General features: G+C 33.0%; 4 protein-coding genes across 4 annotated transcripts in view; all 4 read left to right on the forward strand.

Annotated features, from left to right (window-relative positions):
• Positions 1 to 1,433, forward strand: part of LOC115956525 (F-box/FBD/LRR-repeat protein At5g56420-like) — a 3,134-nt gene extending 1,701 nt beyond the window's left edge. The window contains exons 2-4 of the mRNA XM_031074895.1: positions 1 to 539; positions 656 to 817; positions 932 to 1,433. The exon at positions 1 to 539 is cut by the window's left edge and continues 607 nt beyond it. Coding sequence (XP_030930755.1) covers positions 1 to 539; positions 656 to 817; positions 932 to 1,261 — 1,031 coding nt within the window. The 3' untranslated portion in view covers positions 1,262 to 1,433. The remainder of the gene's footprint in view (positions 540 to 655; positions 818 to 931) is intronic.
• A 23,043-nt stretch (positions 1,434 to 24,476) lies between these two features.
• Positions 24,477 to 27,888, forward strand: LOC115954116 (F-box/LRR-repeat protein At4g14103-like). The gene is made up of 4 exons (XM_031071999.1): positions 24,477 to 25,301; positions 26,416 to 26,571; positions 26,676 to 26,897; positions 27,793 to 27,888. Exons 1-4 carry the CDS (start codon positions 24,477 to 24,479, stop codon positions 27,886 to 27,888), a joined length of 1,299 nt encoding a protein of 432 aa, XP_030927859.1.
• A 3,034-nt stretch (positions 27,889 to 30,922) lies between these two features.
• Positions 30,923 to 33,200, forward strand: LOC115954117 (F-box/FBD/LRR-repeat protein At5g56420-like). The gene is made up of 4 exons (XM_031072015.1): positions 30,923 to 31,516; positions 32,318 to 32,473; positions 32,578 to 32,799; positions 33,066 to 33,200. Exons 1-4 carry the CDS (start codon positions 30,923 to 30,925, stop codon positions 33,198 to 33,200), a joined length of 1,107 nt encoding a protein of 368 aa, XP_030927875.1.
• A 2,688-nt stretch (positions 33,201 to 35,888) lies between these two features.
• LOC115956613 (F-box/LRR-repeat protein At4g14103-like) lies at positions 35,889 to 39,641 on the forward strand. The gene is made up of 4 exons (XM_031074956.1): positions 35,889 to 35,972; positions 36,963 to 37,929; positions 38,824 to 38,979; positions 39,093 to 39,641. Exons 2-4 carry the CDS (start codon positions 36,985 to 36,987, stop codon positions 39,357 to 39,359), a joined length of 1,368 nt encoding a protein of 455 aa, XP_030930816.1. The 5' UTR covers positions 35,889 to 35,972; positions 36,963 to 36,984; the 3' UTR covers positions 39,360 to 39,641.
• The last annotated feature ends 32,448 nt before the right edge of the window (positions 39,642 to 72,089 follow it).

Here is a 72,089-nt window from a genome sequence, read left to right on the forward strand (position 1 = left end):
ATCATTCAGCACAAAAGCTCTTTAAAGTTTGCTCCATCTTGGAGGAGTTGTACTTAATTTTTTGTAGTTGGGAGAATGTCAAGGCTGTTTGTATTTCCAGTCCCAAGATTCAGAAATTGTACATACAAGAAAAAGATCCTTCATATTGTACTGATACGGAAGACGAGGATGGTGAGAATAATTCAGTTGACCAGAATAATGATTCAGATAATGAGAGTGATAACATAGATCATCAGAATAGTCCGGTTTACCTAAATGATGACATAGATGACGTATATAGTTCAGATGAACAAAGTGATGATGCAGATGATCAATGTGATTCAGATGGTTGTCAGTTTGCGGTTTTTGGGACTAGTCTGAAGTATTTTTCTTACATGGGTGATTTTGTTCATGGTTGTCACATTCAAGACTCATCCTCAATCGTTGAAGCACATCTTCAGGCATATAATGGAGACAGAAAAATTGGTTATCGTACATTGAAGCTCCTTTGGGGACTCTCTAATGCCAAGAGCCTAGAACTAGATGACAATGCAGTTGAGGTATGTTTATTTCCTGAATCGGATGAAATATTTTTCCTTTGATTTTGTTCATTTTATCCAATTATTTTCCTAAGAGGTTCATCTGAATTTCTTTTGAATTATGATATTTGTGTTAGTCTCTTGCTGATGCAGACGAATTATTAGACCATCTGCCTATGTTTTATAGTTTGACTCATATACATATTGATTGGGTGGTCTTGATCTACAAAGAACAACGTGAAGCACTACTGACCATACTCCGGAAGTCACCTTGTCTTTCTTCCCTTAAGTTTGAAGGGGTAACACTGCTAGAACTTAATCTCTCTTTTATCTTTTTCTTTTTGTGTGTGTTTCTGACTAGCATAAACAATTGCTATTACAACTGAAATTTGTATTCTTTGTTATCCATGTAGTTGTCATGCATGCTCTGCTATTCTGGAACATATGATTGGACTTTGGATCCTGTGCCTGGATGTTTCTTGACACACCTCAAGACCATTGAAATCTCTATGTTTAATGGATCAGAAATTGAGCTACTTGCAGTTAAGATTTTGCTTAAAAGTGCAACAATCTTAGAGAAGATGGTTATTTCCTTTAATCCCTGGGAATTTGAAGACGCAGATGGCTTAAAGAAGCAACAGGAGGTTCAGGAACAAATACTATCTTTTCCTAGAGGGTCCTCAAGTTGTCTTATAGCTATATCTTGTCCACCGAAGAAGAAGAAAATCATTGAGTTCTGTTAACCCTTCTGATGGTTCCAACTCTTCAAATAAGAACATGGCTGGCTATTTCATGGTATAACAAAATTGAATGACATGTTAGGCATCTACGTTTTCACATGCTAGGTCTGTAAATTACTGTTATGGAATTCTCTTCTTTGCTGGATTGAAAATTAATTTTAAGATCCTCCAACCATTGGTGCATGTCTGCTTGATGTTATGTTTTTGGTATGGTTGTCATCTGTCTGGCTTTTTTGGAAGTCCATGTCATTTCTAAAATACAAAACAAAATCAGCCTATGAAATTCATGTTAACTTTTTTAATTGAATATCTGTTTAAAAAATTTCATTCAGCCTTTTCTTCTGGCTGGTGAAGCCACTGGAGATCAAATCGCTGTCATGGAGCCATCACAAAGGTGGTGCATGCAGCTTAACTTGTGTTATAAAGAGAAACGACTTGGTTATGATAGTTTTGTTGGTGCTGTGTTTTGGTCTAGGGGATATCTTTGGTGGATGCATAGTAGTCTACTTAGGGTCTGTTTGGATAGAACTTATTTTGTTGAACTGAAAACTGAAAACTGAAAACTGAAAACATTGTAGCAAAATAATTTTTAAATGTGTAAATAGTATCGTGGGATCCATTTTTAATGAAAAAGTTGTTGAAAAGTGAAGTTTGTGGGTCTGTGAACAGTAAATGAGACCCACTGGTGTGCATTTCACCGCTTATTTTGTTAGGCAGAGTTTGGATTCAACTTATTCTGTGTTTGCGTTTTTGTGTCTCTTTTTTTTTTTTTTTTTTTTTTTGCCTGCTGTTGTTTTTGACTTTTCAACCTGTTCACTGTACACTTTTCACCAAATCATGTACTGTTCACAACAAAATAAGCGGTGAAATGCACACCAGTGGGTCCCATTTACTGTTCACAGACCCATAAACTTCACTTTTCAGCAACTTTTTCATTAAAAATAGGTCTCACGATACTATTCACACATTTAAAAATTATTTTGCTACAGTGTTTTCAGTTTTCAGTTTTCAGTTTCAGCAAAATAAGTTCTATTCAAACAGACCCTAACACTAGAATGTGGGTTGAAGTTAAGAAAAGCAAAAATTGAAATAGAGTCAGATTCAAAAAGAGTACTCCTCTTTTCTTTTTCTTTTTTATTTATTTATTTTTATGTTACCTGCAATTCCCTGCTACCCCCACCTCCTCCATTCCTTTATGTTGCCAATACCACAGTTCATCATTATTGTCACCATTGTCGACAGTATCGCATTCGTTTCTCTACGACCATCATCACCACGTTATCTCCAATGTTGTGACCACCATTATCACTCGCTCACTCCAATATTTCCACTGCCACCATCACCACTCTTTGTCCAACACTGCTTTCATTACCACCACACTATTGTTGTCCCTCTCATATCTGCCACACCACCTTTTCCATTTCAATTGCTACCATCACTTCTGTCATGTTGATGATTTTCTTGCGTTTCATAAGATCATTTTTTGAGTCAATCTAACACAACAATAAATATAATACTAGCCTTTGAGCACATGCTCAGAGGTTCTTCTATTTTTTGGATAAAAGTGCTCAGAGGTTCTTCTATTTTTTGAGTAAAGGTTAATAATTTGAATCTATTATAATTTGAGATTACTACATTCTCTAATCCTAAAATACCTAGGAGTGTGATGATAAAAATATTTCATTTATAAATGCATAACACTCATCACACTTCTAGGTATTTTATGATTATAAAATGTAGTAATCCCAAATTATAATGGATTCAAATTATTAACTTTTACCCAAAAGATAAAAAAGTCTCTAAGTGCTTATAATGGATTCAAATTATTAACCTTTACCCAAAAAATAAAAGAGCTTCTAAGCAAGTGTGTGAGCGCATGTTCAGAGGCTAGTTGAGGAATACTGGATTATGATTTGAGATATTTTCTAATAATAGTAATAATGATCCCTTAAATTAAAATTTGATAGGTTTTTTAAAAGAAAAATTAGAAAGGGATAATGATAAGTTAATGAATAATAATCATAACCTAAAAAATAAAACTAGGCAAAAAAATTAATGAATTTTGTAGGGAAAAAGTAATGAATAATTTCATTCCAAATTATATAGATTTGATAAATTTCAAATTAAAATGTTACCAAAAATGATAACCTTGGGAGATTTAAAAAATATAGTGGTTGAGAATTTGAAAAATATAGTTGCTAGAAATGAATAAATGAAAAAAATTTACAAAAAAAAAAAAAAAAAAAAATTTACCCAGTACTTGATTTCTTGAAAGTAATGTACCATACAAAAAGAAAAAGAAATATAAAGATAAATCACTCTACAATCCACACTTTAAATATTAATTACTATCTTAAATATTTATAATCCACTTAATAATATAAAATTTACCAAAGAAAAAAAAAGTGAAAAAAAATAAATCACCCAATACTTGATTTCTTGAAAGTAAAGCACCATACAAAAAGAAAAAAGAAAAAGATAAAAATAAATCATTCCACAATTCACAATCTAAATACTAATTACTATCTTAAATATTTATAATCCACTTAATAATATAAAATTTATAAAAGAAAAAAAAAAGTGAAAAAAAAAAAATTTACCCAGTACTTAATTTCTTGAAAGTAAAGTACCATACAAAAACCAAATAGTTTAGAATTAATGAAAATAAATTTTTTTTTTTTAAATATGGACAATTTATATTTTCTACCTAATAATATTCTTACAAATCTTTTTAAAGATTTAAAAAATATATAAGCATGACTATCAATAATATTTAACTAGTTATCTACTCAAATCAATGGACTAGAATAGGCTGCACTTCTTAATTAGTTAATGGGCTTGCAATATCAATTAATTTGTCACTTGATTTAGTCATGTGACAAGTTAGACAAACAGAGTACTGCTTAAATCCCAAAATCTTCGAGTATGGCTATTACACTTTTCAAGTTCTCTTTGTACACAACAGATGGGGGAATATGTCATCACCACATGCCATTGAAGACGTGTTTGGGCACACATTTTATTAGATGTTAACTGTCCATTGTATTTAGTGAAAGTAGTCTAAAGCAATTAAGTGTACAATGTGATTTTGCTTTGAATATTTTATATTACCCAATTTATATTAATTGATCAATAATAAAATAAACTGGTATAAATTCACTTCAACTTAATTGTATTTTGCTTCTTTTTACCTAGGTTCTAACAATACTGGCAATGAAAGGGCTGGCTTTTCCTTCATTAGATTGCAAGAGTTTAATGGTGCTAACAGTAATGATTGTAGAGGACCTACCTGGCATTGAAAGGCTGCTTCAACATTCACTAAATGTTCAGGAATTGGTTATCCACTTCGTACCGCCCTCCCACACATTTTCATATGTATGTTTTTCGTAAATGCATGTTTCTTAGTTCAATGTGTATGGCCATATGTATGTTTTTCTGTAAATGCACGTTTATTAGTTCAATGTGTATGGTCATATGTATGTTTTTCGTAAATGCATGTTTACCGATTCCTCATGCCATCGTCTCGTGATTGGATCAAACAGGGAGTCTATTGTGTGGTTTTCGATGCTCTCCATGGGGTAGATTGGTTGCTGTGGTGGATGCTTCTTTGGCAGCCAAATATTAATATTTTCTCCACTTCCTATCCTCCATATTGCACCCCCCCCCCCCTTTTTTGAATGATATCTCTCCCTTTAAGAATACTCTTCCAAGCATAAGATCTCCCTTTAAGAATACTCTTCCAAGCATAAGATCTCATCCTTGTATCGGCAGCCTCCATGATTGTTGTGTTTGGGAAAAAAATGTGCTTTGAACACCTTATAGAAGAATGATGTTTTATTGTGCAAAAATCGCTCGGCTTGCTTTGCTAAAAGTGAGTCTTTGAACATGGTAAGATCTCTAAAACCAATACCTCTAATTGTTTTTGATTTTGTCATCTCCTCCCATTTAACCCAATGAATTTTTTTGCGGTCTCCTCTTTGTCCCCACCAAAATTTCTTGATTAGAGCTTCAATTTCATTACACAAACCCAGTGGTAATTTGAAACATCCCATTGTGTATGTCATCCTTGAAGTTTTTGCCACACCCTCTACCTTATGTAGTTGAAGCTTTCTTTTTTCCCTTTGCCAACGAAAGAAGGAAGCCCAAGATATCTTTCATATTACATAATTTTTGGAACTCCTAAAGCCAACTTAATTCCATGCTTCACTTCGGCGGGAATAGATTTGCCAAAGAATAAAGATGTTTTGCTCCTGTTTACCTTTTGTCCCGAAGCCTCCTCATACATATTTAGAACTTCCAGCACCTTTTCACATTCTTCCATGGTTGCCCTGCAAAAGGCAAGACTATCATCTGCAAAAGGCAAATGTGTTAGTTTTAGACCTCTCCTACAAAGGGAGAAACTATGAATATCTCCTTGTAATTCTGCATTCTTGATCAATCCATTCAATCTTTCAGTACAAAGTAGGAAAAGGAATGGGGGAAAGTGGGTTTCCCTGTCTAATCCCCCTGATAGGATAAATCATACCACATGGCTCTCCATTTACTAAAACGGAATAAGAAACTGTTTTCACACACCCCATTACAAGATTTATCCACCTTTCATTAAAACTCATTTTCCTCATAAGCTCTTCTAAAAAATACCACTCAACCCAGTCATATGCCTTACTCATATATAATTTTAGTGTCATATATCATGAGTGCCCGATTTATAATTTTGTATGCTATATAGGGTTTCAAAAGCCACCAAAATGTTGTCTGAGATTAATCTACCCTTGGTAAAGGTTGATTGATGTTCTGTGATAATGGATAGGAGTAATTTTTCCAACAGATTGGCAAGGACTTTAGAATATATTTTGTAAAGCACATTACAAAGACTGATGGGTCGAAATTGGTGTGCATATAAATGAGAATTTGTTTTCAGAATAAGTGTGATGAATGTATGGTTCAAGGTTGTAGGAATGGTACCTGAGTTTAACCATGACAATATGGCTGTTGTGCCATCATGATTTACTGTGCTCTAACAATGTTGATAAAAGAGCGGAGGCATAACATCTGAGCTTGGAGCTTTGAGAGGTGCCATTTGTTGTAGAGCTGTAACCATTTCACTTGCATCAAACTCACGGCAAAGGCTTTCATTCATCTCCTCACTAATAACTGTGGGCACACAAGCTAGCATACTTGGAGGGACAATTTTCTCAGTAAAGGAAAAGAATGTCTTGTAGTAGTTCACCATAACGACGGCTATCTCCTCTTGTTTAGCTCTCCATATGCCACTCTCATCTCTGATTCCCTCCATTAAATTTATTCTAAATCTCTTTGTGGCACAACAATGGAAATATTTGGTATTTCTATCTCCCTGCTTTGCCCAGAGTATCCTCGACCGTTGAGCCCACATTGTTGATTCTCTGTCTTGCAAGACCTCGATATCCTTCTTTACCTGTTTAACCCGAAAATTATTCCCACTAAGCATGGCTGCCCTTTCTTCTTTAGCTAGTAATTTCTTCAAATGAATTAATTCCATTCATACGTTGCCAAAGACATTTTTATCCCACCAGCCCAAATCTTTCCCCCACTTATCAACCTTAGCCAATATTTCTCCATCAACCCTGACTCCATCTATACTATTCTAGGCCGAATGGACCACTTCCTCATAACCAGAATTTGAAAGCCACATTTGTTCGAAACAAAAACCTTTTTCTGAATAGGTGGATCCAAACCCAAGAGTGAAATGTACATAGGAACATGGTCAGATGAATTGCATGTCAAATGATGCACTCGAGATCTCGAAAATTTAATGAACCAGCTGTTTGTAACCAAGCACCTATCAAGTCTCTCCCATATTGAATTGCCATTTCAAAGTGCCTACTCCAAGTATATTTTGAGCCCTCGTACCCTAAATCCATGAAACCACGCTCATCAATCACCTCCCTGAATTGCTGAATTTGGTTGTAAGGTCGCCTTACTCCCTTGACTTTCTCATTCGTCTGATAATTTCATTAAAATCACCGTAACACATCCACGACCTTTCAAGTCGTGAGTTTAGAGCACTTAACTTATCCCAAGCTTCGTGTCTTCTTGTAGTATTAGGTTCACTATAAAAACCAGTTAATCTCCACTCGTTTTTCGTATTCTTATCAATCACAGCATCAATATAATGTCTGTCTGAACCTTCCACTGTTAAATTTATCAATGCTCTCCAATAGAGAACTAATATAATCCCCACCCTTGGCACGACCCATCTGTGATCAAAATCAATACTTTTTTGAATAAACTCTAGTTTTGCATTGTCTGTAAGTGTCTCGACTAAACACCATAGAAGGATCTTTTGCCCGTACAATTTCAACGAGCTTTCTTCCTATACGTAGGTTCACAAGCCCATGACAATTCCATGCTAAACAACTCATTGCTGTTGGCGGGGCTGACTGTCAGCCTCCACCAATATAAAAGATGTTTTCCCTTCACTATGAGAAGCTTGAAAACGTTTGGCTAGCAACTCTATGTGAACGTCATCTCTAACTGCTAATCTTTTCTTCCCTGGAGTTTGTAAAGTCTCTGTTGTATTGTCACTAGTCTGTGTTCTGTTTCTTCGTGTCTAGGTTGGGAGAACACATTTGTTTTCTTTTGGATCATAAACCCTAGCCGTTTGAGGTGCACGTGACATATTAAGTTGTCAAGTGCATCAGGGTTCTTGAAAGACTTCTTGGCCGAACCAAACTCCTCAGCCAAGCCTATCTCTTCATTAATATCCTTCAATGCTGTTTCAAACTCATTGGGAGATTTTAACTCCTCAATTATCACCGTATCTGTTTGATTTTGGATTACCGTTTCAGCCCAATTTACTCCACCAAAAGCGTTACGCATTGATGGAGAGTTATTCTCGGCTTCACTGCTAGCCATTTCTTTTTGTGGTTGCTCCAGCACGTTTTCTCTCCCTGAGCCTAAGTGCTGGCTTCAATTCCGGTCTACTATATTTTCAGCATTCATCTTCTTCTTTGCTGCATAGCAACCAGGGACTGTGATCACATTCTTCCTTGAAGCAACGAATGGAGGTGCTCGCAAGTTAGGTGCAGTCTCATGTTGTTCAGGTGTAAGTGTTCCTTCACTTTCAATCCAAAGCTCGCAGTCTCTGTCATCGTGTGTAAGTTGACCACACCAATAACAAATATCGGGCAACTGCTCGTACTTGAAAGAAACCCACACTTGTTTCCCATCACCTAGAGAGATTAATCTACCATGGCATAGGTCAAGGACAGATCAATGGATACCTCAACACATATAAAGTGACCACCATCAAAGAGTTTTGGATCAGCTGGCGTGAAAACCTCTCCCATGACACTACAAATTTTCTTTGCCGCTTCAATAGTCATGTATTTGATTGGGATTCCATGCATTTGTACCCAGAGAATGGTTCTGTCAAATTTGATATCTTGTAGTGGAGACTCGTTTTCTAGCGATGCATGACCACTAGGTGTTTGTCAAAACTCCATGGCTCACCTTCCAAAATCCTATCAACATCCTCCCTATTATTAAAAGTGAACAAAATTTTATGGTCACCAAAATTTTGAATCTTAAAACCATTCCTAGCACTCCATAACAAGTTAAAAGTTCTGGCTATGACATCAATATTGATAGCTCGCTTAGTTAAAAACTTCGCAGCAATGGAGAAATCTCTATCATCATTAAGCAGACAACAACCCGGTCCTTCTCTGTCAAAGAGTGTAAGCCGGTTCCATGATTGAACCAAATCATCCATACTCTCACTCCCTCAAACTATTCCCAAATCCCCTAAAAGGAAAACCCAACAAGCCTAGGAATAACAGTGTTACTCCAAGGATACTAAAGCAACTTCGTAGAAAGGACAACCAATTCCATTGTGCAAGAGAAATTAGAGAGAGAATATATAGCAAGTTTGAATGCTAATATAGACTAATTGTAATGTAAATAAGTTAATATATGCTTTCTCCACAAAAAAAAAAGAAAAGAAGTTAACATATGAAATGTTCAACATTAACAATATTTTAGAAAAAAAGGGGGAAAATTATACCTAATGTGACAACATTGTAGTTTTTGTTATTAAGTGGTGTAATTCTCCTCAACTCATAAATTTTATATAAAAATTTAGATAAATTTAAGTTTGCCTGACTTTTATGTGAACAAAATTAATTAAACTTTTACATGTAACACTAAACTATAAAATTATATTATTAAAAAACTATAAATATATCAACTTGTAATTAATTATATACAAATTTTTATTGAATTTGTAGAAGACATGTCATTTCAAGTAAAGAGTATCTAGAGTCATAGTCCTTATATTGTAACTTGTAAGGGAAGATTCTTAAATAAGTGTACCTTTATAGCAACTTACCCTTAGCATATATTTTCTTAAACCTAAACCTAAACATATTGTTAAACATAAACTTTATTATGAATATAATTTTTTACATTCATTCAAAGTAAAAGTTCTTAGAAAAGAAAAAACAAAATAGAAGAGGATAAGAGGATACATATTTTTTATGATTCCAACATTTAAGTAAAACCAAATAAAAAAATCAAAGCAACATTATTATGTTGATAGTGTTTCAAAATTCATATTTTATTTGCTTAAGTACCAATTGGTTTATGTGCAATTAACTGTTATGTTTTTTTTTTAATATAAATATTCATATTTTTTGGGTTTAAGTGGAATAATTACCATGTGTATTACAAATTTACAACTCATATCATAGGCATCATTTGCCGCATGAACTTCTTGTATGATCTTTTTGACAACTTTCTTTGAAGCATGTTATCATCCAAATAAAACATAATATGAATGACAGAATGAATAAAATAAAATAAAAAATAGTATTAAAACATTTTTTTCCAAGGCAGTTTGACTCGTAATTCAATTGTTGGTTAATAAAAATAGTTTCATTATGTAATATCTTTTATTTATAAATGTATCCTTTACACTATAGAGGTCAACTATTGCTGATCTTCGTGTTAACATTTTAAGATATACTAGCTTGTAACCTACCAATACCTAGGACACTTGCACCATAAGTGCAACCCAAACTTTGTCAAAGGTAAATTTCCCACCGTTTATTTTAGGAAGACCTACCTAATTAAACATTAAAAATAAAATCAAATTAGAATTTCAATTGAATTCCAATTGGAGATCCTATTTAAATTTTTTTGCTAGGTGAATTATGAATTTAAGTTAATGTCAAATTTTATGCCACGTGTTCACTTTTTTTTTTTTTTTGTGACAAGTGAATTAATAAGTGCAAAAACTAAAGATCCTAAGTCCAATTAAATTCTAAATCATATATATAAACCATGACATATTTATAAAATGTTTGGTTTAAAAAGGTATAAACTAATATTTTGTATAATTTTCAACATTTTCTAAAAAAATGTATAATTTGAATCATATAATTATGATTTTTCTTTTTTATAGGAACATGGGGTAGTTTTGGTTGTGTAAATGGGGTAGTGGGAAATTTTATAGAACGTGGAGTAGTTTTATAGAACATGGGTAGGTTTTTTAATTTATTTATCAATTTATGATTTTAACCTCATTTTTATGTTTTAGGAATAAAGATAAGTTAATTAAATTAGGGATATTTTTTAAATTAAAAAAATAACTAACTTTAAACTTTTTTTTTTAATCAATTTATGATTTTAACCTCATTTTTATGTTTTAAGAATAAGGATAAGTTAATTAAATTAGGGGTATTTTTGAAATAAAAATAATAATAACTAATTTTCTAAATCCTCTTAATATATAGAGATTATATTGTTAAATTACAAATTTACAACTCATATCTTAGGCATCATCTGCCACATGAACTTCTTGTAGGATCTTTTTTGATGACTTTCTTTGAAGCATGTTATCACCCAAATAAAAACATAATATGAATGACAAAATGAATAAAATAAAATAAAAAACAGTATTAAAACATTTTTTTTTCCTAGGCAATTTGATTCATAATTCAATTGTGGGTTGATAAAAATAGTTTCATTAAGTAATATCTTTTATTCATAAATGTATCCTTTACACTATAGAGGCCAACTATTGCTGAACTTCGTGTTAACATTTTAAGATATATTATATTGTTGAATAAATGCAATTACAATGTATAAGTGAAAGCAATTGGCAACGAAGCTATAGAAAAAAAAAAAAAAAAAAAGAGAGAGAGAGAGAGAGAGAGAGAGAGAGAGAGAGAGAGAGAGAGAGAGAGAGAGAGAATGGTGGAATGCATAAGATAGTGCGGGTATTCAATTTGAAAATGATCATGCATAAGCTAACATGACAATGTTCTATTCAAAGGTGCAAATAGAAGTTTTTATCAAATTTACTCTCATGAAAATGATCATTTGGATAATTTAGGTTTTTTGAATTTTTGTGAACAAAATTAACACGAAACTATAAAATTAGATTATTAAAGAAATATAAAAATATTAATTTACAATGATTTATTTGCAAAACTTTAATTAATTTGTGCAAGGCATGTATTTTCAAGGGAGAGTCTTAACTGAGTGTACCTTTAGAGCGACTTATTCTCTTTATACATTTTTCTATACTTAAACATAAACATATTGTTAAACATAACTTTATGTAATAAATTAAATAATTTTCGCCAGTCATTCCATGTATGCATATTTTTTTTATAAAAAAATATATAGAGACTTTTATAGCCATAACCAAAAATTGAGCAACGAAATATTTTTTGAAATCTAGTATGTAATAAAAAAACTACTAAAAGACCAAAAACCAAAATAAAATGGAATAAGAGTGTACATATTTTTTTAGATTCCAACGTGAAAGTGAAATAAATTAAAAAAAAATTAAAGAGGCATGATTATGATGTTAAAGTTTCAAAATCTATAATTTATTTATGCCAATGAAATAAAAATTGGTGCTTGTGAAATTAAGTGTCGTGATTTTTTCGTTGAATACTTAATGTGTTTTTCATTATATTATACCGAGCACCTTATTGGGATATTGGCTGCGCCCGAGGATGGGAGAACGCTCGAGGATAGTTAATTGATCCATACAGACTCAGGATAATGGGCCGAGGAAAAAGGAAGGAGTCAAGGTAACTGAAGATAAACCTTAAATATTCCTTTTTTTACCTTTACACACACACATGCACACACACATATATATAATGTGAATCTTTACACATACCTTTAAGAAAACTCTATATATTCCTTTTTTTGGATGTATAAAATTATAGACGACTACTCCATAATGTTAGTGGCTAATTAATTTTATATATATATATTTTTTAGTGATCTCATTTGCAATGCTTCTTACCATTACTAACTGATGATTTGCATAACAAAGACATTAAATGAGAGGTAGCATTGTTCTTAAGATTTTCAAAAGTAATAGTGTATGAAAATTTTATATATATAAATATATATATATATATATATATATATTATAAATAAGGTTAAATGAAAGGTCAAAAAAGAAATTTTAAAATTTTCTAACTTTATTTCTTATGTAATTTCTACTACTACCAAAAAAACATCTTCTTTTCTTTTTTTTCTTTTTTTTTTCTTTTCTTTTTGTTATGATTAATATGGTTTCCATAGTTAGAGTTTGATTAGTTTTAAATTTAAATTTAGTACTATGATTGTATTTAATTATTGATTTAATTTTTAAATGAATTAACGGTTTATTTTACCACACTGTAAAGTTTTTAATGTTCTCCACACAATAATCCCTATTTTATTTTCTTACTTATCCTTACAACCTCTTTGTTTTCCAATCAGTGGTTACTAATTGACGCTTGCTTTTTTTCTTTATCTACTCTTTATTACTTTGTATTTTTTTTTTCTTTACCATCCCTCTCTCTCTCTCTCTCTCTCTCTCTCTCTCTCTCTCTCCATTAGCAACCGTTACCAAAATTTGATGATGATTCTATGACATTAAATATGCATTATTAGTTTATTTTTTATTTTATTTAGTGTTTCTAACTTGATTTGTTTTGTATTTCATTTTTCCTTTGATGCATTGGGTACGAGAATGAATGTTTCCCTAGCATTACTTCACTTAATATGGACAATTTTATTTATTTAATTTAGGAAAAATATTATATTTTAAATTTTTTTAAATTAAAAAGGAGAGGAAATATAAATAATTTAATGATATATATGAGGGGTGTGGCTGAATTTAAATGTTGAATAAAATTATATGAGAAAAAAAGTAAAAATAAAATATATAACAGTAAACACTAACTTATCCAAATCATTCAATGTAATATAATAATAGTATATTCTTATATACTATCTTTAATTCTTTATAATGCAATATGATAACATTTAACAATCAAAGTGATAAAAGAAATAAAAATAAAAAACTAAAAACACAAAACTAAATTTCATCAACCAAAATAGAATCCTAAAGAATACAACACTTTATCAAGCTAAAACAGAGATGCAAGAAAAATAAAAATAAAATGCACCAAAAAATTGAGGGAGAAAGAGTGGGAAATAACCCATTTTTTGTGAGAGAAAATTATGTAAAAAATAGAAGAGTGAATGACAAATTTATACTAAGAGAATGATAATAAAAAGAAATAAAATAAAGAAAGATAAAAGGAAAGAGGAAGAGTGATATCAAGGTAGAATGTTTAAGGAGATCAAAAGGTAAAGGGAATGAGAAAGGTTGGAGAAAGTGTAAATGTTAAAAAAATGATTACAATTTGATGAGCACAATTTTCTTTTATTTGAATTTAAGTAAAATATTACTTTTTTTAAATAAAAGAAAGAGAGAAAATATCAATAATTTAATGATAAGGAGGATGTGGTTGAATTTGAATATTGAATAAAATAAGATGAGAAGAAAAAAAATAAGAAAAATTAAAAGATATAACAATAAACACTAAATTATCTAAATTATGCTATGTAATGGAATACTATTATATTTTTATCTACTATCTTTAATTTTTTATAATGTAATTGGATAAAATTTAACAATCAAAGAGAAAAAATAATAATAATAACTTAAAACACAAAACTAAATCATATCAACCTAAATTAGAGTTCTAAAAAACAAAAAGTTTTATCAACCTAAAGCGGAAATGCAATAAAAATAAAAATCCACCAAAACATTGAGAGAGAGAGAGAGAGAGATAACCTCTTTTTTTGAGAGATAACTATGCAAAGAACGGAAGAGAAAATGACTTAAGAGGGAGTGAATAAGAAGAGACAAATAAAGGAAGATGAAGGTAAAGATGAATAGTGATATTAAAGTAGAGGGTAGTGGGAAGATAAAAAGGTAATGGAAGAAGAAAGATTGAAGAAAGTGTAAATATTTTTTTTTTAAAGTGAATGTCAAAAAAAATTATAGGAAAATTGGAAATAAAAAGGAAATATAATATATATATATATATATAGATGTTAAAACCGACAAAGATGAATTGACAAACCTCATATTCTGCTTCAAATGTAACACTTTGACATCTTTCCATAATGGGGACTTGACTATGCATGCAACAATCATTTCTACCTTTGTATCCTTTGGAACAACCGGAAGTACTTAACGAAAATCTCCCCCCAAAATTAGTACCTTCCCACCAAAAGGTAAATTTACTTCCATAATATCTTTCAACGTTCTATCTAAAGATTCAAGTGCACGTTGATTTAACATTGGGGCTTTATCCCCAAAAATTGTGGTGGCACGTCTAATAAGTTCAGCTAAATCTAATTGTTTACTTATTAAGTAGATGAAGCATCGAGAGTTAAAGGAATCTTAAACCTAGAATGTGTTGTTCTTTCACCAGGGAGTAATGTTGCTGCTATGCCAGATGTAACTGTGGCAATTGCAATGTGACCGATTTTTCTCAAGATTGCCAATATAGTGTGATACAAAAATGTTTTCCCAGTTCCCCCTAGCCCATTAACAAAGAATATCATGCTTTCCTTACGATCAATAACTGTCATGATTGTCTCATATGCAACTCTATAGTTATTATTCAACATCTCAATTAAAGTGAGTTCTTCATTTACATTAGGAATGGTTAGCTCATCATGTATGAGTCTTGGTATAGCTGAATCATTGTCACATTCTCCAATTGAAATCGGCAAATCATACTTTGTGATGTGCTTTCCATGTTGCAAGACTAACACTTCTAAATCATTGAGAAGTTTATTTGTATGACGTGTCTCTGTTGTAACAGATGTTGATGGGTAATCTTCTACCATATATGGGTAGAACTCGTTCCACAATTCTCTTACTCCAATTGGTAGACAAAATACCAATATTGTTGCAAATAATCTTCTTAAAGTTGACGGCATTCGAATGTCTCTTGCCTTAAGTAAACAATGTCGTATGCTGTTATCATTCTCTAGTAAGCCCTTTTGTTTAGCTGCTTGCTTAAAAGTTAGATAGGTTATCCCATTGACAGTCAATAAATCGTCAAATCCTATTGGCCCCTTGACATGATTAAGAAGAACACGCAGATTGAACTTCTCTCCATTAAATGGTGAAATAGTGTATATCCTGCCCACTACTTTTTAATGAGATCTTCTTCGTGTCCTTGTTTTGTTTTTATAATCCCAACAATAATGCTCAGGAAACTCTCTATATAGATAATTTCATACATCATGATCAATCATATTCATATAAAAAAATTAAGTGAGCATTGTCTTTTTACTTTGCTCCAAAACATTGGCAATAAGTTCATGTGGTCTAAAGCGTACTTGTTGTCTATCTGGAAGATGAATTTGCAAATGAAAAACAGCAGGGTACATTCAATACATAGGAAAAGAAAATATCTTCCAACATGACTCTGGGGCACATACCCATCTTGTATCAATGTACTGTTGGACCTCATCATAATTTGGGCCTGGTCTAATTTCCATAGAGACACGATCTGGGCCTTTATACACATTTATATAAGTACTTTACACTCTTGATACTGCAACATATTTCAACATTAATATGACAATTATATTTCAACAGTAACCAAGTATTATATGGAATAACCTAAGTGTTATCTACCATAATCAAGCAATGATAATTTAATGGCACGAGATTATTAGTATCATATTGTTTGTAAATAGGATATGAGTCATTGCCTTGGTAGGTTTCTGGCAAGAAAGACTTTGGGTACCATTTTTTACATCGCCCATTTTTCATGCATGGTGATCTTGGAATTGTACTCCGCAAGGACCATGTATCATATGCGTCAATACAGCTTTATGTAATTAAGGTTGTTCCTCCTTACACGATATTTCTGCTTTAACAACCCGATCGTAATCCTCTAGATTATGCAATTTATCATTTTCAATTATAAGTATGTGTGCACGTGGTAAACCCCCTTTTTGGAACTCAAAGACCTGCACATATACAATAACTCTTCCGAGAACCCCCTTGACAATGATATCATCTTTTAATTCTTCAAATTTTGATTTGAAAACTCTTACAGGCAAGTCTGGATGATCTTGTGCAGTTTGTGCGGGTAAAAGCTATTTTTGGATTTCTTCCCATCCTGGATTGCACGTCACTGTGATGAATAAATCTGGCTTCCAAAAATTTTGAACCAATGACATTGCATCTTGAAATCATTAGATTATTCGCGCAAGCTTCCCATAAATGATGATGGTAGAATGGTTCTATGTTCAACATTTTCTAAATATAAGATGAAAAAGTTGGGTCATTAACAAATATTGATACTAATTCTCCATTAATAAAGTAATGTAAATTTCAAGTATAAAGTTTACATTACCAGTATCACTCTCTCTTTCATGGAAAGCATCTTCTAGGCCTTGGTACAGATCTGCCCTAATAGAATCTTGATTGTGCTTAAATCACCTAAGCTTGTGTGTTTCAATTTTTACATAATTATTAACAACATACTGTTGTGAAATGCGTCCTCCATACCAGATCATTGTGGCGAATCTTCAATAGTAGTAAAAATAGATTTAGATTCAATTATTTCATAATGTAAGCGGCATTTTGAAGTAGTAGATGGAAAATAATAACACTGTGGAAAAAGTATTAGGTACTGCAATGAATCATAAAATCCTGCTGTATCTTGAACATTGATCAAATTACCACCAAACGTTTGAACCAAAATTTCTTTGCCACTTAAACCTCCAGCTTCTTACCTCCTACAATAATAGCTGCCACTTGGGAAGCACTGGGAAGGCAATATTGAGGTTGGTTTAGAGGTTGTTCTTTAATGAGGAGTTTGCATTGATGTAAATATAATTGTAGGGACACGATTTTTAACGATCCAAGAATGATGTTGGGTTCGTATGAAATGGGCCCGAACAATATGATTTGTATAGAGTGGGTTTGAAAGGCTTGCCCTTGGTCGCTTGGGCAACGGTCTGGTCCTGATTTAATGGGAGTTCATACAAAGGTGGGTTTGGCCCGAATTGCTAAGCCTTACATCGATGTGGCTTGATGGGTTGACTCCTCGGGCTTAGTCCGAGGAGCATCACATTCTCGCCATTCTTCCTTTTTTGTAGGATCTTTCCATCCTCCTCTTTTCTCCCAGCTCTCTTTCCCTTTTATACTAGTATTTGCTTCTCGTTCTTCATCTACGTGTCAGTTTTTCCTTTTTCGGGGTAGTTACTCGTCCTATCAATCCATGCGTCAGAGTGGTTGGGGAAAGTTGAATAACATGGTCTGGAGTATGGGCTTGTCAGGTGCTGGGCTCCACATTATGGTGTTGGCAGCTTTCTCCCCTGTATTGTTCTTGTACTGAGTTTGTCCTTTACTTCAGGCATTTTGTGAGGTATTGAGCGTGAGATCGTCCTCGACCACATCCTTGGGCCTTTAAAGGACCTTCATCATACGTCCTTGGTAGTAGGGCTCCTTGGCCTGGGCTTTGGGCCCTTAATACAAGGTGGGCTGGGACCGCAGACTTTTGGGCCCCACAATAGCCCCTCAAAATCCTACTGCCCAGCCTTGTTGTTGGGGAGGAGAGTTTTGATGATGTAGGGCTCACATCATAGCTCACTCAAATTCTGCACTTCTACTAATATTCGTGTTTTCCCACTTACATGTGAGACGTGCCAAATTAAGAGGCATTCCTTTATTCACTCACGCAGAGTCCTTTGATGCTCCAGTATTCGAGGCGCGCCTTCACGAGGATCTTCAGATCCTACGGCTACGGATGAGGTTGGAAATTGAGCCAACTCTGCCTTGTCCGTAGCATTCCTTGGAAACTTGCATGGATTAAATGTCACCGGTTTGCTCTCTGTATAAATAGGATAGGGGGTCACTCCCTTTGCATATAAACCTTTCTGCTTCCTTCAGAATCATAACCCTTCCGCCATACCCACGATCTCCATTTCCAGTGCCATTATGCCTCAGAGCAATATGTTTGAGGCATGGGAGGGGATGAAGGGTCTTCACTTGCTTCAGAGGCACCGAATCCTTCCGATACTCAAGGTGATGTGGTCCGGACAAGGGAGGCATAGATTCAAAACAATTCTCCGCTTTGACAAGGGGGAAATGGTATTCCTCCCTCTTTCAGTCAAAATCCAAAGCAGGTACTGGTCGCACCAGATTCTTGGTGCGTCAGAAGCAAGGTTTTCCGCCATCAGCGTCGTCTGCTTTATCGCAGGCATGATTACGTGGAGGCTCATCAGCTTCTGGCTCCCGGCACCTTTTCTTCAACGATGCTGGCCACAAGTTGGGTTCCCTGCACCTTTTCTTCAGCTGCGCTAGCCCGGAGTCGGGCTCTCTGTACCTTTTCTTCAACGGTGCAAGCCCCAAGTTGGGCTCCTTTGCTGCCTGAGTTAGAGGCATGTAAAAGTATTGAGGAATGGCTTCCTTAGACAAAATTTTGAAGCGGCAGCACGTCTCTTCTCTGCATCTCTTCTTCGGCTTTTCCTTCATTCCCTTGTATCTTTTCTTTTTGCTTGGGTAGTTAGTTTCAGTATGAGCTTATTTAAGCTCCTTCATTGTACACTGTACTGTTCCTCTGTCTTAATAAGAAATGGATTTGCTTACTTTCAAATACTTTTCTTTTCTGCAACAACTACTTTATGCATGAATATTAAATGTGCATTTTCCTTTAATGATGCTTAGAGCAGGAAAAAACCTTGAAACAAATTCCTACTAGTTTGAACTTACTGACATTATCAAGTATAATAATGGTAATTCCCAGTAGATTAAACTCCTAAAACTAACCGAGATAACGGCTGGGCGCTTCGTAATGCATGCAAGGCGACCGTCCGAGAACGATAAACTCTAAATAATTCATCCGAGAGGGTAGCTGAGCAGTGAAGGACTTTGACTGTGTTTTTGACAACATATTGCCCTATATTGCATCAATCCCCTTGGTATTGAGGACCCGAGGGTAGACTGGGGGAATCCATGCAGTTTAGGGATTAGCCCAACTATCAATAGGGAACTCTTCCTTGAGGTAGATTCTAAGGGCCATATAATGTCCAAGCTGTGTCTAAACCCCATGTTGTCTCTTCTAGGTAGTTGGTTTCCCCATAGGCTTGAGTCCGAGGACCATGCAAGGCCTAGGTTCTGTCCAAAACTTGCATTTTTGCCTTTAAGTAGTTAGTTTCCCCATAGGCTTGAGTCCGAGGACCATGCAAGGCCTTGGTTCTGTCCAAAACTTGCATTTTTGCCTTTAAGTAGTTGGTTTCCCCATAGGCTTGAGTCTGAGAACCATGCAAGGCCTTGGTTCTGTCCAAAACTTGCATTTTTGCCTTTAAGTAGTTGGTTTCCCCATAGGCTTGAGTCCGAGGACCATGCAAGGCCTTGGTTCTGTCCAAAACTTGCAGTTTTGCTTTTAAGTAGTTGGTTTCCCCATAGCCTTGAGTCCGAGGACCATGCAAAGCCTTGGTTCTGTCCAAAACTTGCAGTTTTGCTTTTAAGTAGTTGGTTTCCCCATAGCCTTGAGTCCGAGGACCATGCAAGGCCTTGGTTCTGTGCAAAACTTGCAGTTTTGCTTTTAAGTAGTTGGTTTCCCTATAGGCTTGAGTCTGAGGACCATGCAAGGACTTGGTTCTGTCCAAAACTTGCAGTTTTGCTTTTAAGTAGTTGGTTTCCCTATAGGCTTGAGTCTGAGGACCATGCAAGGACTTGGTTCTGTCCAAAACTTGCAGTTTTGCTTTTAAGTAGTTGGTTTCCCCATAGGCTTGAGTCCGAGGACCATGCAAGGCCTTGGTTCTGTCCAAAACTTGCAGTTTTGCTTTTAAGTAGTTAGTTTCCCCATAGGCTTGAGTCCGAGGACCATGCAAGGCCTTGGTTCTGTCCAAAACTTGCAGTTTTACTTTTAAGTAGTTGGTTTCCCCATAGGCTTGAGTCCGAGGACCATGCAAGGCCTTGGTTCTGTTCAAAACTTGTAATTTTGCTTTTAAGTAGTTGGTTTCCCCATAGGTGTTCTGTCCAAAACTTGCAGTTTTGCCTTTAAGTAGTTGGTTTCCCCATAGGCTTGAGTCCGAGGACCATGTAAGGCCTTGGTTCTGTCCAAAACTTGTACTTTTTTCGAAGGTTAGCCCCTCGACCAAGGTGGGGAGAGTTAGCTTGAGGTTGGAAGCCCCTAGAGTTGTCCGTGCCATTGGCACTGTGAGATGTAGCCCCTAGCGGGAGTTTATGTCGGAGCAACAACTGCATGTTGCTAGAAATGGAGGAAACTTCGCGGACCTCTGCTTGATATAGACTTGACTCCACTGCCAGCCGCGCCAACGCGCAAGCCTTCCCACAGACGGCGCCAATTGTAGGGACACGATTTTTAACGATCCAAGAATGACGTTGGGTTCGTATGAAATGGGCCCGAACAATATGATTTGTAGAGAGTGGGTTTGAAAGGCTTGCCCTTGGTCGCTTGGGCAACGGTCTGGTCCTGATTTAATGGGAGTTCATACAAAGGTGGGTTTGGCCTGAATTGCTAAGCCTTACATCGATGTGGCTTGATGGGTTGACTCCTCGGACTTAGTCCGAGGAGCATCACATTCTCGCCATTCTTCCTTTTTTGTAGGATCTTTCCATCCTCCTCTTTTCTCCCAGCTCTCTTTCCCTTTTATACTAGTATTTGCTTCCCGTTCTTCATCTACGTGTCAGTTTTTCCTTTTTCGGGGTAGTTACTCGTCCTATCAATCCATGCGTTAGAGTGGTTGGGGAAAGTTGAATAACATGGTCTGGAGTATGGGCTTGTCAGGTGCTGGGCTCCACATTATGGTGTTGGCAGCTTTCTCCCCTGTATTGTTCTTGTACTGAGTTTGTCCTTTACTTCAGGCTTTTTGTGAGGTATTGAGCGTGAGATCGTCCTTGACCACATCCTTGGGCCTTTAAGGGACCTTCATCATACATCCTTGGTAGTAGGGCTCCTCGTCCTGGGCTTTGGGCCCTTAATACAAGGTGGGCTGGGACCGCAGACTTTTGGGCCCTACAATAATAAAATACATTTTTCCATAAATTGCTTTCCAAAATTTTTTTTCCCACTAAAATGTTTTCCAACAAAACAAATGAAGTGTAACTATACTGCAAACTACGTGAATGTGACATTAATAACAGTAAATTGGAAGAAAAAGGGGGGTCAACGAAGCTCAATTTCGGAAATGATCCTCTCTCATCCCAAAATCCTTCCTTACCAATGTTCTATTCTTTTTGATAAATAATAAATTTGATAGTTGCAGAATTTTTTTTTTTTTTTTTTTTTTTTTTTTTTTTTTTTTCTGTTATTCTATTATTGCTAACATATTTGTTATGTGACCGAAAACTAAACATATTAGTTACAAGACCTTATTTGGAATGTGAATAACTCGAGTTTTTGAAACTCTAGAGACTTAAAAATATAAATCATATTAGGTTTTTTCCATGGAATTCGAGTCTTTGAGTTCTTAATGAGGTTGATTGCATAACTAATATGTTTCATTTTCAGCTACTTAACTAATATGTTTGCAAAAAAAAAAAAAAAAAATACCAAGGAAAGGGGTATTTTATTATAAATCTGAACATTTTAGTTGAAAACACAAAAAAGAGGAACAAGACTCTTTGATACTTCCGTTCCAATGTTGCCTAAAACTTAAAAATCATACATCGCCACTTGTAATTCAGCCCACCTTGATAGGCCCAGGCCCACGTACTCGTTTCACCAATGCTCTGGCGTTCTACTCATTCCATCTCCATCATTTAAACTGGAGAGGGGCTTATCCAGTTTAAATTTTCTTTGGATAGCCAATTAGTATGGGTTATGAATAATGGTCCATGAGGCAAAGGCTTGTACAAAGGAAAAGCGAAGGGATAGTAGAGATAGTCCGTATGGGGACTGGTCGAGAGCAGGTTACTGTAAACAGAGTGAAAAATTAAGAAACAAACCACCAAGAAGGAACAAACTAACTCAGAACCAAGTACTTCAGGAGGCAAATTCGATGATCATGTAACGTGTAACTACCTTTAACAGATGAACGCGAGATTGCTGGATTGTCCCCTAATCCTTCGGGTGGCAGTTTGGATAACCGGTGTTACTAAGGTTTTAAATTGTGAAAATGGGATAAATCATGAACCCGAAATTATTGGAGACAGCCTAGCCTGGTTAGTGTTCCTATCTTTTATGAGCAGCAGAGTTTGGATGAAACTGTACCTCTCGCCAGTGAAGTCCTAGTTCGAATTGAGGAGGGGGGCTGAAGTAGAAAACATTTTTTTGGGGGTGAAAATCATAATTAGCATTCGTTTGGTATTAACAAAATATCAAGATAATCATTTCTTATTTTGTTGCAATACAATTATCTATGTAAATGAAGTTTCAACACTGTTTTAATTCTTGAAAATTATTTGTGATTGATTCCATACTAAATGTTGCTGTAATTACGTTTTTAATGTATAAGGTCATATATCATAGTTGATATACCTATAAAATTTATGTTTATTATCTCATAGTCAACATAAAAAGTTTATTCCTCATTAGTTTGTGAAAAATCCATAGTCAACATAAAAGTTTTGGGACTCGGGTTTGGTTGTTATTATTTGTAGATGCAATCTTACCCATTCAACTGAAGTGCACAGCTCCAAATTTCTGTTACTTTATCAATTTTGGTAGTGGTAGAAATGTAAATAAGATCTGCCAAATGCCAATGACCTTTAGGTCAACTAACACTTCTTGTTATTACCAATGGAGATGCATAGGGTTCAAATCTCCTTCCTCCACTTGTGATGTATTAAAAGAGAAAGAAATGCAAATAAGATCCAATCAAACAAATAAATACAAGATAAATAATGGGAGTATTTTTATATAGGAACCAGTTGACACAGGAAAAATAAATGCTTCTGTGGAAAAAAAATTTAAAGATAGAGAATTAAAGGATAGAATACTAGAAGTTAGCACCATGCAGATAAAAACCACTAGGAGTCGGCACCTAGTTGGTTCCAAAAGAAACTTACATTCATCAAAATCATCTCTCTTTGATAGGAGTATATAGTCTATTTTATAGGAATACTAAGCCCTACTACTAATTGGTGTAGGGAAACCTTAATTGCCTTATGACAAATATACCATTAACTTTGAATAAAAGTACTAATAAACTTAATCAAATACTACCTAAAATAAAATACAATAAACCGAAAAGACAATTGACTATGGACAAAAATCTTAATTTTATTAGTACTTGATTGTACTTGGAATACAATAAACCAAAGACATAAAAGTACTTAATTGTATTTTGTTGTGCTGCATTGCTTGATGTTGTGTATTTGGAGTGAAAGGAATGTTAGATGTTTTGAGGGATGTGAACGGTCCTTGCTAGAGATTAAGTCCTTTTTCTTACATTACACTCCTTGTATGGACTGTGGCTCTGTCACATTTTTCTTATTTTTCCCTTCCTATTTTACTTTGATCATTGTAATTTTGGTTCATTATTTTTGCCCCCACAGTACATCCCCAATGTACTCGGGTTGACTACTTTTTTAATAAAATTATTCGTTACCTATCCAAAAAAAAAAAAAATTGTACTAAATTAAAATAAATTTCTCTGTCTCCTGCATTCACCAATCAATCTGGTCAAGATTCTGAGCTGTTGAAAATTTTGGAATACACTATGTCTCTACAAATTTTTCTACCACAGCATTTTATAGATATTGTTATAGCTGACAAAGTATTCTTAATTTTAGGTAAGTAACAAACCATTTGAAAATGGATGAAAGTGGTCTTATTCAAAAACCCAAAAGGCAAAAGTTGAATGAAGAACAAGACATTGAAAAGGACATAAAAAGCTTAGACAATTTACCTGGCGAGATTGTTCATATATGCTTTCCTTATTGCCAACAAAAGATGCTGCAAGGACAAGCATACTTTCGAAAAGCTGGGAAAATCAATGGATGTGCATTCCCAATCTTGTCTTTCAACAACTGTGCCATGGTGAGAGAACACTTTTCAAGAATTTTGTGGATAGAGTGCTTCTTCTTCGTGATTCTGATATAGAAAAATTCACTCTCTATTTTCATGTGCTACATGATGCATTTCTTGTTAATGCGTGGATCTCTGCCGTAGTAAGGCATAATGTTCAAGAGTTGCATATTAGCCTATCCGACTTTGAAGGATCATTTTCATTGTCTGATTGCTTGTTTACTTGTGAGACGCTGACACGCTTAAATATTGATATGCCCTGTATACTTAAACTTCCTCCTACAATTTATTTCTCAAAGCTCAAAATCTTAGCTCTTAGGTGTGTTAGCTTTTCAGATTGGCACCCCACCCAGAAGCTATTTGCTGGTTTTCCAGTCCTTGAGAACTTGTGTTTGGATGAGTGCCATTGGATGAATCAAATGGTTGTGAGTATTAGTGTCCCCAAGCTTTCTTGGTTGACCATACATGAAACTGAAAGGAAAAGGTTGACTGATTTGGATGGTTGTCAGGTCACGATTTTGGGAGTTAGTCTCATAGGATTTTACTACACGGGTGAATTCTTCAATGAATATTCTTTATGTAACTCATCCTTACTTGAAGAGGCATCCATTTATGCTTGTGGCTTCAAGAAAAGACCAAGACAAGTTGTTGTCAACCGTATTTATAAGCTTCTAAAAGGGGTCTCTAATGCAAAAGAAATAATGCTTTCAAGCTATGCTGTTGAGGTATGGTTGCTTCTCTCTTCATAATTTCTAAAAATTTGAATATAGTATTTTAGTATCCACATAATGGTGGTTTAAGCCCTCTTCAATTGCTTGCATAAATATGTTATCATTTAATGGTAAAACTAGAAAAGGTAGCAAACTGTAGGTTGATACTAATGTCATATAAAGGAAAGTAAGCATTTGTGCTTTCATGCTGGTTGAGTTGTAACATATGTTTAAAGAATATTGTTGTAGAGAAGGAAATGTTATGGCACAGAAGAGACTTGATTCCTGACCAATTAATCATATGTGGATTCAGCTTTACTACGTTTGAAATCATTTTATTAACATTGACAAACAATTTCACCATATTCAAGAATTTTTCACTTTTGCTTACAATCTGCATCCTATGTGGGTATATATGGTCCAAAAAACTCCCAGATTCAAAATCCCATATCCCTATGCTAAGTTGCTAACTTCAAAGATATGATATATTTTGGGTCCCAGTGTACCTTTAGTTCCAAAGAATTTTTCTTTTGGTGATTTAATAATTTGATTGTCAAGAAAACCATATGAATGATGAGAACTTTCTTTGTTTTTTTTTGTTTTGTTTTTAATTAATGATGCTTACAAAATCAAATGGGTTAAAAATAAATTATATTAATTTAAAAACTGATTTAGTAAAGAATGAATGCTCCCAAATGAGTAGTTTCTATATTGCAATGGGAAAAGCATTGGAGAGGTGCTACTTAAATGAGTTCTAATTGAATGATTAGAGTTTCTGTATATTGTCAATGTTGTACCGTAGGCTGTCATTGTCTCATTGATATTGAATACAATTTTTTGTCTTCTTTCTAGATAAAGTCTGGAACATATGGCGTACCCCAATACCCCATCCAATATATCTTATCACTTGACCCAAAGCCTAAGTGACTTCTTACATACATTAGTTTTTAATGATTGGAAATTATTTAAATCTTTGTTTAATTCTAAGTTCTTATTCAATTATCTTTAATCACACTTCACAATCGTATTTACACGCTTTTAAAAATGCACTTGTCATTTACTTTCTTTCTTTTTTGCTATGTTCCACGAAGTCTCTTAATTATGATGCATTTCTTTAAACTATTGGTAGGCTCTAAAATATGCTGCAGAATTCCCACGTCATATGCCTATGTTCAATAAATTGCTGAATTTGGAATTACGGCGAAGGTCAATAAATCTTGGCTCCACAGCACTGTTGAAGATATTGCAAGAATCTCCCAATCTTAAGACTCTGGAATTTAGTGAGGTAACTTCACCCGCACTACCATGATTACTATCTTATATCTGTTCCATATTATTGTTGCTTTTTGCCGTGATGATTAAAACATCTAATGTGCAATGATATATTAGGTGTTCAGTCTATCCTCAGATTGTGAAAAAGATGATAGCATACTGGACCCAGTGCCTCCATGTTTATTGTCACAGCTAAACTGCATTAGAGTTTGTTGTTATCATGGAGATGAAAAGGAGCTATCTGCAATAAAGATTTTGCTCGAGAATGCGCTGGTCTTGAACAAAATAGTTATATATTGTTCAAAGCATTTGGCAGGGGACTTGGAGAAGCAGGAGAAGGTTTTTGAACAGTTATTGAAGCTCCCTAGATGGTCAAAAAATTGTGAATTTGTTTTTGAACTCTCATGAAAGCGTTTAATACCTATTTCTTGGAAAATGTGATACTATGTCTATTTATTTCATTTTACTTTGAACTTTAAAGACTCCATTTCCTTTGCTCCCTGCCTTAACCTTCTACTTAAATATGTAACTTAGTTTCTCAAAAAAAAAAAAAAAACTATGTAACTTGCTGTCATGTGATGGTAATTTGTACTAGTTATTTCTCTCTTAGCAAGGCTTTTACTGTCCATATATCAATGCTACATCAACCTAAGATTTATGCATTCTATGGCGCATAACAGGCATTATATTGCTCATGGTTTGTAGAATATCTCAATACTTTGGCCATTATATTGCTACCGAAACTTTCTTTCCCCTGCTTAGTACTAGGAGCAAGGGGTTGAAGATTGAAGTTATCTGTTGTGTAATTTGAAATAGGGTTATGTTAATGAGTGCTTTAAAGACACAATTATAAGTTGTAATGCACATTATATATATACGCAAGTTAATGATTCATTAGCTTACATGCATAAATTTATTGTGGTTTTGTGTTTTTTTTTTTTGTTTTTTTTTTTAAAAAAAACCCTCATTTCTCTCTTTTGGGGCTGTACATTATTGATTTGCCTTCAGTTTTCTTTTACCATTTTTATCTCGTAATGCTTAAGCAAAAGAAAGAAAAAGTATCAGTGTGGCTAAATGTGGGCTTGAGATCAATCTAATTTTCTATTTGTTTTGGTAGAAAATGTTTTCCTAGGAAAGTCGTCCTTGTTTTTAAATGAGTAGAGCCAAAAACAAAAGAAGTCAATTGAAAACGTTTTTGTGGATTGTGGTAAACAAAATACGCCTATTATTGTAGGCCATGGCAATCACCATTGATGGTATGGTCGCCTTTGTTGCCATACCACCACCACCACCACCATTAACACCTCCTTTGTCACCACATGGTCTTTGATGTGCCATCTGACTTGCCTTTGCCACCACAACCACTACATGTTAATATGATATTTGGTGGGATCAAAACAAAATAATATATTTTCATAATCATTTTCAAAATCATTACCAAACACAAACACAGATTTTTCAAAAATAAATTTTTTATATGAAAACTGTTTTGGCTTGAAAATAGTGCTTTGCCATTGCTAGTGCTATCCTCACCTCCGTCATGTAGATGATTTTCTTGGGAATCATAGGATCTTTTTCTGAGTTAATCAAACATAGGGAACAAATCTGTGACATTTAATAATAGTAGTACATTGGAAAAAAAAAAGGGAGGTCAGCCTAGCTCAAGTGTGGGAGTGATCCTCTCTCATCCCCAATCCCTTCCTTTCCAATGGTTTTTTTTTTTTTTTTTTTTTTGGGGGGGGGGGGGCGGGGACAAATTTGATAGTTAAAAAAAAAAAAAAAAAAAAAAAAATACCAAGACATCAATCAGTTTTTGGTGTAGTACATTGGAAAAAAGGGAGTGACATTTAATATTAGTAGTACATTGGAAAAAAAAAAAAGGGAGGTCAGCCTAGCTCAAGTGTGGGAGTGATCCTCTCTCATCCCCAATCCCTTCCTTTCCAATGGTTTTTTTTTTTTTTTTGGGGGGGGGGGGGACAAATTTGATAGTTAAAAAAAAAAAAAAAAAAAAAATCTACCAAGACATCAATCAATTTTTGGTGTAGGCAGGAATTGAACCCAAAATCTCTTATTCAACTATTATAGACTTTACTAATTGAGCTAGTGAATAGTTACTATTAGGACAAGTGACTCTCAAACTAGTGACAACCTATATATAATCATGTTAAAAAAATCTATGGGCATAACCGTCCAAATAATTAGCCAACCAGTATGTGAATAGCACAACTCAAAGTTCATAAATATGTGTGATGAGCAGCATATTCACAACAAGTAGCAGGTGCTTTTTCAAAAGATGAGCTTAACACCCTTCGCATAAAGGAAGGGAAACATAAAGGGAGTTTACCTCTGCCTTCTTCTTTCCGATTGATCAAATAAATAAAAAAATCTAGTTGATTACAAGACTTTCGAATAAAGGATAGTTTCCAGTAGAGCAAGAAGGCTTAGTCATCTTTCTGTCTCACTCAATCCAACGGAAGGATGAATGCTAGAGACTCCTCCTAGTAACCCATCTCCAAAATCCAGAGAAGTGTTCTTGAAGACATGGCGGGCTCCAAGCTTGCACCCTTCTCCATTACCAAATCATGGATCACCCGAAGGGTGAGCTTCTGGCAATTAGCTTTTAGAACTAAGATAATTTAATAGGCATTCAGCATTTTGAGTTGGAAGGGGGCAAGCAAATGAAGGGAGGCATTACGGGCCCAGGATGTTCCGGACTTACCCTGGCTGAATAAAAAAAATCATAGGGGCTAGATTTTCCTTAAAAAAATAGTATAGTTTTGTCAGATTAATTGATACAAATTTTGGGTGTGTTTTAAGTATGCTACATATAAATATGTAAGCATGCACACTATAATATATTATCTTATAGATGTAATCCTGCATGATAAAACTCCCCCTTTGCTTAGTTTTATAAATTCTGTTCACAACTAGTCAAGTTCAAAATAAGGAGGGTTGCTGTAGTTTAATCTGCTAACATAAAATTTAGTCACTTTATTATGGACCAATCTACTACAAATACAACTTGGGGTGTCCTCTACGAATACATGGGGTCGATCCTAATTAATTTGTGGAGGACCAATAGTTAAAAGTTTTGGGAGTAAGGTTTGGTTGTTATTGTTATTGTAGATGTAACTATGCATAGAAAATTTTGATTGCTAAAAAATTGGAACAAAAAAAAAAAAAAAAAAAAAAACCTAAGATCACTAATGTTGATGGTTTATCCGTTGACTGAAGTGCACAGTTCTGAATTTCCTGTTACTTTCTCAATTTTGGTTGTGTTAGAAATGCATATTAGATCTATTTATGACCTTTAGGTCAACTGAAACTTCCAGGTATTTCCAACCACGGCGTTCAAGTTTCAAATCCCCCTCCCCCACTTAAGATGTATAAAAAAGAACAGAAATGCAAATAAGATCCATCCAAATATATGAATATATAATGGGACTCATGGGAGTGTTTTTTGTGTAGGGACTAGTCAATCTAGTCAAGATTTTGAAATGTTGAAAATTTTGGAATAGCTTATGTTTTTAGCTGAATGTTTGTACCTCACTCTTTTTTTACTAAGTTTTCTATAACAACATTTGATAGATATTGCTATAGCTGACGGTATTTGTTATGGTTCAGACAACACCAAAAGGAAATTGCATTGCAAGTGAATAACAATCTAAGAAGATAAGGATGTTGGTTTTCTAGTTGAATTCAAATAAAGCTCTTGATTTCAAATAAGGTTCTGCAGTAGATTAGGATGAGAATTTCTGCAATAAATTAGGATTAGTATTTGTATTTCAATTCCAATAGGAGTTGGATCCTATATTTTAGGAATTTGTTGTGATGAGGATTATCTCCTCACTAGTATTTATGTAAGTAGGAATTATGAATGAAGCAAGCAGAAATTAAACCAAAAATTCTATTATCCCTCTCAAGTTGAGGAGGTTAGTCACCTCAAATCGACTAAGTTATCTTTTTATTTTTCTGGTTCACAACAGTATTCTTAATATTTAGTATCTAGCAAACCATCTGCAAATGGATGAAAGTGCCCTTATTCAAGAACCCAAAAGGCTGAAGTTAAATGAAGAACAAGATATTGATGAGGACAGAAAAAACTTAGACAATTTACCTGAGGAGATTCTTCGACACATACTTTCCTTACTTCCAACAATAGATGCTATAAGAACAAGCATGCTTTCTAAAAGGTGGGAAAACCTATGGACATGCATTCCTAATCTTGACTTTCAACAAAGGCTGCATTATGATAGAACACTTTTCTTGAATTTTGTGGAAAGAGTGCTTCTTCTTCACGTTTCTAATATAAAAAAGTTCACTCTCTATTTTCTAGTGCAACATGATGCATCTTGTGTTAATACATGGATCTCTGCGCAGTAAAGCATAATGTTCAAGAGTTGCAAATTTGCCTTTCCAACATTCAAGAACCATTTTCATTGCCTCATTGCTTGTTTACTTGTGTGACACTAACAAAGTTAGATCTTACTATGCCTTGTATCCTTAAACTTCCTCCTACAATTTGTTTGTCAAAGCTCAAAATCTTAGTTCTTAAGGGTGTTAGCTTTTCTGATGAGCACTCAACCCAAAAGCTATTTTCTGGTTTTCCAGTCCTTGAGGAGTTGTGTTTAGATGATTGCCGCTGGATGAATCTCAAGGTTGTGAGTATTTGTGCTCCCAAGCTTTCTTCCTTGATGATACAAGACCCTTATAAGAAAAGGTGGAGTGATTCGGATAATTGTCAGGTTACGATTTTGGGAGTTAGTCTCGAAAGTTTTTACTACACTGGTGAATTCTTCAATGAATATTCTCTACATAAGTTAGCCTTACTTGTAGAGGCATACATTAATGTTTGTGGCTCTAGAACAAGACCAAGACTAGTTGCTAACCGCATGTATACCCTTCTAATAGGGTTCTCTAATGCAAAAGAGATAATGCTTACAAGCTTTGCTGTTGAGGTATGCTTGCTTCTCTCTTCATAATTTCATTTTTAAATTTATAGTGTCGACATAATGGTGGAAATTAATCCCTCCTTTTCAATTGCTTACATAAATATGTTATCATTTAATGGAAAAACTAGAGAATGTAACTTATGTTTGAAGAATATTCTTGTGGGGGAGGAAATATTATGGCAGAGAAAGAGTCTTGATTCCTGACCAATGAATTACATGTGGATTCAGCTACCTACATTTGGAATCATTTCATGAACAATTGATAAGCAATTTCATCATATTCAAGACTTTTAACTTTTTCTTACAAGTTACAATCCAAATAACTCCCAGATGAAAAATCCTCCCTATCTTAACTTTAAAGATCTGCTATGTTATGGATCCCACTTTTCCTTTAGTTTCTAAGATTATTTTCTTTTGGTGGTTTAATAATTTGATTGTCAAGAAAATTATATGAATGATGAGACTTTTTTTCTTTTTTTAAATTAATGATGCTTACAAAATCAAATGGTTTAAAATTAAATTGTAATTATATGAAACTTTATTTAATGGCGTATCCTAACCTCAACCAATCCCTTACCACTTGAGCCAAAGCCTAAGTGATCACTTAATGATTAATTGGAAATTACTTAAGTTTTTATTTAATTCTTAGTGGTTGCTTATCTTACAACCTTTAGTCACACTTCACTACCATATTTGCATCCTTTCATAAATGCATGTGTCATTTCTCTCCCTCTTTTTTTTTTTTTTTTTTGACTATGTTCCAAAAAGTCTCTTAATTTTGATGCATTGCTTTATACCATTTCTTAGGCTCTAAGATATGCTGCAGAACTCCTTCCTCATATGCCTATGTTCAATAACCTGCTGGATTTGGATTTCATTGACGGGTCAATAAATCTTGACTCCATAGCACTGTTGAAGATATTGCAAGAATCTCCCAATCTTAAGACTCTGGAATTTAGTGAGGTAACTTCACCAGCACTACCATGATTACTATCTTGTATCTGTTCCATATTATTGCTGCCTTTTGCCTTGATGATTAAAACATTTAATGTGCAACGATAAATTAGGGGGTTAGTCTGTCCACAGATTGTGAAAAAGTTGATAGCATACTGGACCCAGTGCCTCCATGTTTTTTGTCACAGCTAAAGTGCATTAAAGTTGGTTATTATAATGGAGATGAGAAGGAGCTATCTGCAGTAAAGATTTTGCTCAAGAATGCAGTGGCCTTGGACAGGATCGTTATATCTTTTTCAAAGAATTTTGCAGCGTACTTGGAGAAGCGGGGCAAGGTCTGTGAGCAGTTTTTGAAGCTTCCTAGAGGGTCAAAAAATTGTGAATTTGTTTTTAAAATGAGCTTTTTTTGAGCTTTTACACTCAGAAAAGCCTTTAATACTTATTTCTTGGAACATGTAAATGTATGGCTATTTCATTATAGTTTGAACTTTAAAGACTACATTTCCTTTGTTCCTTTCCTTAAACCTTCTACCTAAGTACCTAACTATGTAACTTGCTGCCATGTGATGATCATTTGTGCTAGTTATTTCTCTTCCAGCAGGCTTATGCTGTGGAACCTGAAAGGGCTACTTTTGAGAGATATAAACCAAGAAGTACTGCTTCAACTCTATTCTCTTTTGCTGTCCGTATATCAATGCTACATCAATCTAAGATTTCTGCATTCTATGGCATATAACAGGAGTCTTGATTTAAACAAGCTGATGGTTTGTAGAACTTGAATGTCTCACAGCTTTTGGCCATTATACTGCTACCAAAACTTCTTTTTTTTCCCCTACTTAGTACAAAGAGCAAGGGGTTGAAGTTATCTGTTATGTGCTAATTTGAAATACCCCTCATTTTCTTCCGTTTCTATTTATTAAAAAAAAAATATATATATCATTTCTATCTTTTGTGGAGTGAACATCACGCCAAAGGTGCGTAATAGGCTATGCATTATTGATTTGCCTTCAATTTTGTTTTCCTTTGTTTGCATTTTTATTTCATAATGCTCTAGCAAAAGAAAGAAAAGGTATCGATGTGGCTAAATGTGGACCTTGAGATCAATCTAATTTTCTATTTGTTTTTGTGGAAAATGATTTTCTAGAAAAGTTGCCTGTGTTTTTCAGTGAGTACAACCAAAAACAAAAATAAATTGAAAACGTTTTTGTGGTCAAACAAAAAACAAGCCCACAGTGGTGAAAATCATTTTCCATTTTTTAAAAATAGTAGAAAACATATTTTGTAATTCGTGTGTCCTAACTCCTTCTATTCCTTTGTGATGCCAATATTATCACGGTAAGGAATATACATGAAATTTCCAAATTTGTAAGATGCAAAAATGGAGAAAAAAATATGCGTTAAAGAAAACAATTACACAAGACAATATTTATGTGGTTTAGCAATTTGCCTACGTTCATAGAATTGTAATGATTCACTACTTTCAGGGAAAAATACAAGATGCGGCAGCACAATTTATCTCTCTCCAAACAACACACTTAACCCTAATCTAAAACCACTATATTTATATTATGCACATAGGATTCACAATTGGCTAAAAAGGGGCCAAAATTTTTCCATGAGCACTCCACCTTGGACCGATACCATGAACTAAGCCTCAAAAAATTTTCCATTAAAAATAGTAACACTTTTTATATCAGGCTGGGTCATAGTTCAAATCAAACACAATTAGGCTCCACGTAACCGAATAATCGCCACCATCATCACTACTGTCACTACAACCATGGTCACTCTCCTTTGTTGCAGTGGCAGCTCCACTTGTATGTGAGGGTCCCACCCTCACTTGCCAATTTTTATTTTTTTTTTATTTTTATACTTAGCAAAAAAAATATATATATATATATAAATAATTAATTTAAACTAATCTTTTCTGTGACCATCTTGACTTGAAAAACCAAATGTATATAATATACTTACAAAAAAAAAAATTATATACTAAATTAACCTATTTTGACCACTCTAATAAAAATGTTAAATACTCGAACTTAAAAATCACAAAGAATTTGAGTTTAACAAAAATAAGAGTAATACTACCTCCACAATATTTTCACAATAAATTTTATATGGTAAGCTGTTGTTAGTTTTAATTTGGACTCAATATTGACATGTTTTATCCACCAATAATAGCTTGCTGCATAAAATTTGTTATGAAATTGTTATGTTCACTTTATTATTCTCATATCAGCATTTTCAATTTCCACTTTATCTCTTATTAGTTTATTTTTTTTCTTCTCTTTGTTAGTACAAAAAAATTGTAATATTTCATGTATTTGCTTCTTCTTCTTCCTTTTTTTTTTTTTTTTTTTTTTGGTGACATTGATATATTCAAGCTGTTTTTGTATATGATTTTATATAGTTTAAGTTTTTTAATGACCACCTAAAATAAATTCCTAGAGCCGCCACTACTTTGTTGCCCTACCACCATCATTATCACCTTTGTCGCTACACCATTTTTGACATGCCATCATCGCAGCCTTCACCACCATAACTACTATATAATAATTATGATTTTCGTGGAATCAAAACAAGACAAGTTACAGTCTTACAGACACAAATTGAAAACTATGAAAATATGAAGTTCTATTATTTGTTGAGATATACAAATGAAATGCATCTCCTTATATACAAAACAAAGATGCATGAATACAAAAGAATAGTAATCTAAAACGACTATACACATCCTTTCTTACAAAATAGTCATCTACAAATTTTACCATGACAAATGTCTTACAAAAGCAGAAAAGCTGCTTTTTTTTTTTTCTTTTCTTTTATAACTTTTTGACTATATATACAATTCATGTTCTGGCACTTTCAAATCTACAAAATATTGGCACTTGTTAATTACAAGAGTCAGTTCACAAAAGGGTTCAAAATGTTTCTCACAAGCTTATCTTTATCCCTCAATAGACTGAGTAACCATTAAAGAACTCACATCACATGTTCAATGACAAGAAAAAATATAGTCTTGTTGAATAATTTATGGAGTAGTTCTAGTATCACATAAATTGCTAGAATTATTTTATGTGTCAGACTGTGACTAGCTTTCTATCACTTTCACATAAAGCCACCATTTTTTCTTCACCATTCACCATTCAATCATCACATACACTAAAAACTGATTGGTGTCTTGATCTGATGATAAAAAACTATCATAAGGAGTGAACATCACAAGATAAAACTCTAAAAAAATAAAAAAATAAAAAATAAAATAAAAAAAGTGATTTTTCTGGTACATGAGCATTCACACATCTAAATAATCAGCCCATAGTAATGGGCCCAGGCTCACCAAATCATTTCACCATCTTTGGAGGGAATTATTCTCACGATTCCCGCCAGAAAAAACAAGCCTATATTTATGTGAAGGAGAGATACCTCTTCATCCTCTCCATCTGAAAAAAACAAATTCCCATACCACAACGCTGTCGTTTCGTTCCTGCCAATGGCATAAACGGTAATTACCTTACCTAGTCATATCTTTTCTCTTCCTTTTTTATTGATGAAAAAACAGTACTGTTTTTTTTATCTTCCTTAAACATTGTTCTTTGAGGATTCTACTTTTATATGTGCTTTTGTTTTCTTGATAATGGTTATAATAATTATCTTGTCTTAACTTACCCTGGTAAAAAAAAAATCAAATTATATTTAATTAGATGCTTGATTTTCCCTAAATCAAAATTTTAATTTTTTTTTCAAATTAATTAATAATTTACATACAATCTTTTAGGTGTGTTTTTTTTTTTTTTTTTGAATGGATCTTTTAGGTGTGTTTTACGTTTGCAACACTTAAATATGTGAGCATGTGCATGATATTATATATCCTTGTAGATATAATAAATTAGTAATTAGAAACCGGGGAAAAAAAAAACAAAGAATCACTTAAGTTGATGGCCTTTTATCTGTGGAATAAAAGTGCACAATTCTGAATTTGTAGTTACTTTCTCAATTTTGGTAGTGGTAGAAATGTAATAGTCAATTCTAAAAATAGGACTTCGACTTTGAAAACTAGCAATTCATACCCTTGCCGTTAATTGACCCAAAAAAACGACGTTGTTTTGGATAGAAAATTGACATATTTGTAATAGTAGTGTGTAAATTGCAAGATTTGAAAGGCGAGGAGCCTGATTTAGAAGTGATGCTAAACTTAGACGGCGTAAAGTGCATTTTAGGTTTTTAGCTGAATGTAAATAATATCCACTCAAAATAATAATAATAATTGCATAATGGGAGTGTTTTTATATATGGATCAATCAATCTGGTCAAGATTATGAAATTTTGAAAAATATTGGAATGACTCATGTTGTTAGCTGAATATTTGTATCTTTGTTTCTACAAATTTTTCTACCGTGTAATTTTTTACATATTTCTATAGCTAACAAAGTATTATTTTATTTTATATATATATATATATATATATATATATATTTTTTTTTTTTTTAATTAGGTAACCAACTAACCATTTGAAAATGGATGAAAGTGGTCTTAATCGAAGTTCAAAAAAACATAAGCTAAATGAAGAACAAGGCATTGTTGATGGGAACACCAAATGTTTAGAGAATTTACCTGAAGAGATTCTTCGATACATCATTTCCTTACTTCCAACAAATGATGCTGTTAGAACAAGCATACTTTGTAAGAGGTGGGAATATCTGTGGACTTCCATTCCAAATCTTGGTTTTAAAAAAGGATCAAAGGCTAAGAGAAAACTTTTCATGAATTTTGTGGAGAGAGTGCTTCTTCTTCATGACTCCTCTGATATCAAACAATTCACCCTCTATTGTGATGTGCTACATGATGGCGATGCATCTCGTATAAAAGCATGGATCTCTTCTGCAATAAGGCATAATGTTCAAGAGTTGGTTTTCGACCTCAACATATCTGAAGAACAATTTTCATTGCCTCGTTGCTTGTTTACTTGTGTGACACTGACAAAGTTACAATTTGATATGCCCTGTGTACTCAAAATTCCTCCTACAATTTATTTCACAAATCTCAAGATCTTGACTGTTGGAAATGTTACATTTTCGGATGACTACACAACCCAGAAGCTATTTTCTGGACTGCCAGTCCTTGAGGAAATGTTTTTAGAGTACTGTATCTGGGTGAATCTCACAGCTGTGAGTATTTCTTCTCCCAAGCTTCATCGCCTGCGCATAATTGATGATGAGCAAAATTCAGATGATGAGGATGGTTGCCAGGTCATGATTTTTGGACCTGGCCTCAAAACATTTACTTACTGTGGTCCAATCTGCAATGACTATTGCTTATATAACTCATGTTCACTAGAAAGAGTAGTGATTAATGCTTGTGACCCTGGTAAGACAGCAAGACAAGTTGCCTATCGCATGTATAGGCTTCTTAGTGGGCTCTCTACCATTAAAAAACTAAAACTTTCTAGTGGTGCTGTTGAGGTATGTTTTCCTCTCTCTTTATAAAATTATATATTCAACGTCTAATGTGATTTATCAACAGAAAAGCGGTATGATTTCCCCCCGCCACTTCTTTCACTCTGAAAATGCCTTGAACAAGTTATAAAATTAAACAATGAGGCTAATGTCAACGTAGAGGCTTTAGCATCATACCAATCACATGTGACTGAGGAAACATTATGAAATGAAAGGCTTTACTTAGCAGTCATTTTTTAATGTTGATGCCATTTCACCTAAGTTTGACTGTCCATTTTATGGTTCCTACTTAATTTTTGTTTCAAAAATGTTTTCCATTTGGTAATATAACCATTTTATTGTCAAGCAGATTATTTGAAAGTTAAAAATTTCAGTTTTGTGATGATACTACCAAAATCAGTGGTTAAAACTTGTTTGAGTGTAGTCTTATCTATAAAAAAAATGCTGTATTTTCTTAACACCTGATATAATAAAAGAGATCAAAGAAGGGTTTATACTATCGATTCTCTTTTTTTTTTTTGCCAAATCATTTATACTATTGATTCAATTCTTATTCCTTTTTTATTTTTTGAAAATATTTTTTTAAGTAATATGACAAAGAATTTTAAATATGTATGTCATTATAGAGGATTGTCTATATTCTACTCTGGGCTTTGTCATTGAGCAGATATTCTAAGTGCATTACTTTTTCTTTGTTTCATTTGCCCTCCCCACGCCCCTCTTTTTAATTTGTTTTTTCCTTGTTAATACTTGAATCTAAGTTATTTCATGCATTGCTTATCTCCTGATCATAATCCTAGCTCCACCATTGTACAGTCATGCTTGCATTTGTTTTTCTTGTATGCTCTTTGCCACTGAAATCTCTTTTAATCATGATGCATTTCATTACCCTTTTCTTAGGTTCTAAACTCTGCTGCAGAACTCCTTCCCCATGTTCCTATGTTCAATAATGTGACGCATTTGGAATTTGATGACGGTCCAACATATCTTGATAGAGTTGCACTATCAACGATACTGGAAAAATTTCCTCGTCTGAATACTCTTGAATTTCCTGAGGTAGCTTCACATGCAATACAATGTTTACTGTTGTGCTACTCTTCCATATTGTTTTGATGGTGTTCTGTGATGGACCTGATGGTTAAAACATTTGATTTATGATGAAAATTCAGGGGATCAATCTGTCTGTAAATTGTAAAAATGCTGATGGTATACCGGCCCCAGTGCCTCCATGTTTCTTATCACACCTCAGGTGCATTAAAGTCTATTGTTATGCTGAAGTGCAGAACCAACTGCCTGCCATAAAAAATTTGCTCAAGAATGCGGTGGCCTTGGACAAGATAGTTATATCTTCCAATAATCATTTTGCACGGGACTTCGAGAAACAGTTGATGGAGTTCCCCAGGGGGTCAAAAAATTGTAAATTCATTATCTATTGAGCCTTTCTTGAGCTTTGATTCTCAGAAAGAGCCACTCATAAGTCTTCAATTCCTACTTTTTGGAACATCTTAAAGTACAACTTGTTATTTTACTGTACTTTGAACTTGAAAGACTTATTTTGCTCACTACCAGGACCTTCTACCTAGCCAGTATCTACAACTTTTTGTTATGGTACGAGACTGCAATTTGCAGCATGGAATGACCTTTAGTGATATTCACCACCCCGTCTTTTGGAAATCAAATGCAGTCTCTGATAGTTGGGTTTATATATAGTTCATTCATTCAATGTTTGGTCTTATATATCTTTTGTGGATGCATGACAGCATGAGTACTATGCTAATTATTTCATTGACAGACATATCATTTGCAAGTGTAGTGGCTGTTGAGACAACTCTTATGATTGTATGGTTGACATCATCTCATCAAGTACATGCATACTAATAATGTGGAACATAGTATATAATATGCAAACTTATATGATCAAACTATGAATACCATATTAAATATTAGAACTTAGAAATTGTATATCCCCATATTATTTTGATAAGAACACAATTATTTAACAAATATTATAATTCTGTATTGTATTTAGTTAAAGAATGGTATATATTTAACTTTGAGAAATGGGATCTGTGTGTGTGTGGATTTAGGTGGATTTTTAATGTCCTTTTATTTTAGGGGAAAAATTGCACTAGGATCCAATTTTGTGCTCTTCATCATATTGGAGGAGGCTCAGAAAGATCGATTTATATTTTTGGAAAAATCTGAAGAATTATATAGTATCTTGTTAAATTGTTATGTCAATAAAACAGTAAGAGAAAACCATATGGGTAACAGGTTAATGTAAGGAAAGCTATATTTGCGCCCTTATCTTACTAGTTTTAAAGGTGAAATATATGCCACAAGAGAATCTTTAGTGCATTGAAAATGACTTTGAGTAATTTTGAAGGCATTGTTTCTGAAAGTTCAAATAGTGTATAAAACACCCTTGAACGTTTAGACTCCCAATTACAAAATAACCAATTCAAGCTTTATGACAAACAACTAGTGTACGGAAAATGAACAAAAGCTATAAATAGAATTGGTAAATAATCTAAGCCAATTAAAATCATAATCACAGCAGATAATAAAAGGCAAAGATAAAAGGGAAGGAAGATGCGAACACAAGGACAACACTCGATGTGTTATCGAAGAGGAAACCGAAGCCCTTGGTGTAAAACCTCTTCGCCGCCCTCCAAGCGGTAAGTAGTCCACTAGAAAATGTAGTTGGGATACATGAACAGCAATAGACCCTCCAAGCCTAATCTACCCCATGTACCTAAGCCCTCCAAGCTTCTTGCTCCAAAGAGGTTGTGCCGAACCTATTTCTTTTCTAGCTTCCTGGATTCCGCTACTTGACCATAGCATCAACCAATGTAGATTGGTTCCTTTCTAACTGCTTCCCAGAACACCAAACAGCCCTCTCACAGTAATAGATATGGTGAGAACAGGTTTTGGTAAAAAAACCTCTCAAGGGTTTAACAATGGAAAGAAAGAGAGTTGAGGAATTTGAAAAGACTCTTATGTAAAGATTGTAGATGAATCAATCTTGTTTTACTCTAGGGTTTCTCTCTCAAAAATCTCTCTGGAAGCTCTCTTTCTTTTGTGGGTATAAGGGGTATTTATACTAGGGTGAGAATGGAATGTGAAGAGTCAGGTTTTTCAAAACATGGCTGGCTCGTGGCTTGGCCTCGCGGCTTGACTGAGTCGCGAGATCCAGCCGTGAGATAACAGAACGGTCAGTTGTCCTATTTTGTCCTGTAGTGCTCCAGCTAGCATGACGCTTCAACTTCTGGCATGCTTGGCACGTGTGCTGTTTCTAGCGGCTTGAAGCCACGAGTCACCCGCGAGATCAAGTCGCGAGTCTCTGTTTTCTTGCACACTCTTGAGCATTTCAACACTCTATCTCACTCACTACCCTTACAACAATCCCACCTAAATACAGGGTTACTAAATGCTGAAATACAAGAAAATTTGGCATGGAATAAAGCCAACAAGATGGTTGATTAAATTCAACCTTACAATCTCCCCCTTTGGCTATTCCGTGACAAAACCCTAAAACAGACTCTAGACTTAAAATGTGAGTTGGGAATAATTGAGCAAAACTCACTCACACCTAGCTCTAGAAACTGTGAAGCTCTTGAATCATATGAACATGAAACTCCTAAAACACAACAATACACTATGATCATTGTATGCAGAAAAGCATGAAATGCATATGAAACAGGCAATATGTGATCAAGCAAAGATGGAGTTAAGAAACAAACCATGGCTTGATCAACCAAGTAATCACTACAAGGTAGTGACCACAATGCTCATTCACACTTGGAATGAACACTTGAACAAACAAGCTAACAAGCTCAATGCAAGTCACTTGCATGCCCAACACTCAACCAATGCACAATACACTAAGTATATGCATCTAGGAACAATCCTACAAGGGCACAAGAGTGACAGTACTTAACAAGAAAATGCATGACATTTAGTTAACAGTACTGATTTAATCAAAATATAAAAGGCTGCATAAAGCATGGTACAAACCATAAAGCCTACAGATAAAGGACATAAACCCTAAAAGCTTACAGAAGCAACATGGGTACAAACACACATTATAATCTGAATAACATCAACAATATATATATATATATATATATATATATATAAAGTAAACCAAGTTTCACAAACATCCATGTGTTATGAGTTTTAACCAAACATAAACCATAACCAACAAAGTTTCAAAAACATAGAAACAACACTTATCCAAAACATAAACAGAATTAACAAGATAGACACTGTTTTTTGATTGCTCCCCCTCAAAACAATACTCCCCCTCAAGAGCTACTTCTCAAAAAATTCTCCCCCTTTTTGACCGGAATGGCCAAAGGGTCACTGTCCATGATGTGTTGTGAAGCTGTCAAATTTTGCTGATAGAATATCAAGCTAGTCCTGCATGGCTGCTATCCTTTCAGAGTGCTCAGTCTAGACCTCTCTGATTAAATCAAGTCTTCCCAGAATGACCTGAAATGCATTTGGAGGTGTATTTGAAGAAGTTAATGCTCTAGACCTCTTGCCACTCCTTCTGGGAGTTGAAGTTGATGCCTGACCTACTGCCTCTGCCTCAATCTCCATTGGGACACCCTCTCCTTCATCACCTTCATCTTCTTCACCTGAAGACGAACACTTATCCTCTTTAAGGTTAGCTTGTTAATTGCTGAAGGTGTGGACATGGGACTGATGTCTCGAGGGATTGCAACACCCTTCTTTCTAAAAATCCTCATAAGCAGACTAAGGAAGATCAGTTTAGGCCTAGAAGTGGTTCTAGTCTCATCCACAATAGTATCAAATATGTGGGAACTGATATCAATGAATGTCTTTTCCTTGAACTCCATCAGAAAGATTGCTCTCGCATTGTTAATTGTAGTCAATTTCCTTATGGGATATAGGTTAAACATCATGATAATAGTGAGACACCTCATATCTACTGGAAAAGCTGTGGTATTAAGGCATTTCCCTTCTCTCTGTCCACCTATCCTCTGTTGTACAGTTTCAATAGACAGCATCCTATCCTTGTAGTTGACAAACTCATGATCTTCTAACCCCTTAAGACCTAGCACATCATCAATGTCATGTGCATCTAAGGTGAATTCTTTACCTCTAATCCAGCAGCTTAGTTCCTCTTCCCTTATCACAGCATTGGAATAAAGCTCCCTAATCAGGGGTTCACACACAACTGGGAAATCACACAGAAGCCTTTCCCATCCTCTCCCTTCAAAACAACTAGGGATAAAGGTGTCTCTCAAATCCTCCAAATCCACAAACCTTTCTTGTATGATTCCTGCCTTTAAGAAGAAATCCTTGTATCTCTCAAAATGGGAAACAGACCTAAACAGATTAGGGTCCATTTTCATTCTCTTGTCTGCTTTCTTGGCAGGAGTTTTCTTCTTTGGTGATGAAGGAGCCATCTGTGAACAATCAGAAAAGGCCACAACAACAAAGTACAATACATGTGTAGAACAAATCAGTACTCTGTTAGTGATAAAGACAATAATAAAGGAAAGGCCTCATAATCTAAACCAGCAACACAGATGAATGTACCCAAAGGTAGATACACAAGAACAACTAGCATTTTGCAAAAGAGTACTAATGCTGCAGAGACTGATATCACCCAAAGGACAAACATATGTCAATGAGACATATAGTTTGATGAGTATGAAATGACCCAGAGAACTCAAGACAGATGCACACACTAGATAAACAAACACATAATCAAATCAATAAAACCCAACAAACAAAACATGAACATTTTGAAACAACACATCAAAATGAGATCAGACAAGATGGGTATAAGACAGATAACAAACCCTAAGCTAAGAGAGAGTCACATGATGAAGACCAAACCAACAACTTAAACAAGTTTATAAAAAAAAAAAAAACAATAGCCACTACTAGCTAAGCACGGATAGAGAACAACAGTCGAAACACAAACCCAACTCAAATCAGAAAAAAAAATTGCAAATAATCAAGAGGGAAAAGCACAAAAACAAGAAATACAGAGTGTGAGAAAGAAAACCCATACCTTTTTCTTGAAGATTTTGAGTTGAAATGAAGCAACAATGGAGTTCGAAGTGGGTTACACGGAGCGTTTGGGAAGGAGACAGTTGAGAGAGAAAATGAACAGTCACAAAAAGTTCGAGGGAAAACTGAAAAAGATTTTAAAAACTGCCCTTCATGTGCAAAACACGCGTTTTTCACGGCTGAGGTAAGTCGCCAGATAGTCGCAAGATCCACCCGCCAAAACACTTCAAGCCAAAAGTTTTGAAAAAATTTCTAAGTGTTTTTCACAACTGGAAGTCTCACTCGCGAGAAAGTCGCGAGTTGAGCCGTGAAAATCTCTGTGTACCCCTCGCGATTGGACCTTCCACTCGCGAACAAGTCACCAAAACTGACCCGCGAGCTCACGACTGTGGCATGCGACTTGACTTACCCGCGACTGAGTCGCCAAAACAGGGCAACACTGTTTTTGAAATTTTCAGTTTTTGAAGAATAAAATACTTTCCAAAAACACCTAAAACACTCAAAAATCTTTTTGTGTTTGAATCAACAAACATTGAGCATGTGAAAACACATTTCATCAAGTACAATCACACAAATGAATATGGCATTCATTGAACATAAACTTGTGTGTTGTGTGTGGATATCAACAATGAGATAGTCTTTAGTCTAATGTAAAGCTTCAATGATCAATTCAACCAAGGTATACATAATTAGCACTAGATCATGTGACCCATCTCAATTACAGAAGAATGCATATATGACCTCCCACAAGACTTGATTACATAATTTGGAGCTTTACATTTGACTCCACTTTCAATCATAACATTTGATCCTTTTGAAACAATCACCTCTCATTGTGAGAGTGATATTTGATATTTCACCCTAATGAGATAGCTTTTGGCTTTTTGAATAATCATTCACTTTAATTTTTGGTCGCTTTCCCTTTTTCCTAGTCGAATACTAATATGTGCGACAAGCTTTTGCAGATCAAAATCTCTTTTCATTTGGAGATTTACATTTGGTGAGCTCTTTTTAGCAAAAACAAACAATAAAGAGTGGGAAGATATATAGGCACAAATCTATGCATGTCTTAAGATCAACATAACCATTCACTAATCATTCATGACAAGTTTGAAGATCTATTTACAACAATCACATAGATTTTAAGATTTCTTCCACAATGATAAGAGTGCAAAGGAACAAGCTACACTCATAAATGCACAAAGCCATTAGCACAAAGGTACAAGGCAAAACAAGTTTTTAGACAAAAACTCAACAGTGTCGATCAAACTTTTTGATTTTCTACTTTTTATGAGGTTTTTGGATTTTTGACATAAAAGAAGAAAAAAATTGATCAAAATCAACAAAAAGAAATAAATGATAGATTGCAAAAACAAACAAACAAATTTCAACCAATCACAATTAATAAGCAAACAACCAAACAAAGTCACAAAGCATAGGAAGTATTGATGCATGGACATGTTGTAATGCTTATGCATGAGTACCCTTTTTCACCCACACGTTACTTGCGTTTGGGGTGATTTCCTTATAGGATTGGGTACGAGAGTTAGGACTTTCAAACCTTCGTGTGAAGCTTTCCAAGCAGTTGGTGAAAGCATCAATCATCTTCATCACGTCCATCATTCCAGGATCACCACTTTGATCTCTTGATGGTTCACCAGCCCAATTTCTCCTGTCATTTCTAGGTCCTCGTGACCTTGGAGCAGTTGCATTATTCATTGCTCTTAGCTTTTGACAATTTGGCCGAGTATGCCTTTGAAGTCCATAGTGATGACACACATAGTTCGATCTAGGACCTCTTTGTGATCGTGGAAGAGACTTGGCTCGGGATTCAGACCTTCCCACAGATTGATTACGGGGGTTGTTTACCATCCGTTGGTTCTCCACATTCATCTTCTCCTCTATCTTGGACTTCTCCGTAGTAGGGCCAACTTCAACTGACTCTTTGGCCTTTATAAACTTCACTTCTTTTGTGACATTGCCAAATGAGCTACTCCCTCCGGTATATCCCAACCCGGATTTGTCTGAAAAGTTCTTTTGAGATGAAATAACATCATCTAACTTCTTGGTGGTGACCCTCTCTATCTTAGTATTTGCTTGCACAACCTCTTATTCAAGAAATCTCACTTTCGTGTAGGCTTCTGACAGCTCACCATTCAATGTTTCTATCTCACATTTGGCCTCCTTATAGCGAATTATGAGACTTTTATAGTCCTCCTCTGCCTTCTTCATCTTTCTCACAGCTGCCTTGGCCACCCTTGTGTACTCACCCGACTTCTCCAGGAGTGAGTTATGATTTTCTTGAAGATTGGTTGTGTCTTCATCTTCTTCAGCATCTGATTCTTCAACAACTCCCAGTGATTCTTCATCACTGTGTTCTCCAAGTTCTTGTACAAGCAAATTCAACTCGTCTAAAGACTCAACATGGGCAATAGTCATAAAAGCTGAATAATTCTCTTCTCCGTCACAGCTTTCCTCAGAATCTGAGTTGGATGAATCCGAGTCACTCAGTGTCATGGCATACACTTTGCCTTTCGATTTCAAATAATTCGGACATTCTTTCTTAAAGTGTCCATGCCCGTTATTCAAAGCAAGTGACACCTTGTGTAGATTGGGATTCTTTTCCATCTTTCTTTTTGAATTCCCTTTTCTCCTTTCCTGAACTTTGGAATTTCCCTTTATCACCAAATTTGCCATTATTCTTGAATTTCAAGAATTTTCGGAAATTTTTTACAAGGTATGCAACATCTTTGTCAACCACATCTTCATCCGATGAGTCATGGACTTCCATCTTCTCATTAATGGTCTTAAGAGCAAGAGATTTGCTCTTCCGTTGATTAGGCAGCGACATTTCATAAGTCTGAAGAGAACCAACCAGCTTTTGGACTTGGATGTCATCAAGGTCCTTACTCTCTTCAATTGCTGTCACTTTGGCACGAAAGCTTTCCGGCAATGATCGAAGGATCTTCCTTACTATTTTAGAATCCTCCGTTTTCTCTCCCAAATTGAACTTGCTGACAACCACCTCATTCAGCTTGCTATAGAAAGAATCAAAGGACTCATCCTCACTCATTTTTAGCTCCTCAAACCGAGTGGTCAGCATCTGCAGCTTGGTATCTTTCACTTTCTTCATTTCTTCGTAGGTAGTCTCTAATATCTCCCATGCATCTTTGGCAACGGTAATGTGAGAAATTCTATGAAACTCATCTGGAGACACACCACAGAAAATTGCATTAAGTGCTTTACTGTTAGCATTAGATGCAGCGAGTGCTGCCTTATCCCATGTGGATTTGGCATCCTCAGGCCTGGTCCAACCTATACCAATAGCATCCCAAACTGATTCATCAATGGAACATAGAAAAGCTCTCATGCGAACCTTCCAAAAAGCATAATTACTACCATCAAAATATGGAGGTGCATTTAGGGATTGAGACCGATCCATCTCAATAGGGAGTCAAGGATCACACTATGGTAATAAAACCACTATAAGTGTACCCGCTCTGATACCAATTGAAAGTTCAAATAGTGTATAAAACACCCTTGAACATTTAGACCCCCAATTACAAAATAACCAATTTAAGCTTTATGACAAACAACCAGTGTGCGGAAAATGAACAAAAGCTATAAACAGAATTGGTAAACAATCTAAGCCAATTAAAATCACAATCACAGCAGATAATAAAAGGAAAAGATAAAAGGGAAGGAAGATGCAAACACAAGGACAACACTCAATGCGTTATCGAAGAGGAAACCGAAGCCCTTGGCGTAAAACCTCTCCACCGCCCTCCAAGCGATAAGTAATACACTAGAAAATGTAGTTAGGATACATGAACAGCAATAGACCCTCCAAGCCTAATCTACCCAGTGTACCTAAGCCCTCCAAACTTCTTGCTCCAACGAGGTTGCGCCGAACCTATTTCTTTTCTAGCTTCCCGGATTCCGCTACTTGACCATAGCATCAACCAATGTAGATTGCTTCCTTCCTAACTGCTTCCCTGAACACCAAACAGCCATCTCACAGTAATGGATATGGTGAGAACAGGTTTTGGTAAAAAGACCTCTCAAGGGTTTAACAATGGAGAGGAAGAGAGTTGAGGAATTTGCAGAGACTCTTATGTAAAGATTGTAGATGAATCAATTTTGTTTTACTCTAGAGTTTCTCTCTCAAAAATCTCTCTGGAAGCTCTCTTTCTTTTGTGGGTATAAGGGGTATTTATACTAGGGTGAGAATGGAATGTAAAGAGTCAGGTTTTTCAAAACAGGGCTAGCTCGTGGCTTGGCCTCGCGGCTTGACTGAGTCGCGAGATCCAACCGCGAGATAACAGAACGGCCAGTTGTCCTATTTTGTCCTATAGTGCTCCAGCTAGCATGACGCTTCAACTTCTGGCATGCTTGGCACGTGTGCTGCTTCTGGCGGCTTGAAGCCGCGAGTCACCCGCGAGATCAAGTCGCAAGTCTTTGTTTTCTTGCACACTCTTGAGCATTTCAACACTCTATCTCACTCACTACCCTTACAACAATCCCACCTAAATACAGGGTTACTAAATGCTGAAATACAAGCAAATTTGGCAAGGAATAAAGCCAACAAGATGGTTGATTAAATTCAACCTTACAATTTCTGACTTGGTGATTTACTTAGTAACGACGGTATCAAGTTTGTCACAAAATAGTGTAATGTGGTAGCTTTGTCAAGTCAACAAGCATGTGAAACTCTTAATTTTCTTGTTGCATTGTCCCAGAGTATGGAGAATTTGTTCTACACTCCCATTCTTCAAGGCCTTTGATTATATTAAAAAATGAAAAAAAAAAATACTAATTTTAGATATAATAGCCAAGCTTTGATTCTGGGAATGAGTCTCCAAATCTCTGAAACCATTTAAGTCCAAAGTTCTGAAACCTAAAGCCTATATTTGGTGATTCTATGACAGTTTTTAGCAAATTAAACTATGGCAATGTAGATAGGGTTAGGGGGCAGCCAGGAGAGAGGCTTATTATGGTGCAGAGAAAGCTCTTTTTCCCTTCTTTTTATCTTGTGGGTTAATAACTAGTTATATTTGGCATATATTAAACAAAGCACAAACCAATCTGGAGGAGTTCAAAAGTAGAAAGTAGAGTACATCACTTGGGGTAACAAGAGAGACATGCGCCATGAGTGACCTGTGTGCCATGAGAACAAGGTATGCAGCAACCTAGAGTCCAGTTCTATTTCCACATTGGAGATTCCTAAAGTAAACGCCAATTCCAACTCACCCTTTAGGGTCTATAATTTAATTTTTGCGCTTGTAAAAAGGTGTATCTGTGTATGAGTATGCATGTAGAACACCCGTGCTATGAGAAAGAAAATGCATATATTCAATGTATGAGACACCTTTTCTCTCAAATAAGGATTTCCACTTCCAACTTATACCATAGAATCGTTGGATACATGATGCCTAAAATCACTTCTATGTATTGAGATCTATGTGTTATGGGAAGACCTATAAAGCAGCTCTTTAAAATTCTTCTTTCTATTACTGCTTTTCTGTAGGTGTTGTAGACTTGTAGTACATAGTTCTATTTGACAAGAAATTGATTACCATTTCTGCATTTTTTTTCCTTAATACATCTTGCATTAATGCATGAATATTTGCAGTGCCATGTGAGACATATGTTTCATGTCTTTATTTCTTTGCCTTAAAAACATAAAAGAGCAAATTTTCTTGTTGAATATTGACACTAGAGTTTTAGACGTGCTGAGAATACAGTGACCATTTAGGCAACATTGCCCTTGTCTGTGCAGCTAGGGATCTTCCTGGTTAGGTAATTTGGCAAAGATTCTAACACTGACACTCATTAAAGCCAAAGACAAGGTGTTTTACATACGGTGGGTATATACACATATAGAGGGTATATATTCATATAGAACCCACATATTGTGAGAGACCTGCATATAATCACTGGGTCATTCTACGGTACCCCATATTTTTTTAAGGGTACGGTACCCACTTAAATCTTAGTTATAAATTTCACTTGTTTTAATCTGGCCTGTTTATTTAATTTTAATAAGATACCTACTACCAGTCATCTAGGTTTTCTATAAAACCCAAAAAACAAAACATATGGGTTCTTCTTTTGTCGAGCTCTTGAGAGAGATCTCCAATTAACGGGTTCTTCCCTCTAGCCGCCTCTCTCAAACCTTCATGGCTCTGCCTCCTTGAGTTATGTGTTTGGTATTCAAATCGTGATTTTGATTTTTAATCATTTTCCTATTTATTGATTGAAGTCATTAGAAAACCCTAGAAAGATCAAATCCTACACCTAAATGACCTTCGTCGAGTCTTGAAGATTGGTTAGATACTTTTTCTTTTACTTAATCATTTTAATTTAATTTTCAGGTTTGATTTTTACTCTTCCCCGATCTGTTGTTTGCTAAGTGGCACAATATGGTTTATATTCCTCTGATTGTTAATTCTTCATCTTCTTCTTCTTGGTTCTTGGAGAAATCCTTTGAACCTTTCACACAGAAGGATATCTCTTTGTTCATGTAAGGACACGATTTACGGCCCAAGCCCAAGATGTATGGGATCTTGGCACAATGAGTCCAGTACAATAAATTTGTAGAGAGTGGGTCAAAGAACTAGGCCCTAATGAGTTAGACAACGGCTAGTACTGAATTAAATGATGATTAAACACAGATAAGAGGTTTTGATATCAATGGACTTTCAGTCCGAGGAGGTCACACTTGTATAAATTGATCACAATTGGATACAAAGACAATTTAGATTGCTACAGTGTTCTCTCCCTATTTTTCCCATCCTCCTCCTCATGGAAGGTCCCTTACATTATATAGTTCCCTTCAGATCATCTTGATCCTACACTTGTTAGTCATCTGAGCCCTTACTTGAGTATCTGTCCCATCAGACACCCTCTCTGGCTTTCTGTGAGTTATGGTGGTCAAGGCAATACTGTTCAGAGGTCTTCTCCACATAAATGCAGCCAGAAAAGTAGCTGCAGTGCATTCAATGCGGTGGTAGCAGCTTTCCCTTAGATATTTTTGGATTCCCCTCCTTTTCGTATGTTCATGATGCACGTCCCTATCAATGGAGCTTCTTGAAAGGTCACCTCGATTGTTGGAATACATATCTGAATTGTACTTATCTTATCCAAGGAGTTATTCCTCCTCGGATCAACTTCCCGTTCATATCTTGCCCACTAAACCCTGAGCTTGAATCATTCATTACTATTTGCTCCTCCTCGGACTGCTCATGCTCTCGGACCAGGCCTAAGGCCCAATATATGATTTGGGCCCTTATCCCTATAGCTCACATGTCTTTTTTTTCCCTCTCTGCTTTTCACTAACTTTGAATTCACTTTTACTTTATTGAGGCACCCTATAACATGTTACTTTTATTACTATGATTTGTAAATATCAAATATCATTTGTGGTTTCATAAGTAATTTCTGTTGTTGTTTTATAATGTTAATTTCTATGCATAGATTTGGTTAAGGCAATTCCTGATGAGCAAAAGTAGTTTTTTTCTGATTTGGATTGGGTGCATAAAGAGGTTAGTATCACTTTGGTTGCTTTTCTTTCTTATTTTTGCAAACCCTTGATGGGTTTGTAAACTATTGAGAATAAAATCTTAAATTTAATAGGTGTTTTTTTTTGGGTCAAATATCTTCCATTTAATTTGTGTTTCTTTTAGTCCAACTTGTATGTATTACTCTCTCTGTGTGTGTGTGTGTGTGTGTGTGTGTGTGTTTTTAATTATTATTATCAAATTGTGTTATTTATTCATACACGCGGTAAAGTTTATAACTTTGTGTTATTTAAGTTGCAATGTTTTAGTGGGCATGCATGCTAGGTGTTTGAGAGAATGACTAAACATGTATACTTGCAATTAGCATGCTCTGTTTCTGTTTTGTTAAAAAATACAAACTCTGTGGTCATTGTGTGGTATAGCATTTTTAAATTTCATTCAAGTAATATAGACCTTGAAAGTGATAGTGAACCCCATCGTATGTTTTCATTTTAAAATGGTTCTTGTCTAATTTTTAGGATGTTTTTGGTCTCCAAGTCAAGAATATTTTATCTGGGTCTTACTATTTTTTGTTTTTGATTTTTATAATTAACTGATGGTACACTACTCCTTCAGCTTCACAGCTTATAAGGCAGCAAGTGGGGGGAGTTGTCTTCGATGTGGGATACTGCTCCAAAAATTGCAAAAGGCCAAAGGCCAAAAAAGCATGTCACAGAGTACGTACCCACAATAAAAGGAGATAACTGATGGTACACTACTCCTTCAGTTTCAGGCTTATAAGGCAGCAAGTGGGGGGAGTAACTTTCGATGTGGGATTGCAAAAGTTTCCCAGGGAGTACAAACAAAATAGTTTCCCTGGGACAACAAAAAAGTAGCCCACAATAAAAGGAGCTCCTTTTATTATGGGGGCCATTTTTGTTGTGGAGTGGGAAACTGTTTGCGTACTCCCACTTCACCTTTTTACATGCGTCCCACATCAAAGGAATCTCCTTCCCCCCTCTGCCTAATAAGCGTGAGCTGAAGAGAAATGAGTACCATCAGTTATTAAACGGCCCCCACAGAAAATGATTTATATTTCAAATTAATTTTTTTTCAAAAAATTATAAATTTGGATGAAAAATATGATTAGATTCAAGTTCAAAAAATATTTCTAAAGCTTGAAGTTTGTGTTTGATCTATTGTGCTTTATTAGTTTTTAGTGAGACTATTTGAAAATTCTTGAAAAAAAAGGGTTTTCTTTCTAGGAATTTTCAATTTATTTTATTCTTAGGAAGGTTCCTTTTAGTTATAAACACAGTAATTCAATTCCCAACCTTTGATGACCACTGATAATAGTTTTTCAATTTGGAAGAAATAGGAATAGAGTTTTAGTATGGTTATCTTACTCAATCCAAGTAAGGGAAAAAGGGAGATGCTATCTTGCAACTTGTTCATTAGTGTTCCGGTCATTTACAACAAATAAGTGCTTTAAATACTCATCAAATTGATTTTAAGGGGAGATGACTGCCTTCTTATCCCTTGCTTTTCAGTCTCAAATTAATATATAACTAGTTGCAAACCCGTGCGTTGTGCGTGATAATTTTTTTTTTTTTTTTGGTATTCTCATTAAATAATATTATTGTTTTAGTTATTAATAATTGGTTTTCATTATCTTTTAAGTTAATAAAAACCTTACATATAACTTTAAAAACCTTTACACACACACACACACACACATATATATATATATATTTAATGTGAATCTTTACATATAACTGTAAATAAACTCTATATATCCCACTTCTTTAGATGCATAAAACCATAAACTACTACTCCATAATGATAGTTGCTAATTAATTTTATCATTTTTTTAATGATCTCATTTGTAATGCTTCTTACCATTATCATATATTTATTGATGATTTTCATAATAGAGACGCTAAATGAGAGGTAGCATTGTTCATTAGATTTTCAAAAAGTAATAGTGTATGAGAATTATATATATATATTATAAATAAGGTTAAATAAAATGTCAAAAAAATGATTTTAAAATTTTCTAACTTGATTTCTTATACAATTTCTATTATTACCGGAGAACATCTCTTTTTTAGTTATGATTGGAAATATGGTTTCCATGGTTAAAGTTTGATTAGTTTTAAATTTAAATTTAGTACTTTGATTGTATTTAATTGTTGATTATTAATTTAATTTTCTAAGTGAATGTAACGATTTATTTTACTACACTGTAAAGTTTTTAATATTCTCCATATAGTCATCTTTATTTTGTTTTTTATTTCTCGTTACTGCCTCTTTGTTTTCCAATTAACAATTACTAATGACATTTGATTTTTTTTTTCTCTATCTACTCTCTCTCTCTCTCTCTCTCTCTCTCTCTCTCTCTCTCTCTCTCTCTCTCTCTCTCTCTCTCTCTCTCTCTCTCTCTCTCTCTGTTTTTCCATTGGCAACCTATCATTCTTCATATTTTGATGATGATTTTATGGCAATAAATATGCATTATTAGTTTCTTTATGTTATATTTGGTTTGATATCCCCATTAATGTTTTTTTTATTTTTAATTTAGTGTTTCTGAATTGGCATTTTTTTTAATATTCCATTTTTCCTTTAGCGTATTGAATGTGAGAATGAGTATTTCCCTAGCATTACTCTACTTTATGAGGAAAATTTTTTTATTGAATCTAAGAAAAATATTATATGTTTAATTTTTTAAAATAAATAAAGAGAGGAAATAGAAATAATTTAATGATATGGAGGCTATGGCTAAATTTAAATGTTGAATAAAATAATATGAGAAGAAAAAAAGTAAAAGTAAAAGACTTACCATTTATTCCGAATTTTTTTCTTTATCACTTTTAAAGAATGTAATCATTAGTTTCTTTTTATTATGGCTCTTTTGTAATTTGAATAAATTCCTATGTACGTAGGTTTAGTTGTTATTTGTTTGAAATATTATTTTTTTCTTAATTTTAGAAGTGATCAATATTGAAAAAAATAAGCTTCTCAAAAACAATATTGAGAAAAATAATGATTGTTTTCTTTTCATTAAAACAATTGTGTAATTTAAATAAGTTCTTGCCTAATTTTGTTTGTATACCATGTTTTTGTATATTATATATATATATATATATATATATTTTTTTTTTTTTTTGATTCAGTGGTGAATTATTAATTTTCAATGACTTTGCATCCATTTGAGATTGCTTTTATTTATTTATTTTAAAAAGCTATATAAGTGTAAAGTTGTACACCCCATAAAGAAATAATTGGAGAAGTATTCATATATAAGTTGGATTTTAATCTTTTCCAAACCCAAATTTAAAGTGATTGAACAATTATTATTTGTAGTAATTGCTAATCTATGCAATGCGTTGAAAAGATTTGCAAAAATGTGTAACATATAAAAACTCAATCATTAATGAAACTAAAATAATAAGAAGACTCCATATATACCATGTAAAGATCATTAGTAACTATCATCACAAAAACATGTCATGACCCAACTCAAATTCTAAATTTGCAACCATCTCCAACATGCTAACAACTTAATACCAAGCCTAGTCTAATGTTGAATAAAATGAGATGAGAAGGAAAAAAAAACAATATATATATATATATATATATATATAACAATAAGCACTAAATTATCCAAATCATGCTATGTAATATAAATTAATAATACAATATTTTTATCTACTATCTTTAATTCTTTATAATGCAACAGGATAACATTTAACAATCAAAGAGAACAAAAAAAAAAAAAAAAAAACCTTAAAACACAAAACTATATCGCATCAACCCAAATTAGAGTTCTGAAAATCCACCAAAAAATTTTGAGAGAGAGAGAGAGAGAGAGAGAGAGAGAGGGAGAGAGAGAAATAACATTTTTGTGAGGAAAAACTATGTAAAGAATGGAAGAGAGAATGACAAATTTATAATAAGAGAGTGTGAATAAGAAGAGAAAAAATAAAGGAAGCTGAAGGGAAAGATGAATAGTGATATTAAAGTAGATGGTAGTGGAGAAATAAAAAGGTAAGGGAGGGAGAAAAGTTAGAGAATAAGATGGTGTGAATAAGAAAAGACAAAATAAAGGAAGATGAATGGAAAAATGAATAGTGATATTAAGGTAGAAGGTAGTGGGGAGATGAAAAGGTAAGGGAGGGAGAAAGGTTGGAGAAAGTGTAAATATTAAGGAAATAAGTGAATGTCAAAAAAATATTATAGGAAAATTAGAAAAAAAAAAAAAAAAAAAAAAAGGGATAATGATGTGGATGCGGATGTGGCTTAACTAGAGCGTAACAATAATAAATGCTAAACTTCAACTTTTAGATATATATATATATATATATATATATGTATGTATGTATAGATAAAAAGCCCCATGAAAAATTGGAGGACCACCACTTTCTGGTGGTTTTTCATTCACGCTAGTGATTGTTAAGACCAATTTTCTTTTTTGGAGTTATTGTCATTGCTTTTTCTTTTACTTTGCCCTTTTTGTTTAAAGTGTTTTTACTTTCCACCTGTCTACTCAAGCATAATAAAATGATATGCAAATAGTCCTTGATAATTTTGCTTTGTGATACTAATTATTGTGATGAATTGCAAACTAATATCAACATCCTCTAGTTTTTTACTGCGTATACAGAAGGTCGGTTTGATTGTCATTCATGGCCCTTGATACTAAAGCTAAAAGATTTGCCTCCGTATACTTTATTTGAACACTTGCCAAGTCATGGTGATGAGTTTATTTGTTGCTCGCCATTTAAGGAACATACACATCCACACAAGGATATTTTAAACATTGCTCTCCAATTGCTCAAAAAATCAGATATGGGTCACAAGACTTATATTGCGTATGGAGTTGCTTAGGACCTTGGCCATGGAGACTCTGTCACTAAGCTTCACTGTGACATGTCTAATGTGGTATGTTTGGTCTTGTTGAAACTCCTGCTAATCAATTTGTTTTGTTTGTCAAAGGAAAATTTATGTTTGGTTGAAGTACTGCATGAAAATGTCTATATGAGTTTGTACAGGTTAAAGGAAGTATATGTGAGGGCCAGATGAGCTTGGTAAGGGTTGGCATTTGGTAAACATTGCATGGCTGTTGATTACTACCCATCACAAATTTTACAGAAAATCTCTAGTATCTTCATGCTGACATAAAGCAATGGCTCACATTTTCTCTTTTGAAAGCCATTTTGACGAATGCAATCGTCAATCTTGCTACAATTGGAGGACATTGAGATCTTGTGTGGGAGGGATAGAGCTACTGGTGTTGGTGCAAAATATATGAACGATGCAGTTGAAATTATGACTGAGGAAGGAGAAAAGTGATGAATTCTCCTATTGCACAACAACACGTCAACATTTGATATCAATAAGTTATGCAATTGAGACTTGCCAAAGAAAAAAGAGTAGAAAAGATCCACTTCAAAACAATTTTTTAGTTTGAGATTTTGAATGTTGTTAAAAAAAAAAAAAAAAAACCCATGTATTTTGGGTACTCTCTCTAAAATATTTTAGTTGGAAAGAGTTGGCAAGACATTTTTTTAGTGGGCTATGATGGATGATATTTAGTCATTATCATGTCAATTGGTGTATCAATGGCCTCTTTGTTTTGAATTTTGTGTATAAAAACACATATTTTGAATATTTTATCGTCTCTCTTGATATAGAACTTTTTAGTTGTCAAGAACTTTGAAAAAAATTTAGCTCGAGTTTTAAATGTTGTGAAAAAACTCATGCATTTGGGTTCTCTCTTTATGTTGATATAGAACATTTTAGTGGTTAATAGTTGGCAAAAAAAAAAATTTTAGTTGGCTGAGATGATAGATTTTTAGTCATTATCTTGTTAATTGGATTATCAATGGTTTTTTCATTACTTCATGTATTTATTAAAAAATTATTAGTAAAATTAAAATGTAGAAAGTTTAAGAAAAATAATAATTGGAAAAATTATTTTATTTATCTTAAATCTAAATCTAAATCCAAATCCAAATTTAGGTATCCAAATAATGGAATTTCAAATCCTTCATTATATAAAAAGACCCAAACAAGGAATTTAAAAATCAATGGATTTTTAAATCCATTGATTTCAAATCAAGCTTTTAAAATCTATTAATTTTAAAATCAATGAGTTTCAAATCAAGCAAATAGAGTGGTTGTGTAACATTTTTATTGTCATTTTGGTCTTGCAAACAGAGGTTTCAGGGGGTATTTTGGTCAGTTTTAGATTTCAAGGGTCATTCGGTCATTTTTTAGGTGTTAGGGGTATTTCAGTAATTTTTAGGTTTTGAGGGCATTACGGTCATTTTCTAGGTTCTAACCGTATTTTAGTAATTTTTTAGGTTACGGGGACATTTTAGTCAAATGTGAGAAAAATACGATCAAATGTGATGTTAGTACTACCTAATGTGACAATGACAACATCAAATGTGAGAAAAAAAATAAGGGAACCACTAAATGTAACAAAAGAACTGTCACATGTGATGTTAGAACTGTATAATGTGAGGATAAAACTGTCAAATGTGAGAAAAAATAAGGGAACCAACAAATGTGATAAAAGAACTGTCACATGTGATGTTAGAACTATATAGTGTGAGAATGAAACCATCAAATGTGAGAAAAAAATAAGGAAACCACCAAATGTGACAAAAGAACTGACACATGTGATGTTAGAACTGCACAATATGAGATGGAATTGTCAAATGTTAAAAAAAAAAAAAAAAAAAAAAAAAAAAAAAAAAGGAACCATCAAATGTGACATAAGAATTGTCACATGTTATGTTAAAACTGCACAATATGAAGATGGAACAGTTAAATGTGAGAAAAAAAAATAAGGAACCATCAAATGTGACAAAAGAAATATCACATGTGATATTAGAACTGCATAATATGAGGATGAAATCATCAAATGTGAGAAAAAAAAAAAAAAAGGAATCATCAAATGTGACAAAAGAACTGTCACATGTGATGTTGGAAATGCACAATGTGAGGATGAAACTATCAAATGTGAGAAAAAATAAGAGAACTAACAAATGTGACAAAAAAACTGTCACATGTGACAAAAGAACTATTACAAGTGAATTATAAATATTTAAGATAGTAATTAGTATTTAAATGGTGAACTGTAGAGTGATTTATCTTTATCATTTTTTTTTTTTCTGTAAGGTACTTTAAAACAAAGTATTGGGTAATTTTTTTTCACTTTTTTTTTTTTGTAAATTTTATATTATTAAGTGGATTATAAATATTTAAGATAATAATTAGTATTTAGATTGTGGACTGTGAAGCGATTTATCTTTTTTATTTTTTCTTTTTGTATGGCACCTTACTTTCAAGAAATAACGTACTGGGAAAGTTTTTTTTTCACTTTTTTTTTCCTTTGTAAATTTTATATTATTAAGGGAATTATAAATATTTAAGACAATAATTAGTATTTAGAGTGAGGACTGTGAAGTGATTTATCTTTTTTTCTTTCTTTTCCTTTTCGTATGGTACTTTATTTTCAAAAAATCAAGTATTGGGTAATTTTTTTTCACTTTTTTTTACTTTTGTAAATTTTATACTATTAAGTGGATTATAAATATTTAAGATAGTAGTTAGTTTTTAAATTGTGGACTGTGGAGTGATTTATCTTTTTTTTTTTTTTTCATTTTGTATGGTACTTTATTTTTCAGAAATCGAGTACTGGGTAAATTTTTTTTCACTTTTTTTTCTTTTGTAAATTTTATATTATTAAGTGGGTTATAAATATTTAAGATAGTAATTAGTATTTAGAATGTGGACTGTGGAGAGATTTATTTTTATATTTGTTTTCTTTTTGTATAGTAATTTACTTTCAATAAATCAAGTACCGAATAAATTTTTTTTTCATTATTTTTTCATTTGTAAATTTTATATTATTCAATGAATTATAAATATTTAAGATAGTTATTAGGATTTAGAGTGTGGACTGTGAAATGATTTATCTTTATTTTTTTTCTTTTTCTTTTTGTATGGTACTTTATTTTCAAGATGTGAAGTACTGGGTGAATTTTTTTTTTCACATTTTTTTTTCCTTTTGTAAATTTTATATTGTTAAGTGGATTATTAATAGTTAAGTTAGTAAATAGTATTTAGACTTTAGAGTGTAGAAAATTGAGTGATTTATTTTTATCATTTTTTTTTCTTTTGTATTGTACTTTTCTTTCTTGAAATCAAGTATTGAGTAAATTTTTTTTTTATAATTTTATATTTCTATTGTAAATTTTATATTATTAAGTGAATTATAATATATAAGACAGTAATTAGTATTTAGATTATAAACTGTGGAGTGATTTATCCTTTTTTTTCTTTTCTTTTTTGTATAGTACTTTATTTTCAAGAAATAAAGTTCTTGGTAATTTTTTTCACTTTTTTTTCTTTTGCAAATTTTATATTATTATGTGGATTACAATTATTTATGATAGTAATTAGTATTTAGAGTGTGGACTGCGAAGTGATTTGTCTTTTTTCTTTTTCTTTTTGTATGGTACTTTATTTTTAAGAAATCAAGTACTGTGTAACTTTTTTTCACTTTTTTTCTTTGTAAATTTATATTATTAAGTAGATTATAAATATTTAAGATAATAATTAGTATTTAGATTGTGGATTTTGGAGTGATTTATCTTTTTTTTTTCTTTTTATATAGTACTTTACTTTCAAGAAATAAAGTACTGGATAATTTTTTTTTTTTTTTTTACTTTTGTTTTCTTTTGTAAATTTTATATTATTAAGTGAATTATAAATATTTAAGATAGTAATTAGTATTTAGAATGTTGACTATGAAGAGATTTAACTTTTTTTTTTCTTTTTGTATAGTAATTTACTTTCAATAAATCAAGTACTAGATAAAATTTTTTTTCTTTTCATTTTTTTTTTTCAGTTGTAAATTTTATATTATTAAATCAATTATAAATATTAAAGAAACTTATTAGTATTTAGAGTGTAGAATGTGGAATGATTTATCTTTATTTTTATCTTTTTCTTTTTTTATGGCACTTTATTTTCAAGAAGTCAAGTACTAGGTAAATTTTTTTTTTTCACTTTGTTTTTTCCTTTTGTAAATTTTATATTATTAAGTGGATTATAAACAGTTAAGTTAGTAAATAGTTTTAGACTTTAGAGTGCAGAATGTGGAGTGAGTTATTTTTATCATTTTTTTTTCTTTTGTATTGTACTTTACTTTCTAGAAATCAAGTGCTGAGTAAATTTTTTTTTATAATTTTTTCTTTCTATTGTAAATTTTATATTATTATCTTCTTTTTTTTGCATAGTACTTTACTTTCAATAAATTAAGTATTGGGCAAATTTTTTTCACCTTTTTTTTTCTTTTGTAAATTTTATATTATTAAGTGGATTATAACTATATATATAAGACAGTAATTAGTATTGAGATTATGAACTGTGGAGTGATTTATCCTTTTTTTTTTCTTTTTCTTTTTGTATGGAACTTTACTTCAAGAAATAATGTACTGGGTAATTTTTTTCACTTTTTTCTTTCTTTTGTAAATTTTATATTATTAAGTGGATTATAATTATTTAAGATAGTAATTAATATTTAGAGTTTGGACTGCGAAGTGATTTACCTTTTTTTTTTTTTCCTTTTTGTATGGTACTTTATTTTTAAAAAATCAAGTACTGGGTAATTTTTTTTCACTTTTTTTTCTTTTGTAAATTTTATATTATTATAAAAATTTAAGATAGTAATTAGTATTTAGATTTTGGACTGTGGACCATGGAGTGATTTATCATAATTTTTTTTTTTTTTATATATATGGTACTTTACTTTCAAGAAATCACGTACTAGATAAATTTTTTTTTTCACTTTTCTTTTCTTTTGTAAATTGTATATTATTAAGTGGATTATAAATATTTAATATAGTATTTAGTATTTAGAATGTGGACTGTGGAGAGATTTATCTTATTTTCTTTTTTTTTTTCTTTTTGTATAGTACATTACTTTCAATAAATCAAGTACTAGATAAAAAAAATTTCTTTCTTTTTTTCATATGTCAATTTTATATTAATAAATGATGTATAAATATTTAAGATAGTTATTAGTATTTAGAGAGTGGACTGTGAAATGATTTATCTTTTTTTTTTCTTTTTCTTTTCTATGATACTTTATTTTCAAAAAGTCAAGTACTGGGTAATTTTTTTTTTCACTTTTTTTTTTCCTTTTGTAAATTTTATATTATTGAGTGGATTATAAATAGTTGAGTTAGTAAATAGTATTTAGAATTTAGAGTGTGGAATGTTGAGTGAGTTATTTTTATCATTTTTTTTCTTTTGTAATGTACTTTACTTTATAGAAATCAAGTACTGAGTTAATTTTTTTTTAAACTTTTTCTTTATATTGTAAATTTTATATTTTCAAGTGGATTATGAATATTTAAGATAGTAATTAGTATTTAGATTGTGAACTGTGAACCGTGGAGTTATTTATCATTATCTTCTTCTTTTTTTGTATAGTACTTTATTTCCAAGAAATCAAGTACTGGATAAATTTTTTTAACTCTTCTTTTCATTTGTGTATTTTATGTTATTAAGTGGATTATAAATATATAAAACAGTAATTAGTATTTAGATTGTAAACTGTGGAGTGATTTATCCTTTTTTTTTTCTTTTTGTATGGTACTTTACTTTTAAGAAATAATGTACTGGGTAATTTTTTTTTCACTTTTTTTTCTTTTATTAATTTTATATTATTAAGTGCATCATAATTATTTTAGATAGTAATTAATATTTAGAGTTTGGACTGAGAAGTGATTTACCTTTTTTTTCTTTCTTTTTGTATGATACTTTATTTTCAAGAAATCAAGTACTGGGTAATTTTTTTTTACCATTTTTTTATTTTCTAAATTTTATACTATTAAATGGATTATAAATATTTAATATAGTAATTAGTATTTAGATTATGGATTGTGGACCGTGGAGTGATTTATCATTATCCTTTTTTTTTTATATGGTACTTTACTTTCAAGAAATCAAGTATTGGGTAAATTTTTTTTTTCACTTTTTTTTCTTTTCTAAATTTTATATTATTAAGTTGATTATAAATATTTAAGATAGTAATTAGTTTTTAGAATATGGACTGTGGTGAGATTTATCTTTATATTTTATTTTTCTTTTTGTATAGTACATTACTTTCAATAAATCAAGTTCTACATAATTTTTTTTTTTTCATTTGTAAATTTTATATTATTAAATGAATTAAAAATATTTAAGAAACTTATTAGTATTTTGAGTGTGGACTGCGAAATGATTTATCTTTATTTTTTTCCTTTTCTTTTCGAATGGTACTTTATTTTCAAAAAGTCAAGTACTGGGTAAATATTTTTTTTCACTTTTTTTTTTTCCATTTGTAAATTTTGTATTATTAAGTGGATTATAAATATTTAAGTTAGTAAATAGTTTAGACTATAGAGTGTAGAATGTTGAGTGAGTTATTTTTATCATTTTTTTTCTTATATATTGTACTTTACTTTCTAGAAATCAAGTACTGAGTAAATTTTTTTTTTCTTCTTTTTCTTTCTATTGTAAATTTTATATTAGTAAGTGGACTATAAATATTTAAGATAGTAATTAGTATTTAGATTGTGGACTGTGGACTATGGTGTGATTTATCATTATCTTTTTTTTTTTTGTATAGTATTTTACTTTCAATAAATCAAGTACTGGGTAAATTTTTTTCACCTTTTTTTTCTTTTGTAAATTTTTTATTATTAAGTGGATTATAGATATATAAGACAATAATTAGTATTTAGATTGTGAACTGTGGAGTGATTTATCCTTTTTTTTTGTCTTTTTCTTTTTGTATGGTACTTTACTATCAAGAAATAAAGTACTGGGTAATTTCTTTTCACTTTTTTTTTTCTTTTACAAATTTTATTTTATTAAGTGGATGATAATTATTTAAGATAGTAATTAATATTTAGAGTTTGGACTGCAAAGTGATTTACCTTTTTTTTTTCTTTTTCTTTTTCTATGGTACTTTATTTTTAAGAAATCAAGTACTGGGAAATTTTTTTTTTCACTTTTTTTTTCTTTTCTAAATTTTATATAATTAAGTGGATTATAAATATTTAAGATAGTAATTTGTATTTAGATTGTGAACTCTGGAGTGATTTTTTTTTTTTTTTTGTATGGTACTTTACTTTCAAGAAATCAAATAATGGATAAATTTTTTTGTTACATTTATTTTATTTTGCAATTTATATTATTATGTGGATTATAATTATTTTATGATAGTAATTAGTATTTAGAGTGTGGACTGCGAAGTGATTTATCTTTTTTTTTTTTTTGTATGGTACTTTATTTTTAAGAAATCAAGTACAGTGTAATTTTTTTTTCACTTTTTTTCTTTGTAAATTTTATATTATTAACTGGATTATAAATATTTAAGATAATAATTAGTATTTAGATTGTGGATTGCGGACCGTGGAGTGATTTATCATTATCTTTTTTTATTTATATGGTACTTTACTTTCAAGAAATAAAGTACTGGGTAAAATTTTTTGTTTCACTTTTTTTTCTTTTGTAAATTTTATATTATTAAGTGGATTATAAATATTTAAGACAGTAATTAGAATTTAAAATGTGGACTGTGGTGAGATTTATCTTTATATATATATATATATATATATATATATATATTTTTTTTTTTTTGTATAGTACTTTACTTTCTATAAATCAAGTACCAGATAATTTTTTTTTTTTTTCATTTGAAAATTTTATATTATTAAATGAATTAAAAATATTTTAGAAACTTATTAGTATTTAGAGTGTGGAGTGTGAAATGATTTATCTTTATTTTTTTCTTTTTCTTTTTGTCAAGTACTTTATTTTAAAGAAGTCAAGTACTGGGTAAATTTTTTTTTTCACATTTTTTTCCGTTTTTAAATTTTATATTATTAAGTGGATTATAAATATTTAAGTTAGTAAATAGTATTTAGAATTTAGAGTGTACAATGTTGAGTGAGTTATTTTTTTCATTTTTTTTTCCTTATGTAATTTTTCTTTCTATTGTAAATTTTATATTATTAAGTGGATTATAAATATTTAAGATAGTAACTAGTATTTAGATTGTGGACTGTGGACCATGGAGTGATATCTCATTATCTTTTTTTTGTATAGTATTTTACTTTCAATAAATCCAGTACTGGGTAAATTTTTTTTTCACCTTTTTTATCTTTTGTCAATTTTTATTATTAAGTGGATTATAAATATATAAGACGATAATTACTATTTAGATTGTGAACTGCAAGGAATTTGGGAATGGATAGTTGAATTCGAGGACAACTAGCCTCCAAAGACAGGGATAGAGGGAACAGAAACAGAGAGAGATATTAGAGAATGAAAAGAGAGTATTCTATTGCCAATTTGTTGCCTTTTACAATCTGTTATTCTTGTTTTATACCCGTAGCTTCCACTCTAAGCTTAGCTGGATAACTACCTTCTAACCACCTTGACAGCTCATCAATCTAACTAACTCTAACTACCTTGACAGCTCATCCACACAGAGGCTGCACCTCTCATCAGCTCATCACGCACGCTGCATCAGCAACTGGCACACCTTCATGCAGCACCACACGCATTGGTCCTTAGCACCATGCACACTAGCCATCAGTCACATATGCACACACATACAATAACTAGGTTCCTAACATGAACTGTGGAGTGATTTATTTTCTTTATTTTCTTTTTTCTTGTATGGTACTTTACTTTCAATAAATAAAGTACTGGGTAATTTTTTTTCACTTTTTTTTTCTTTTATAAATTTTATCTTATTAAGTGCATCATAATTATTTTAGATAGTAATTAAAATTTAGAGTTTGGACTACGAAGTGATTTACCTTTTTTTTTTTATTCTTTTTGTGTGGTACTTTATTTTTAAAAAATCAAGTACTGGGTAATTTATTTTCACTATTTTTTTCATTTATAAATTTTATATTATTAAGTGGAATATAAATATTTAAGATAGTAGATAGTATTTAAATTGTGGACTGTGGACCGTGGAGTGATTTATTATTATCTTTTTTTTTTGTATGGTACTTTACTTTCAAGAAATCAAGTATTGGGTAAATTTTTTTTTTCACTTTTTTTTATTTTGTAAATTTTATATTATTAAGTTGATCATAAATATTTAATAAAGTAATTAGTATTTAGAATGAGGACTGTGGAGAGATTTATCTTTATATTTTTTTTTCTTTTTGTATATTACGTTATTTTCAATAAATCAAGTACTGGATAAATTTTTTTTTTCTTTTTTTTTCGTTTCTAAATTTTATATTAATAAATGAATTATAAATATTTTATATAGTTATTAGTATTTAGAGAGTGGATGGTGGAATGATTTATCTTTATGTTTTTTTTTTTCTTTTTGTATGATACTTTATTTTCAAAAAGTCAAGTACTGGGTAAATTTTTTTTTTTTTTTTTTTTTTTTTTTTTTTTTTTTTTTTTTTTTTTTTCGTTTTGTAAATTTTATATTATTAAGTGGATTATAAATATTTAAGTTAGTAAATAGTATTTAAAATTTTGAGTGTGGAATGTGGGACGATTTATTTTTATCGCTTTTTTCCTTTTTCTTTTGTAATGTACTATACTTTCTAGAAATCAAGTACTGAGTTAATTTTTTTAAACCTTTTCTTTCTACTGTAAATTTTAAATTATTAAGTGGATTATAAATATTTAAGATAATAATTAGTATTTAGATTGTGGACTGTAGACCGTGGTGTTATTTATCATTATCTTTTTCTTTCTTTTTTTGTATTGTACTTTACTTTCAATAAATCAAGTATTGGGTAAATTTTTTTTCACTTTTTTTTTCTTTTGTAAATTTTATGTTATTAAGTGGATTATAAATATATAAAATAGTAATTAGTATTTAGATTGTGAATTGTGGAGTGATTTATCCTTTTTTTTCTTTTTCTTTTTGTATGGTACTTTACTTTCAAGAAATAAAGTATTGGGTGATTTTTTTTTTACTTTTTTTTTCTTTTAAAAATTTTATATTATTAAGTGGATCATAATTATTTTAGATAGTGATTAATATTTAGAGTTTGGACTGTGAAGTGATTTACCTTTTTTTTTTCCTTTTTGTATGGTACTTTATTTTTAAGAAATCAAGTACTGTGTTACTTTTTTTTCACTTTTTTTCTTTGTAAATTTTATATTATTAAGTGGATTATAAATATTTAAAATTGTAATTAGTATTTAGATTGTGGATTGTTGAGTGATTTATCTTTTTTTTTTTTCTTTTTGTATGGTACTTTACTTTTAAGAAATAAAGACTGGGTAATTTTTTTTTTCACTTTTGTTTTTCTTTTATAAATTTTATATTATTAAGTGGATTATAAATATTTAAGATAGTCATTAGTATTAAATTGTGGATTGTGGAGCGATTCATCTTTTTTTTTTTTTTTCATTTTGTATGGTACTTTATTTTTCAGAAATAGAGTAATGGGCAAATTTTTTTGTCACTTTTTTTTTTCTTTTGTAAATTTTATATTATTAAGTGGATTATAAATATTTAAGATAGTAATTAGTATTTAGAATGTGGACTGTGGAGAAATTTATCTTTATTTTTTTTTTCTTTTTGTATAGTACTCTACTTTCAATAAATCAAGTACTGGATGAATTTTTTTTTTTCATTCATAAATTTTATATTATTAAATGAATTATAAATATTTAGGATGGTTATTATTATTTAGAGTGTGGACTGTGGAATGATTTTTCTTTAATTTTTTCTTTTTCTTTTTGTGTTGTACTTTATTTTCAAGAAGTCAAGTATTTGGTAAAAAAAATTTTCACAGGTTTTTCCTTTTGTAAATTTTATATTATTAAGTGAATTATAAATAGTTAAGTTAGTATATAGTATTAAGACTTTAGAGTGTAGAATGTGGAATGATTTATTTTAATCATTTTTTTCTTTTGTATTGTACTTTCTAGGAATCAAGTACTAATTAAATTTTTTTTTATAACTTTTTCTTACTATTGTAAATTTTATATTGTTAAGTGGATTATAAATATTTAAGATAGTAATTAGTATTTAAATTGTGGATGTGGACCGTGAAGTGATTTATCATTATCTTTTTTTTTTATATGGCACTTTACTTTCAAGAAATCATGTATTGGTAAATTTTTTTTCACTTTTCTTTTTCTTTTGTAAATTTTATATTATTAAGTGGATTATAAATATTTAAAATAGTAAATAGTATTTAGATTGTGAACTGTGGAGTGATTTATCCTTTTTTTTTTTTGGGTACTTTACTTTGAAGAAATAATGTACTGAGTAATTTTTTTCACTTTTTTTTTTTCCTTCTGTAAATTTTATATTATTAAGTTGATTATAAATATTTAATATAGTGATTAATATTTAGAATAAGGACTGTGGAGAGATTTATCTTTATATATATATATTTTTTCTTTTTGTATAGTACGTTACTTTCAATAAATCAAGTACTGGATAATTTTTTTTTCATTTTTTTTTTCGTTTCTAAATTTTATATTAATAAATGAATTATAAATATTTAACATAGTTATTAGTATTTAGAGAGTGGACTGTGGAATGATTTATCGTTATTTTTTTTTCTTTTTGTATGATACTTTATTTTCAGAAAGTCAAGTACTGGGTAAATTTTTTTTTTCACTTTTTTTTTTCATTTTGTAAATTTTATATTATTAAGTGGATTATAAATAGTTAAGTTAGTAAATAGTATCTAGACTTTAGAGTATGGAATGTGGAGTGATTTATTTTTATCATTTTTTTTTCTTTTTCTTATGTAATGTACTTTACTTTCTAGAAATTAAGTACTGAGTTAATTTTTTTTTTTTAACTTTTTCTTTCTAATGTAAATTTTATATTATTAAGTAGATTATAAATATTTAAGATAATAATTAGTATTTAGATTGTGGACTGTGGACTGTGGAGTTCTTTATCATTATTTTTTTTTTGTATAGTACTTTAATTTCAATAAATCAAGTACTGGGTAAATTTTTTTCCCCTTTTTTTTTCTTTTGTAAATTTTATGTTATTAAGTGGATTATAAATATATAAAATAGTAATTAGTATTTAGATTGTGAATTGTGGAGTGATTTATTATATTCTTTTTCTTTTTCTTTTTGTATGGTACTTTACTTTCAAAAAATAAAGTACTGGGTAATTTTTTTTCAATTTTTTTTCTTTTAAAAATTTTATATTATTAAATGGATCATAATTATTTTAGATAGTAATTAATATATATTGTGGGTCCGAGAGGTCTGCAATCCGGCCCAAACTCTATCTGGGCCCAGGGCCCGTGCCGAGGAGGTCTCTTGCCGAGGACGAATGATCGATGGCCGGGGTGTCAAGGGGAACGGCTGAGAAACTACCCTGTCCTCGGCATTCCAGAGCTTCAATGGGAAGACCAACATCTTGGTGGAGGCAATCCCCAAACAGCCCCCTCAAGGGAATGAGAGTGGAATGGGGCCCACAGGGAAGCAAGGTGTAAAATTGGACCAAGGAAAATGCGTCCCCTCTTCAGTAAATGCACCTGCCAATACTCAGAGCTGATTAATGAGAAAAGACGTTTGGACGGTGTAAACTTTGATCCATGCAACTAATAGAAAGTAAGAGAGGATGGTTGATGGGATGGATACAGAAATAAGCACCTGCCTGACCAACAAGTGGAGGGCCAGGATCAACCAAGACAGAATATATAATAAAAAGGTAGGTGCACCAGGCAAGGGGCTGAGAAAAATGGCCAAAAACCAGAGCCTCCCAGCCCACCTCCAGGAGAAAGATTCCAGGGGTGAAGAAAATTTAACCACGCATGACCACCATGAAAAACCCACCACCTGGTGACTAAGGCCTAGCCTTTCAAACCCACGCTCTACAAATGATATTGTTTGGGCCTTTCTACGTGCGAACCCAGCACTGTTACGGTTCGTTGCCAAATCGTGTCCTTACAATTGGCGCCGTCTGTGGGAAAGGCGTGTGTGTTGGCATAGGCGGTGGATCGAGAGAGTTCCCTTGTCATTTCTGACAACTGGTTATAGAGTTTTAGAGTAAAGTTCCGCTAGGGGCTATGCTTCTTGACTAGGGGCTACGCTTGGTAGCGTTAATCGCGCGGATAATTCTAGGGGCTTGACCGAGGAGCTAACTCCCCTAAAGCCAAGGTCCAGCGCCAAAGGAAAACTAGGTTTTGGACAGAATCAAGGCATTGCATGGTCCTCGGACTCAAGCCTATGGGGAAACCAACTACTTGGATGAGGAAAACTAGGTTTTGGACAGAACCAAGGCATTGCATGGTCCTCGGACTCAAGCCTATGGGGAAACCAACTACTTGGATGAGGAAAACTAGGTTTTGGACAGAACCAAGGCATTGCATGGTCCTCGGACTCAAGCCTATGGGGAAACCAACTACTTGGATAAGGAAAACTAGGTTTTGGACAGAACCAAGGCATTGCATGGTCCTCGGACTCAAGCCTATGGGAAAACCAACTACTTGGATGAGAAAACTAGGTTTTGGACAGAACCAAGGCATTGCATGGTCCTCGGACTCAAGCCTATGGGAAAACTAACTACTTGGATGAGAAAACTGAGGTTTTGGACAGAACCAAGGCATTGCATGGTCCTCGGACTCAAGCCTATGGGGAAACCAACTACTTGGATGAAGAAAACTAGGTTTTGGACAGAACCAAGGCATTGCATGGTCCTCGGACTCAAGCCTATGGGAAACCAACTACTTGGATGAGAAAACTAGGTTTTGGACAGAACCAAGGCATTGCATGGTCCTCGGACTCAAGCCTATGGGAAAACCAACTACTTGGATGAGAAAACTAGGTTTTGGACAGAACCAAGGCATTGCATGGTCCTCGGACTCAAGCCTATGGGAAAACCAACTACTTGGATGAGAAAACTAGGTTTTGGACAGAACCAAGGCATTGCATGGTCCTCGGACTCAAGCCTATGGGGAAACCAACTACTCGGATGAGAAAATTGGGCACTAAGCAAGACTTAGCTACTATGCGTGACGTCGAAAATGGTGCCTATATCTTCGTTAAACGAGGGTTAGAAATGAGTCTAAAGCCTCTGCGGGTGCAAATAAGTTAGGGTTTGGGGAACATGATGATAAATGTATTGCATGCATAGATATTCGTACATGATAAAATGAAACAGCGCAGAATTCATAAACAAATATTGCGTATCAACGAGGGCAGTTAACGATGTAACCAGAAGGAAAAAGGATAAACAAGATTTCATATATACATGTTCAAATGCTTGCAAATCATCAATAAATTAGGAAGTTTTTGAAATAAAAGGAAACAAGTTAATCGTTAAAATAGAAATGAATACAAAAGCCTAGCCAAGATCTCTACTTTTCTGCTTTTTTGTCCGTCACGTCCTGAGAGGAAGGAACAGGATCAGCTTCGATGCCCGGGAGGATGGTCCCTTCTGGGGAAGGCTGAACAGGGCTAGCACTGGTACTCCGAGGGACCACAGCAAGGGGAATGGCCTGTGGCGGCTGTGCAAGTGTGGCTGGCTTCTCTATACTAGACACCTGAATGCCAACCACGGGCTTAGTAACCTCTTTAGGTGCCTCAGGACCCGTATGCTGGGATATCATTATCACATCCTGAAGTTCTCCTTCTTTGGGCGCCTTGCTAGTGGAACCGCTGGCCTGTAAGTCTTCCGATGGGGTGATCTCTTCCTCGGGTTGATCACACGTAGCCGCGGAGCTGGTAGAAGTGGCCTCGCGGATGGCCGCCGGGTAGAATATGCTCTCCGCCTTCCACAAATCAAATGAAGCATCCACCCCAGCTTGCTTCAATGCTTCTTCCCAAACCTGGGAGCAATAAAACCTACACACTCCAGGAATCTGCGCCTTAAGGGTGGCCTGGGTCTCGGCTACTCCCATGTTGTAACCGTCATCTTCGGCCATATTCTTGGCAGCCTCTGCCTCATTCCTGGCAAACTCGGCCTCCTGCTTTGCCCTTTGGGCTTCATCTCGGGCATATTCTGCCACTCCCTTTTCATGCACAGCCGCGGCCAGCTGCTTGTTTAAATCCTCGATCAGGTCTTTGGCTATTTGTAACTGGTCCTCGGCTTCAAGTGCACGCTTTGTTTGGTCCTTGGCCTGTTTTTGGGCACTAGCAAGGCCCACCGAGACGTTATCCCTCTCGCGGGTAGTTATTGTTAAGTCATCCTTGACTTTGGCAAGTTCATTTTCAGAACCTTCGAGAGTCTTTGAGGTCGTTATGCGCTTCTTGCGTTCGTTCTCGGCCGCCTTACTCCTGTCATGCACTTCTTCCTCCATCCTATAGGTTGCCTGGAGAGCCTGCCAAGAAAGATAAGCGTGTAGTGAGTGACAAACCGGTGACAAGAGTTAATAAAGTGTTAGGTTTCAAGAAATCTTACCATGCCCAAGTATCTCTTAGTACTAAGAAAAACCTCCTGCATCCTCATTCTCCTCAGCTCATCCATGTCATTAGGGAGTAACATGGTTCTCCCTAATGCATCCGCCACGTAGCCACCCTCGTCGTCTCCAAGGTCCCTCAGAGAGGCCGTCTCCAGTAGTGGACCCCCATGAA

Source organism: Quercus lobata, chromosome 1 (assembly GCF_001633185.2).
Source record: "Quercus lobata isolate SW786 chromosome 1, ValleyOak3.0 Primary Assembly, whole genome shotgun sequence".
Taxonomy (NCBI): domain Eukaryota; kingdom Viridiplantae; phylum Streptophyta; class Magnoliopsida; order Fagales; family Fagaceae; genus Quercus; species Quercus lobata.

Coding starts and splice junctions, on each gene's coding strand:
- LOC115954116 (XM_031071999.1), top strand. CDS start 24,477: ATGCTTTCCTTATTGCCAACAAAAGATGCTGCAAGGACAAGCATACTT. Junction 25,302..26,415: donor TTTCAAGCTATGCTGTTGAG/GTATGGTTGCTT, acceptor AACTATTGGTAG/GCTCTAAAATATGCTGCAGA. Junction 26,898..27,792: donor ACTTGGAGAAGCAGGAGAAG/GTTTTTGAACAG, acceptor CTATTATTGTAG/GCCATGGCAATCACCATTGA.
- LOC115954117 (XM_031072015.1), top strand. CDS start 30,923: ATGGATCTCTGCGCAGTAAAGCATAATGTTCAAGAGTTGCAAATTTGC. Junction 32,474..32,577: donor AGACTCTGGAATTTAGTGAG/GTAACTTCACCA, acceptor ACGATAAATTAG/GGGGTTAGTCTGTCCACAGA. Junction 32,800..33,065: donor ACTTGGAGAAGCGGGGCAAG/GTCTGTGAGCAG, acceptor CTCTTCCAGCAG/GCTTATGCTGTGGAACCTGA.
- LOC115956613 (XM_031074956.1), top strand. CDS start 36,985: ATGGATGAAAGTGGTCTTAATCGAAGTTCAAAAAAACATAAGCTAAAT. Junction 37,930..38,823: donor TTTCTAGTGGTGCTGTTGAG/GTATGTTTTCCT, acceptor CCCTTTTCTTAG/GTTCTAAACTCTGCTGCAGA. Junction 38,980..39,092: donor ATACTCTTGAATTTCCTGAG/GTAGCTTCACAT, acceptor ATGAAAATTCAG/GGGATCAATCTGTCTGTAAA.